This window comes from Paroedura picta, chromosome 1 (assembly GCF_049243985.1).
Source record: "Paroedura picta isolate Pp20150507F chromosome 1, Ppicta_v3.0, whole genome shotgun sequence".
Classification (NCBI taxonomy): domain Eukaryota; kingdom Metazoa; phylum Chordata; class Lepidosauria; order Squamata; family Gekkonidae; genus Paroedura; species Paroedura picta.
This window is the reverse complement of record NC_135369.1, coordinates 75,005,041-75,077,129: the sequence shown is the minus strand read 5'-3', so window position 1 is coordinate 75,077,129 and position 72,089 is coordinate 75,005,041. Positions and strand designations below refer to the sequence as shown.

The 72,089-nt window shown below is 43.1% G+C and overlaps 1 protein-coding gene across 6 annotated transcripts; it reads left to right on the top strand.

Moving 5' to 3' along the window:
- The first annotated feature begins 34,890 nt into the window (after positions 1-34,890).
- On the top strand, positions 34,891-70,495 carry CDC42EP3 (CDC42 effector protein 3). 6 transcript variants are annotated; one of them, XM_077343659.1, is made up of 3 exons: positions 34,904-35,037; positions 60,358-60,414; positions 68,301-70,495. In XM_077343659.1, the coding sequence occupies exon 3, from the start codon at positions 68,544-68,546 to the stop codon at positions 69,312-69,314; it is 771 nt and encodes a 256-aa protein (XP_077199774.1). In that variant the 5' UTR covers positions 34,904-35,037; positions 60,358-60,414; positions 68,301-68,543; the 3' UTR covers positions 69,315-70,495. The 6 variants fall into 6 exon arrangements, with proteins under 6 accessions (XP_077199783.1, XP_077199774.1, XP_077199802.1 ...); XM_077343687.1 differs by lacking the exon at positions 34,904-35,037 and adding an exon at positions 35,193-35,211; XM_077343677.1 differs by lacking the exon at positions 34,904-35,037 and adding an exon at positions 35,794-35,943.
- Positions 70,496-72,089: the final 1,594 nt, after the last annotated feature.

Genomic DNA, 72,089 nt, shown 5'->3' with positions numbered 1-72,089 from the left:
ATTCAGTTCAAAGACAGACTCCAGAGGGCTTGCTGTGGAATCCAAGATATCCAACTTGTTTACAGGCTGAAGTGGTTTGTTGCCGCTATTTCTTCTATGGAATCCACTTACCTGATGTCTCTTTTACTGTATCATTCTTAGGATTTATAATTGTACCACTTGTTTTCATTACTTGTTTGGATGGTATATGAACCTGTTTGGTGTTCCTGGGATGTTTTCAGAATCCATGTATGAACTGCATAGTGCTTTCTGGAGCTCTAACTACTTTGAATATATTATTATATTCATTCATACAACAGTCCTACTAAAGTAGGGCACTGGCCAAGAGAAAGTGGTTTGCCTTAGGGGAAGACAAAAGGACATAAGAGAAGCCATGTTAGATCAGGACAGTGGCCCATCCAATATAACACTCTGTGTCACACAGTGGCCAAAACCCAGGTGTCATCAGGAGATCCACTAGTGGGGCCAGAACTTCAGAAGTCCTTGGAGTCTTGGCAGGCCTTTATTTTTTTTTGGGGGGGGGGGGTGGAACTCACCCATGAGCCAAAAATTCCGGGCATGGGCTATGCAAGTCTCGTCGGGCCCCAAAAAGGCCCAACAAGGCTTGCAGGCCTTTTTGGCCCAGGAGGGAGCGGGTGGGAATTTTGTTCCCCCCTCCTCGCAGCCCTACCAACCTCCTTTCCCAGCAGCAGTCAGGGGCATACTGGTGGCAATTGCACCAAAGTGCCCCTCGCCAGGTTGGTGGGGGCAGGTGCGACCAGTCTACGGGCCAATCAGGATGCGCTGCGCATGTCCTGATTGGCCCACATACCGGAAGTGAAGGCCAGACAGGGTCCACCTAGTCTGCCTCTTCTTAATTATTTTAACAGTGAAAGCTGTTAAAGATTGTATTTTATTCTTTTACTGTAAATCACCATGAGACAGACTGATTTCAGGAGTGGTGGGGATAAATCAAAATATAAAATAAATAAATATAAAAATAAACTTAGCCAGTTTGCTGTTTACTCCAACTCCAAATCGTTAATGAACAAGTTAAAAAGCACTGGAGCTAGTTCAGAGCCCTGCACTATCTCACTGCTTACCACTGCCCACAGTGAAAACTGCTTATTTATACTATCTGCTTTCCTGTTAATTAACCAGTTTTGAATCCATAAGAAGACTTGTCTTCGTATCCCATGACTGCTGAGTTTACTTAAGAACCTTCATGAGGAACTTCTGGAAGCCTAGGGAAACAGCATCTAAACCAAATTCACACATGCTGGCCTCTGCTCTGCCTTTGGTGTGTACATTGTGTGTTTGTGTGTGTGTGTGGGGGGATATGTGTGTGAAATCAGTTATCAGTCTATGTTATTGGGTTTTAATTAGTTGATGGCCAGACAGGAAGACAAATACAGTCATCACCTTGTTTAACAATGTCTGAGTTCTGTAGTGGTATACCTGGGCTATATCATTTCTACTGGAGATCGAGAATCACAATACTGAATGCTTTTCCATTACAAAAATAATCCCTGCACATAAAAAACTAGCTCTCCACCAAATTGTCCGGTTTTCTACATGAAGTGGATATGTATTGAGAACCATTCACAGGCCAAATACCTTGTTGATAATTAGGGCTAAGGCTATTTTGTGAATTCATAGCCAAGGGAAGATTTGAATCAGGGACTTCCCAACTAGTCACTATATTGCACTATATGGATATATTATTTTAACAATCCTTATCCATTGTTGTTCCTCTATATATTTCTGAAACAGCCTAGGGGGTGGGACATGTCCAGCTGTTAGAATAGGGCCAAAGGGTGCAGCCAGCTTTGCCCTGATTGGCCCTGCCCCTGCAGCTCCTGCCCTCTGTCCCTGGATTCTAGTCTCTTTGCTCTCAGATGCCTCAGTGCCTGGAGCCAGCAGCAGGTAAGGGGAGAGGGCCCTGGGCTGATGAGGGCCTCCCGGCCTGCTGACTGCCTGCTAAGGAGCTCTGTCCCGCCCCTGATAACGAACTGCCCAGCCCCCACCCGCCCCACTTGATTTGGCTGCGAGCTGCGGCCCAAAGCCACCTTAAGCTGCCTGGCAAGGGGCCAGAGAAGGGGACCCTTTCAGGGCCCATTCTTAGGAACGGCCTTTGCAGCTATAAAATAAAAAGTGATTATATAGTCAGTTCTGATTTTTGTAATATTCTTTAATTGCATTTATGGTGAGCTGAATTACAGTTTTGAAAGTAAGATGGCTGAAGTAATAAAGCAATAAGATACACAATAAAGTTCATTCTTTTGTAAATTATCCCCACATTGTTCCCAATTAAAGACACCTAAATGCATAAATATACACCTGCAGCAATGAATCAATGTCAGTGACAGATTCAGGGAGAGGTTAATTGATTGACTTTTATCAGAAGCAAATGTTTCAGGAAATTCTGCTTAGATATAATCTTAAAGCAGCATGGAATGTTAACTGCAGGTGGGATCTAAAGTGTTAGAATATGCAAGATCGGTAGTGTGAATGATTTAACTCTGCCCATTTGAGGAGGAAGCAGTGCATCCATGAATTCCAAGACAATGGACTACATCTAAAGGAAGAAGATTCTGCTTCATAAATGAGACTGTTCCAGCAAATACATACATACATGCATGCATGCATGCATGCTGGCAGGCAGGCAGGCAGGCAGGCAGGCAGGCAGGCAGAGAAGAGGGCAGGAAGCAGTTCTTGTTGGCAGTAGAGGATAGAACCCGTAGTAATGGGTTTAAACTACATATAGAAAGATATTGGCTAGAGGGGGAGGGATTCACAGTCAAGGTAGCTCAGCAGTGGAATCAGCTGACCAAAGAGGTGGTGAGCTCCACCTCACTGCCAGTCTTCAAGCAGTGGCTAGACAAATATTCATGGCTGCTTTAGGCTGATCCTGCAATGAGCAGGGGGTTGGACTGGATGGCCTGTGTAACCCCTCTCAACTCTATGTTTGTATTCTATTCTAGACTAATAAATAATGCTATTCTTTAGAAATTGATAACCAATTATGTCATCCTTATTCAGCCCAAGAGATTTCCTTGAGTTACAGAAAGATTATAGTAACACGTGCTTTTCCACTAGGCATTGCTTAATGCCTGACCTGAATTAAAAAAAATCCATATTCAGCTACCACCATCTCTATTCAAGCCCTCTGAGGCAGCACATTGAAAAAGAGGTTTGCCCTTAGTCAGCCACAGCTAGTCAGAGTAGATAATGTTGGGCTAGATGACCCAGTGATCTGACTTGGTATAACTTAGTATGACTTGGTATAAGACCATACATCTCTTAAAAGGCTTAAATAGAAAGCAATAGAAGCAATAGAAGCAATAGAAGTGGATCAGCGTCATTAGTATACAGATTTCTGGAGCATACAGAATGCTTTGTCAGAATTTTAAAAATAACCTGTTGTCACACTAGTTCCATTTGTCTCTGTCCTTGTCACAGTATACAGTTTTTGCTGAAAGGAGCCATTTGTCTGAAAGTGTTCTCTAATCCAGAAGCTCAGCATATTAACACCATACAAAGATATACTGTATTCTGTTTGGCAAACTTACCAGACAAGTTGGAATGCAATCTGGAAACATTTACTAGATTTTTGAAATGGAAATGCCAACCACTGTACTTCATTCAATGAGAGAGGACTTTCAACTAAATATGTTTTGTAAAATGTGTATGTTGTAGCTGTACATGGAAACAGATTACGGTCCCTGCAGTTGTGTGGGAGAGGTCAATACTGGGGGGAAATAACACTGCTCTGAAGTGGTATGGGATCAAACACCATTTGTTACATTTTTTAAAATAAAAGAACTATAAAATAGATGGATCAAGATGGGTAGCTGTGTTAGTCTGTCTTTATCAGTAAAAATGAGTAGGAATCCAGTAGCATCTTAAAGACTTACAAAATTTGTGGCTTCCAGAAGTACAGGCAGTATTTTGAAGAGGCAGAGGAACTAGAGATCAAATTGCCAGCATACGCTGGATCATGGAGAAAGCTAGGGAGTTCCAGAAAAGCATTTACTTCTGAGTGTGTGGAGCACAACAAATTCTGGCAAGTTCTTAAAGAGATGGGAATACCAGAGCATCTTATTTGTCTCTTGAGAAACCTATATGCAGGTCAAGAAGCTACAGTGAGAACTGAACATGGAATCACTGATTGGTTCAAAATTGAGAAAGGACTTCGGCAAGGCTGTATACTGTCGCCTTGTCTATATAACTTGTATGCGGAGCACATCATGAGAAAGGCAGGGTTAGATGAGTCACAAATTGGGATCAAGATTGCAGGGAGAAATATCAATAACCTCAGATATGCAGATAATACCATTCTAATGGCAGAAAGTGAAGAGGAACTAAAGAGCCTGTTGATGCGGGTGAAGGAGGAGAGTGCAAAAGTTGGCTTGACATTCAACATCAAGAAAACAAAAATCATGGCATCCGGCCCTCTCAGTTTCTGGCAAATAGATGGGGAAGAAATGGAGGTAGTGACAGATTTTATTTTCCTGGGCTCCAAGATCACTGCAGATGGGGACTGCAGCAAAGAAATTAAAAGACGCTTGCTCCTGGGGAGGAAAGCTATGGCAAATCTAGACAGCATCTTAAAAAGCAGAGACATCACCCTGCCAACAAAAGTGCATTTAGTCAAGGCTATGGTATTCCCAGTTGCAACGTATGGCTGCGAAAGTTGGACCATAAGGAAGGCCGAGCATCAAAGAATTGAGGCTTTTGAACTCTGGTGCTGGAGAACACTCTTGCAAGTCCCAAACCAGTCAGTCCTAGAGGAGATCAGCCCTGGCTGCTCCTTAGAAGGCCAGATCCTGAAGATGAAACTCAAATGCTTTGGCCACCTCATGAGAAGGGAGGACTCCCTGGAGAAGAGCCTAATGCTGGGAGCGATTGAGGGCAAAAGAAGAAGGGGACGACAGAGAATGAGGTGGCTGGGTGGAGTCACTGAAGCAGTAGGTGCAAACTTAAATGGACTCCGGGGAATGGTAGAGGACAGGAAGGCCTGGAGGATCATTGTTCATGGGGTTGCAATGGGTTGGACACAACTTCGCAACTAACAACAACAATGAGCTTTCATAAATCACAGCTCACCACTTCAGAAATCTGAAGAAATTAGCAGTAATTCACAAAAATTTATACCTGTCACAAATTTAATTAGTGTTTAAAGACTGGACTTTTACTCTTTTCTAATAAATCAGATGATATAGCTTAATTTAAATGAAATTAAAGCAAACAGTAACCATAATTTTAAAGAAAATATAAGATGTTCTTCCATCATTGCCCAGATACTTAAGAATGGTCTTTTAAACTGTATTTAAATATTCGCATCATTCTTTTCTCCCTGAAGAGATCCATCTTAAGTGACTCACAGCAGCAATTAAATAAATAAACTGAGCCACAAACAGACAAAGAAACTATTTCTCAAGTTGGTCTAGGGTCCGTCTACTGGCTCACCAGCTAACAGCCACAGGCCCAGAGACCTCAGACTTGGTCCCAAGGACTCATGCCTGACCACGTCCAGGATTGATAGTGCTTGAAACAGGAAGGGAAAAAATAGTCACGCAGCAAGAAGTTCTCCCTGGCTGTGCTATTCTCCTGCTTGCTGGAGAATCTTTTGCTATGCACTAACTTTGTAGCACCGGGAACTATATATATGACAAATTTTAAAGAAGCTTAAGCTGCCTGAATATGTACAATTGGTGGATGGAAGATAACTTAGAATAATGTCTGCTTATATAAAGAAACTATTTATGCATTATCAAAAATGCACAGATTGGGGTCCATTTTTAAATGTTATATGACAGAATTTGTTCATTGCTGTTATATATTATTGTAACTTAAATAATAAAATAAGAAAAACCCAATTAGATCAAACCAAGAGTCCATCAGCATCCTGTTTCCCACAGTGCCCAGCTAATTTCTTCTGGGAAACCCAGAGTCAAGAAATTGCCATTTCCTTCTCCATCAACTGGTGTTCAGAGGCACCTTATCTTTGATAGTTAATGGACATTGATGCTTCTATCTTCCATGAATGTATCAAGTCTCTTTTTAAGCTGAGCAACTCTCACTTCATTTTGTGGCAGTGAATGCTACAAATGAATGATGCATTATGTGAAGAAGGATACCTTCAATCTTTCTTGTTTCATCAGTGGTTTTTGGCCAGAGGAGGCAGCCATTACCCCTTGAGGATGGACTTGACCCAATCACCTCCAGTTGTTTACTCCTCATCTCTAACTCAAGATCTCTAACTTCATGCCACCGGTTCTTATTCTGCCACTATATAAAGGGAGTTTCAAAAACAATAGGTTAGCCAGACACCATATGGCAGAGTGCTTGGCATTAATGTCTTGTGCTTTCTTTTGAGGGCAAGGTACATTGACACACCCATATTAACAACCAGTTCTTTATCAAGACTAAAAATGTATTTATACAGGAATTAGACTAGTCCATCAGCTATTTATTTAGCACATTGTATACATTGTACAAAAATAGTATGGTCTTTAAGAAGATGGGTAGGCCAGACCTGTACAGTCACAGGCTGGTGGTGACGTATGATGACCTCAAAGGGTTTTGAACACAAGAGATGTTCAGAGATGTTTTGCCATTGGCTGCCTCCATGTCATGCCCCTGGTATTCTCCAGAGATCTCCCATCCAAATACTGGCCAGGGTCAAACCTGCTGAGCTTCCGAGATCTGATGAGATTGAGCTAGACTAGGCAATCCAGGCCAAATAGATCTAAAACAGTACCGTATGTCACATGGAATAGGTTGTTGTCTACAAAAGACTAAACTAGAATAAGTCTATTAGGACGTGGCATCTCTGAGGTCCGTTGATTTCAATGGGAGACTTAAACATGTGTCTGAGGCTGCAACCCATGGCTCATTTCTTTGCCAGTGGAACTGATCACAGTGGAACTTAGTTCTGAGTAAATATACAGTGGATCAGGCCACACATCTCTTTTAAGGTAATAAATGGCATGAATGAAGCTCACTGTCCTTAGATGTCATGGTGCCATTTTTTCATTTGAATTTACTTTTAATCACAGAGACTATTAAAGTCCTGTGCTGGGTTTCCTGTAAGGTTTTTAAGAAATCAAAGCAGCTATTTCCCCCTTTGCCATTTCCAGTGAAGTGCTCTAAGGAATAAAGTTCTAAAACTAGGAATAAAACCATCCTGCCCAACAGTCCCCATTCGCAGTAATAAAGTATCTCTGACAATCCATCTGACATTTTATCTTTACTTAGAATTCAGTCCTGCCCACTAAGATATGAAACAAACATCTGTAAGCAACTTGCTAGCATTCTCTTGCTTCTGGATATCAATTTATTTCTGTGGCTCCTAAGTTTGCAATGTAATCACTATTCTTGTGGGCTGTGGGTGACAAAATGTAAACAGTAAACTTTAGCTTCAAAACTTCTTGAAGTCTTTTGGGTTACGGGAGAATCACCATCCCTTTCAGCCGTTCATGGAATAGACTTTTCAGAGGCTGAGAAATCTTCTGATTTTTTTAACTTGGTATTATAATGGATTCTCTAGATATTTGTTTCATGAAGCCATTTCCATCTCACCAGATCCCGAAAATATATATGACAGTAGACTAGGGTGTCTATAGTACAGACAAAATTCACTTTTGACAACATCAGTCTGAAGGGCACTAAGTAACTGTGAAAGAAATCTTGTGGATTTCAGTTCTGTTCAGGACTCAGGAGTTACAAAATAATGTTCGCTAACGTATTGTCCAAATAGAAATAAATAAGGTTTGCAAAAAGATGTTTATTAAAATCAGACCGTTCTGGGGATTGCCATTTGGTTAGGACTTGAGAGCCAGCTCTGCAGTAGTTACAATAATTATATGACACACCTTCATAAGGTTCCTTTGAGGCTGGATATTAATATTCTTCTTGGCAAAAGGATAATTGATGCCTCATAGCCACTCGCAGAGAGCTTGGGTGTGGGAACTCATTGATGGTCATTTTTTGACCAAGTTATTCAAGGTTTATTATTTATTAGATCTTTGGGGGGGAGGACTTACCTAGAATGCACACACAAACAGCATCCTATCAGTTCAGAAAATAATATAAGCTGCAACATGTGCCTTCAGAATTTCACAAAAGAAAGAGCTGCAAAGCAAGAACTTAGTTTTCGTTCCAAATTTGTTCTCCGTATTTTCTGTCTTATTTCTTTTAGTATTATTTTCTGATTTAGACAGTGAGCATTCCGGTGCAAAATGTTTTTCATTTTTCAGTGTCTGCACAAAATGTAACAGTATTAAGGGGCAATTACTGCTCAGACAACAGATTCTAATGTTAAAAGAGTTTCCCAGCCTCCATTCCTACCCTTCATTAAAAAAAAAACCCATTGTAGGCACCCATGTGGGATGCTGGTATTTAAGCAGATAGGGAGCAAACTGTGTTTGTATTAACATTTTAAAGGATAAAGATGGGCTTTTAAAGTGTACCATTCCTCCCCTCTAATAAGTGCATGGGAAGCCAACTTTCAATTAAGATTAACCATCTTGACCTTAATCTGAACTGGGACTTCATATGTACACAGCTTACATTTTGCAGATGGATAGGGTACTGTGATTTTATTCATTATTTACTTTACTTAAAATATTCATTTTTAAAATAATCTTTTTACTTTAGATAAAAGAATAAGAAAAATAGAAAATATCCAGATTACTTAGTAGCTCCCTTCCCCCTCCTCCCAAAGTCTTGCATTTCTGTTCAATTAGTGAGATAATCTGTTAAAAATGCCATTGTTCCTGATGCTGTTCCAATGGTATTTTGTTGACAATGCTTGTAAATGTCACCATTTTGGATAGTTCAGCCAGTTTATCAAACCCCGGTAGCTCTGGGGTTTCCAATGGACTTCCAGGTTTTGGCTATCACCAGCCTTGCTGCTGTAGTTGCATGGGAAAAAAAATACTTCGCTTGTGGCGGTAGCTTGTCAGGACATAGGCTTAACAACATATATTTTGGTTTTATAGGAAACTTAACATTAAACATTTCTTGTACTTTTATCCCAAATTTTCCCAGTTTCCCACCTATTCACCACATATGACTTTGTCATTGCATTTCCAACAAGTATTATCATACCCATTAGTCATATTTGCTATTGAATTTGGAGTAATATACCATCTATTAATGGTTCGCCATCCTCTTGGAGAGGAATGACAAGTGGAGTACCTCAGGGATATGTCCTGGGTTGTTCAACATATTGATAAATGATTTGGATGGAATATAGGGGGTGCTTTGCAGATGATACTAAACTGGGAGGAGTAGCAAACATAGCAGAAGACAGAATCAAGATACAGGATGATCTTGACAGGCTGGAAAACTGGGCTAAAATGAATTTCAATAGTGAAAAATGTGAAGTTATACATTTAGGTAGGAAAAATAAAATGCATAATTATAGGATGGGAAGACTTGTGACAGTAGTACGTGTGAAAAGGATCTAGTGGTCTTAGTAGAACATACACTGAACATGAGTCATCAGTGTGATCCAGTGGCTGAAAAGGCAAATGTAATTTTGGGCTGTATCAAAAGAAGTATACTGCCCAGATCGCACAAGTTGATGGTACTACTTTGCTCTGCTCTGGTTCAACCTCACTTAGAGTACTGTGCTCAGTTTTGGGCACCACAGCTGAAGAAGGATGTAGACAAACTGGAGTTAATCCAGCAGAGGGCAATGAAAATGGTGAGGGGTTTGGAGATCAAGAGGAAAGGTTTGTAGAGCTTGGTCCATTTAGCCTGAAGAGAAGATGACTAAGAGGTCATATGATAGCCATCTTCAAGTACTTGAAGGGCTGTCACAGAGGATGGAGTAGAGTAGTTTTCTGTTGCCACAGGGGGTCAGATGACAAGAACCAATGGGATGAAATTAAATCCAAAGAATTTTCAGCTAAACATCCGGAAGAAGTTCCTGACAGAGAAGTTCCTCGTTGGAACAGGCTTCTTTAGGAGGTGGTAGGTTCACCAGAGGCTAGATAGTCATCTCACAGAAATGCTGATTCTATGAATTTAGACAGATTGTAAGTGGCTTGGCAGAAGGGATTGTGTTCATGCTTGGCTTGTGCAGGCCTTTCTTGTATGCTCGGGAAATGCTGACCACCACTTTAGGGTCAGGAGGTAAATTTCCTCCTGGCCAGGGATTCTGTTTTTTTGGGGGGGTGGGGGTGGGAGCATCATCTGGGCATCATCTGGGCATGGAATTGGGGTCACTGTAGTGGACAGGTACATTCTGCAGAGGGTTGGCCTAGATGATCCTGGAGACCCTTCTAAGTCTATGATTCTGTGAAAAGCAGAAAGCCTCCAAAGCAGGAAGCCTCCACAGCCAATCAGGACACTAAAGAAGATAAGTTGAAAATCATCAGGAAGTTCCTATTCTGTCAATGCCGAATATACATCTCCTATGATAACCTCTTTACATTTTGCTCAATTATATACACTGTAGTTTTTGCCTATTCCAACATCAAGTTGTCATGGTGGAGCACAGGGAAAGAGGTAATGCCACAAATAAGAGTGGCCAGGACCATGAAGCCCAGGTATAGATGAGCAGTCAATGGAGTGTCTTGCAAAATGGAGTAATATGTATTCCCCATCTAGCATCCAAGTTCTTAACAGAGCTTCTGTGAAAGCTGCATACCATCCACAGTAGGAAGACCAGTCCTGCTGTTTAAAGCAATTGCCTTTCCAGACAGTATTACTTCTGTCTAATCTGGTTTCAACTTCAATTGATTCTCCCTTGGCAAGGAACCAGGGCAGAAATAGCAGTGGCTGATGGCTTATTCAAAATAATATATAGTTGAGTATCATTGACCTATTGGTGACAACTTACTACAAAGTTGTGGACAATTTTGTTAAAGGGGGCTCTTCATAGGTATTAAATCACATGGTAGTTAAAACAGAGGTGCCTCTTGCCCCATGTCCTCTCCAATTTCATTTCCTTGCTGCCTACGGCAACAAAACAGAAACCTCTAAGGAAGACATTCCATGTTCTATATCCTGTGACAGCAGGCTTTGACACCAAGAGAGATTTGCAGAAGAACTCCTTGGTAATTGAGAAGTATTTTGGAGGTTCCCCTTGTCTTCTGCCAGTGGCCGTGAGGACCTGACAAACCTAGGGTCATCTGAATAATTTCTGTGCAATTTAGGACCAAGGGGTCTGATCAAAATTAAAAAAAAACATTCAATGTGAACCCAAAACAAAAATGTATTTACAAAATCTGGATGGACCCCCCCCCAATACATTTTTACACCTTGTAGATCTGTCTGTCAATTCAAAGATTTTCCAGGCAAACCATAACACTTGGTTGGTCCAATGAAGCTTTTGTGGTACAGGCAATTAAGAGAGTTTCTATGCAGAAAAGCCTCTTCTGAACTGGATTGTGCTGCTTCTGAAGATGCTTGGCGTTGGGAAGGGAGGAGAACTCCTACATCCAGGCTTGTCACAGTGATCCTCTTGTGGGGAATGCTGTTAGATTTGGTGGTATCAGTTGCCAGTTTGGAGTGTGTGTATTGAAATATTGATTAATATAGCAGAGTTTTGCTTAGTCATAGAAGCATGATACTTAAGTGCAGTGAATAAATCCCAAGAAGTATATTTCTAAAAAGGTAAACATACATTCTTAAAAATTGAAATTGGGCCACAGCTGCCCCACAGCGCAGTGGAATCTTGCCACCCTGGCCCCATTACCTGGAGGCACTAATTTGGGGTGGACTGGGGCTAGTGGGGGAAATGCTCCCCCATATGGACCTGGGAAGAGGCAGGGAACTCCAGGCTGCCAAATGGTGCAACAGTGTCATTGTGGAAAAGGTATGTGAAGACAAAGTGACAGAGTAAGGGTCAGAGGGCAGCTCCCACGTTCAGATGGTCATAAACACTTATATGCCGCAACATCCCTGCTGTGCATTTAGTATCTAGCACAGAATTTTGAATGTCAGTGTCTGAATGGTCCTTTAAAATCAAATGAAGTTTGCTTTCACTGACTTCCTCATGTAATAAGGATTAGAAAAACCTAACGTCAGATATAGTCTGGTTTAAAATTGGAGGCTGCCTTTGGCCACAATTCTCTAAGGTGGTGTCCCTCTATCAGTTGGCATCTGTTTTCCTCTTACAATGGGAGGGACATCCAATTAAAAGAAATACCAAATGTGCTAATGAGGTCTGCTTTAGAAACCTTTCTTTTTGCTTGATACTTTTACTCATCTACCCACAGTTCTCTGCATCTACCCCTACCTAAGTCCCTCCTTCCACTTACTCTTGCCAAAAACTTCCACATTCTTTGAAAACCATAGCAGAATAAATTATGTAAAATGTCATTAGCCTGAGTGAAGAGTATTTCATTTCTTTGGATTTTTTTTGCTTTGTTTTTAATTAAAGATCACTGAATGCCAGACAGGCATCCTGAGCTACAAGGAAAGCATATGTTTGAATATAAATGTTGGACAGAGAGAGTTACATTCCGCTTTTATATTAAATTAAATTAAAATTAGACTTTCTCCAAGCAAGAATAACAATGAAATAATCAAAGCTGAATTCCTATAATGTGAGCTGGAAATAAAAATCTATTAATTCAGATGTAGTCATAATTAGGCAAACCCTAACAAAATTGATCCATATTTAAGTGCATAAAACATAATATAAACATATTACAAATATCTTGAATCAAGCCCTGTTAAAATTTATGCTCAGGACTGGGATCTTTTTTTTTTTAATCCCTGAAAAAGTAAATTTTATGTTTACAATTGTAAAATTGGCCAATGAAGAAACTTGTAAAACAATTAAACTTTATAGACTGGCACTGTTTGTAACAAAACAGAAAATATCCAGCTTGAAAGGAAATATTTTGAAGGTGGCAGGGGGATGGGCATTGTCACACATCATGTTTTTCCCCCACAAATTAGAGTGTTATATTTGCTCATTGCATGGTTTTTTGTTTCTCTCACACTTTACTTTCTTAGATGTACTCTTAGAACATTTTTGGTGTACACTCTAAAACAGTGGTGTCCAACCCGCGGTCCAAAGACTAGTACTGGTCCATAGATCAGTTGGTACCGGACCACGGCTCCTTCTCGTCCTCCTCCCCAGCTGCTGCCTCGAGGGCTGCACTGCCACTCTGCTGCCGGCTCACCTTTGGCGCTCTCCAGCAGCCGCCATGGCTGGGGCTCCCCCTCGGCATGCACTGTGTGTCACTGCGCAGCTGCTGCTGGCAGCACCCCCCAGCAGGCGGCAGGAAGTCAGGGGTGCCAGTGGGAAAGCAAGCGGAGCAGGAGCTCAGGCGGCGGCGACGTCCCTCGGCAAAAGAATACCCCCCCTCCCGGGCCTCAGTAAAATTGTCAAGCGTTGACCAGTCCCCAGTGATAAAAAGGTTGGGTACCACTGCTCTAAAACTTAATATGTGTGAACTGTGAACTCATTCCAAAGCACTTGGCTTCTCCACTGGCAGTCAAAAGATAATGCTGGTTGGACTTCACCCCCCTATGCCCTTCCCCCTCTGAGCTTCTCCAATCAAGTGCAGAACACTTTCTGTTTCAAGTTGGGGGAAAGCAATGTGGAAGACCTGTGTTCAAATCAATCTGAATTCAACAGGATCAACAGTGGAAAAAACAAAGTGCAAAATCAGCCCAGGACTGGCAAGAAATACAGACTTGAAAGCATACCTTTGTGGCACCTTTAAAGACTGACAAGCACACTGTGGGTTCAAGAACATTAGGAATCTTGGTGGGATCCCTCTTTCATTAACACATTATCACTGAACTTGGCTGAAGTTTTGCTGCTTCTGAAATAAATAATTATGAGTTTAATAAGAATTCTTTGAATATTTCAACTCCCGAAGTTAATATGGTGCACCAAAGATTAAAAAGTGCATGGTTTAAGTCTAAGGTGGAAACTAAGTAAGCGTTTCTAGTCTTCTGAAAACAACAATGTCCACAGCTGAGCATGGATCAATTCTTCTTCAATTGTGTTTATTAAGGATAACACCACAATTCCAGCTGTAGGCACTTCATCTAGCCTCATGTGATGGCTACTGTGAAAAGAAGGAGTCTTATTTATGAAATAATAAGGTAGCTGCATAAGATCAATAGCAACTTAAACCATTAGTCCATCAAGGTCAGTATGGTATATTCAGACTGGCAACAGTTCTCCAAGATATCAGGAGAAGATTTTTTCACATCACGTCCTTTCCACTGGATATGCCAGGAACTGAACCTTCTGCATACTAAACAGATGTTCTACCACTGAGCCACAGCCCCTCCTGAAGGCTGCATATGTCACTTCTCAGTCATTTTCAGCATTTGGTTGGCAACAGGGAGGACTCATTGGCATCCTTTAGGAAACCAGATTTTTCTTAAGGGCTGGCCACTATATATGACATATCATTATGCTTCTCAAACTAAAGCTCAGTTGAAATTATTGGTATGAGTTGAAAATTCATGTTACTTCATCAAGACTTTTCCTAAAAGAAAGTGAATGTTATTATTGGTCTGGAAGGCCATAAGAGCCAGGAGATCATAACAACAACATATAGAACTAAGGTTTCATCTGACATTCCCTCAATAATGGTTATTGGCCCTTCTTCTAGTATCGTTTATGTGTTTTTAATTTAACTCAGTTCGTTCATTCATGGCTTTTCTGCTTCCCCCAGCTCAGCGGTTTCATGAAGAGCATAACCATGAACCTCCACAAACTGCACCTAAATTCATGGAATTTCATGGCAGTTCAATTCACACACATGGCTTTGCTGATCCAGTCAAAATTTGTGTCCAACTTTAGTTTGTCATTCAGTTCATGCCCTTCCTAGAACAAAGTGTAAGTCCAGTGATGCCTTTAAGACCAACAAAGCTTTATTCCAGGTATAAGCTTTTGTGTGCACGCACATATGTGAAGTAGAATTATCCACCTGTAGACTAGCATTTGAAGGTTCTAAACCCTTTAGGCCAGTGATTCCCAACCAGGGGTCCATGGACCCCAGGGGGTCCCTGAGTGATCTGTAGGGGTCCCTGGCTTTTCCCCTCCTGCCTGTTCCCCTCCTGCCTCCAGCCTGTTGCGAAACTTGAAAAACATTGCTCTACAGCAGGCTTGCTCAACGGGGGTTTCATGAAATCTTGGGGTTTCCTGATTGTCCCAGAAAGGTTTCCCTGATTGTGAGAAGACCATATATGATCATGACAATCCACCCCTCCACCTCCCCAAATGGCCAAAGATGGGCCTGGAGGGGGTGGGAAGGGGAGGGACCTTGCCCAGAAACATTCTTGCCAGCTGAGGCACATTGCACAAGTAACAATTAAACTCCAGACTGAAAGATAAATTGTTTTATTCACTTAATCTTAACTGTGGGGTGGGTGGGTGAGGGTTCAAAGGTGTGATGAAACAACAGCTACCTTCTCCAGGCATTTTCTGAGCCTTAGAGGTGGGGCGAGGGCATGGGTGGTTGATGCAGCCTCCTTCTCCAGCCACTTTGCACTTTAGAGATGGGTGGCGAGGCAGCCACCTTCTCCAGGCCTGTTTTGGGCCTTAGAGATGGGGGTGAGGGAGGCTGGGTAATGCACTAATCTTCACCTGCCTTCTTTGTGCCTTAGAGGGAGGTGAGCCTAGACTGTGGGGCTGTTTCAGCCACAGGAGGGGATTTGCGTGTGCGTTTGACTGGAAGGCTGGCAAGAGCAAGTCTGTGCAGAAGCGATTGAGTGTGTGTGTTTGACTGGGGCGACCTACAAGAGCATGTGTATGTGTGTATGTATGTTTAACTGGGGCAGTTGACAAGGTGAGTGTGTGTTAGGCCACATAGGCCCTTGGATGATTCTGGGGTGGTAGGTGGGGATTTTGAAGGATAATTTCAAAATGTCATTGTAACCCACTGAGGTCCCCCTTATCCCCAAGTTCCAAGTTCCATCCCCAAATCTCAGGAATTTTGCAGCCTGGAGCTGGCAGTGCTACCGCCCCCCCCCCCCGGTTGTTAATTTTGTTGTTAATTTTCACTTGGTTTCTGGTGGGGGTGTGGAAGGAGAAGAGGGAAGAGTTGCCAGATCCAAGTTGTGAAACTCCTTGTAGTGCCAGGGGATCCCCAGGTCCCACCTTGAGGCCGGCATCCCTGACCCAGCATGGGGCATAATGCCACAAGAGTCCCCACTCCATTTTCTCCATGGAAATTGATCTCTGTCATCTGGAGATGAGCTGTAATTCCAGAGGATTTCCAGATCCTACCTGGAGGCTGGTGTCCCTAGCCAAGAGCTGGATCCAGTGCAAGGACTGTGCACAGCCTGTGCAAGGATTCCTTTCTTTTCAGATTTACCCTTGCCCTGGCAGCTATTTTTCACCCTGGGAAACTATATTCTCAGGTCTCACTAAGATTGCCAGTGTCCTGGTAATGCCTGGAGGTCTCTAGAAGACATCTGCAAATCATACAGATCATTTCCCTTGAAGAAAATTGCTGCTTTTCCTAAACCCTTGAGCCCAGCTGAAGCTTCTTCCTTTTCACCTCCCTGCAGAAGCCAGCCCTACTCCTGGCTGGGAATATTCAACAGATGGGCTGCTAGCTAACCATAAGAACATGATAGAGGCCATGAGCATAAAGGTCCACCTCAGGTAACTTTTCCTGAAGAAGAGCAAACAGCCAGTAAGCCCAAAGTGCAGGTATTGTTCTGTTGATGAAGCAAAGGAGATCAGTTCATACTTCATTGAGATTGCCAGATCCCACTTGGAGCTTGGCATCTCTAGCAATGTGTGAAAGTTGGATGTAGGTGGGGTGGGTCTGAAAGATACATCAATTCTGGTGACATAGGAAGAGTCCTAGCACCCTCGCTTCATGTGATGTGGGAGTGGTCTTTGGAAGTTACATCTAGTGAGAGTGGCTGGGTGATGACACTTCCAGTGACATATGACTTCTGGGGGTGTGGCCAGTTGACATCACTTCTGGGGGGGGCTCGAAATCTAGAGAATATTTCAGGGGGTCCTCCATGGTCAAAAGGTTGAAAAACACTGTTCTAGACTAGCAGCAAACACCAATTATGTAGCACTTTTGTTATTTATAGTTTCATTGTGACAGGAATACAAGAGACAAGCCTCTAATATTGAACAAGAAGCAAATATGGGGAAAAAATTGCATCTGCAGGGGAGCTGGTACTTTACTGTCAGTATTTTTAGGGGGAAGAGAATCTGGTAAACTAGGAATAGAACAGCCTTGTTTTTCAGTAGACCACTCCATTCAGACATAGTTCAGAAGGACTCTTGTGAATGGTTCTGTTTACAACTATGAAAGTAGGAGTGGATCAAGGATTAGGGGTAGCTGGAAAGTAGCCTAGAAAGAAGTAGAAGGTGGGAGTGACTGAGAAAGAAAGTTCTTCTGAACTATTCAGAACATGACCAGACAGGAGTGTGTTTGCCAGCTTCCACCCCACCCCCCATCCCTATTTCGAAGCACCTGATCTTCTTCTTGGAATGGGCTCAAAGCAAATTGGTAAAGTACAACATTCTCACTCTGTGCCAGCCAGACAAACTCATACAAGAGGATTTATTGCTTGAGGCTTGCACTAAAGGATGCCTTGTGGCTCAGAGATCAAGTCATCACACAGTTCTCATATTGCCAGTAATCAACTCAAACCTAGTACTTTGCCATTATAGCATTATTATTATACTAGCTTCAAAGCCCGTTCCTAAGAATGGGCCTTGAAAGGGTCCCCTCCCCTGGCCCCCAACAAGCCAGCTTAAGGTGACTTTGGGCCGCAGCTCACAGCCGGATCAGGTGGGGCAGGCGGAGGCTGGCCAACTCATTAGCAGGGCTGGAACAGAGCTCCTTAGCAGGCAGTCAGCAGGCCAGGAGGCCTTCATTAGCAGGCCCAGCCTAGCCGGCCAAGAGGCACTTGTGAACAGGCCCTCTACCAGGACCCTTTGCCCAGGGCCCTCTCCCCTTACCTGCTGTTGGCTCCAGGCGCATCTGAAAGCAAAGAGGCTAGAGTCCATGGACAGAAGGTGGGAGCTGCAGGGGGTGGGCCAATCTCTATTCCAACTTGGACAGCCGGACACATTCCACCCCCAGGCTGTTTCACAAATATATAGAGGAACAATGGATAAGGATTTGAATTTATTGCCTGCTACTCTTGGGAAAGCTGGCTTGGGAAAGCTGGGAAAGCCTCTTTGGGGCCAGAGATGACCAGTAAGTTGGAACCTGCAGAGTGCAAGGCCCTGCGGGGAGCATAGGGCAACAGGCGGTCTCGCAGATAAATGGGTCCTAGACCACATAAGTCCTTAAAGGTCAGTACCAGAACCTTGAACTTGATCCGGGTTGCAACTGGCAAACAATGCAGCTTCCAAACATCTGGTGAATGGATCTGGGAGAGAGATAGAGCTGGGTGTCATCAGCATACTGCTGGCAGCCCAGCCCCAAATTCCAGACCGGCTGAGCCTGAGGGCGCATGAAGATGCTGAAAAGGGTTGGGGTGAGCACCCTGAGGAACTCCACAAGGGAGCTGACAGGGACGTGATAACTCTTCCCTCACCACCCTCTGGGACCATGAAGTCAGTTCACGTGTCCAACAACAAATCAAGTAGTAAATCATTCATAATTAATATTACCCATATTGAATGGTGTAAATGCAGACATGAACTTTTGTTTGTAATGCAATGAACATGAAAATGTATTGCTATATGCTTCTGTTCCTATGCACAGTTAATGTTAGCTACAACTTCTTTTGGTGGGGTTCTTGTATTGATTTGTCGGTGTATCACTTCAGTAGCTACCCCACTTTGTGAGAATCAGTATGCTAACCCAGGCTCACATGGTTAGTGGTACATATGCTTAATATTCTATATGGTTACAGAAAAGGAAATATGTTACTCCTGCATTCACATAAAAGCAGAATTACTGAAGACTAGAACAAAGCAAGCAAGATATATCCCCTTCTCAGTTTACAGAATAACACATTTCTCAACCAGTCTTCAATACAAGAAGGGAAAGAAACCATTTATAAAGTTGCTTACAATGTTCTCTTCATCCCATAAACCACAGTGTATGAACATAATCTGACCAAGTAGGACAGGACCGGAAGCTGACTCCTTATGATTTTGTGCTTCTCCCCTACCTACCCCCACCCTGTAACTGATAATAGTATCCTGAGGCATTTTAGGATGTCTGGCCTACTGGAATCTGGAGCACATCCCTGACAGGGAAATTTATTGGAAACCCCACCACATGGAACGTCTGGAATTTCCTCTCACTCTTGTGAGTTTTGCTCTCCTAGTTATAAAAATATTGTGCCTAGAGTTAATATTGCCTCAATGTTGCAGGTAAATACTTTTTTACTGTATGAAAAACATAGCTTCTAGAAAAGATTCACAACAATTGGCAACCAATGCAGCTGCCCCAGCAGAAGCTGGATATAGGCCCTCCAGCAGGTTCCTGTGAGGCCTAGCAGATGCATTTCGTACCAGCTGCAATTTCTGGGTCAAGGCCAAGGGAAGGCCCATGTAGAATGAGTTACAGAAATTAATCCTGGAGGATTGTACTAATGAATTTGTACTAACAAATCCCTGAACTTTTGTATTAAGAACCTGAAAATGAATAGATAACACATGGTCATGGTAGCCATTCACACGTTTATCCTGCATGGGCAAGACACAGGGAGGAATAAAAGTATCTGCATTTTCTGGAATTAAAAAATGTTATATAGGAAAACTATGCTTTAGAAGTCCAGAACCTGTACCACAAGATTACACTATGGGTTTCTGTTATCTACATTTATGATGGTATTTTATACTTTAGTAGCCCAAACTTAGAAACTCCAAGAGAACGTAATTAACCAATGTAGATATATTGCAGGATTGTTTACTGAACATCTTAAAGAAATATAATATCTTTTGATTCTTTTAATGAATGCATCTAAAATATAACATCAAAATGTAAGTCTACACAGGCAGAAATTCTGAGTGGTATGGGGCAAGCATTGTGTTTCAGGGCATTTCTTGACAGGTTTCCACACTTGGTGTTATAATTTGGAAGTATCATTGTAAAAAGTCAGCTACCACGTTCCATGATCTTGCTCATTCAGGGAAACAGAAATATAGACTGAGTTTATTATGTGTCCATCCATGTCAATCATGTAGATCAGCAATTGTGTTTTCTTTAAAACTGAGAGGACTTTCAAAAACAGTTTGTGATGTGGCATGGAGATCTGTTAGTTAAAGGTGGGGCACGTATCCCCTCAAGAATGCTGAAGCCTTTGGCATAAGGTTGCCAGCTCTGGTTTTGGAAATTTCTGGAATTTGGAGGCAGAGATTTTTTGTTCCTAACCTCAGTTAATTTCACTCAGTGTTCTTTAGAGCATTTTTGGTAAGACTATGCACTGAGAAACAGGAAATTCCTGGGGTCATTCCGCACAACCGCCTATGTAGCCAAATGTAAGTGTTATTGTAACGCGCTACAATTAATAGCGGCAGGTCTTGATAACGCACAGTGCTGTCCCTACTGGAATAAAGGCTCTCACACTAGCGCTGTTTTCGTTACCCACAAGTTTCTGGTCTCACCAGAATTGCAACAAAGGAGGCGATATTTTTCCATGCTTCTTCCTGCCCCCGGCCATCAATCAAACAAAACAGCCAATGAAATGTTGTGTTGTGCTCCCAAAAAGCCCCTTTCCCTTTAAAAACTGTTTTTTAAAAACCCGAAAACACCAGTAGCAATGAATATTTGTTCATTCAATGTCTCAAAAGGACCATTTTTGCTGGCAAGGAGCTGGCACTTAATCGTTTACATGGTCTTCAAGTTAAAAAAAAATCCCCCCCCCCCATGGGTGCAATTTCTGGCCGAAATTGCGGGCAGTGTCGAACAGGGGGCTGTATTATGCTCGGAAACTTCCAAGACAATTGCAGAAGAGAGCTTTGTTTTACTGTTAAGCACTTCTGAATTGCTTGTGGAGGGACTTTAGCCGAAGAATCCTCACTTATTCGTTGCTTTTGCTGGTTTAAGGGGGGGGGGGGAAATGGCGATCGCGTCTCCAGAAGCTCAGGGGCAAGAGCTAGAGAGGAGTATTCTTTCTACCAGTATATTGAGAATGCACATGTCTTTTTCATATGTGTTGCAGGTTGTTCTCAGGAGTGAAGCGTTTTTTTAAAGGGGGAATCCATTTTTGATGATTCCCCGAAAAGTGCGCTTTTTCGAAGCGCTTTTTGTGGGAGTGTTGCAGATTGTGTACGACGTCATGCATAATGTTTAAAAAATAGTGTTACACAACAATTAGACTTCAGCTACATTAGCGCTGTGTAGAATGGACCCTGGTCAAGTCTTGCCTCAGCTACAAACTTCCTAGAAAGGTTTAGAAAAGGTATTGGCCTCTATTCAGTGATGTGTCAGTAGAACAAGAAGGAACTTAGCCAGTGCACGCTATTAAAACTGTGGGTTCAGTCATGACACAGACGCTTCAGCTCCAACATGAAGGGAACTTTTATTAACAGAGAAGAAAACTGAACAGCAACAGGGAAAACACACAGGCTTTATATACATATCCAACTGCTTCAGGCCATGCCCCATTAGACACACTATTGGTTGTCAATGAACATTAGGAATGGCTACTAAACAGCTTCTGCTGATTGGCTACTTGAAACATTCTAGCAAATCGCAATTAAGGACCAAGGAACTAGGTCCTGCAACAAGTTTAGATACATGAACTCTAGTGCATGAACATATATCCATAACTTCCTCCCTAGTATTTCTTATCAGGCCAAAGACAGTTCCTGGGATTGTGACAAAAGGGATGACATCAGAAACTACAACATTCAAAAACACTCAAAAGGCCAGTGAGAGTATATTTTAAACTTCATTTTCCATTTTGTTGTCCATTCATCCTATTTAGAGGGATGATCCTCCTGTAGTTCTTCACAACCTGTTTTCACCATCTGTACACCGCCCGTGGCGCCGCGGGCGCCATCTGTACACCGCCCGTGGCGCCGCGGGCACCACGGACTAAATAAAACAGTAAGGGGTTCTGGGGCGGGATGCGTCCGGGATGAGGAAGGGTCCGGATTGGACCCTTCCTCATGACAGACAATCAGAGGGAGCAATCGGCAGGCGCGAAGCGCCTGCCGATTGCTCCCTCTGATTCCCAGCCCCAGCAATTGTGAGCCGCGCACAGCGCGGCTCGCAGTTGCTCCCGGCCTGATGCGGCGAGAGGCGCGAAGCGCCTCTCGCCGCGTCAGGCCGCTTCCTGAGGGAGCCCCCGCAACAACAAGGAGATAGCCGCCTTCCAGTCCCAGCAACTGTGAGCCGCGCGCAGCGCGGCTCGCAGTTGCTCCACACCTGATGCGACGAGAGGCGCGAAGCGCCTCTCGCTGCGTCAGGCCGCTTCCTGAGAGAGCCCCTGCCACAACAAGGAGATAGCTGACGATGCGACGAGAGGCGCAAAGCCCCTCTCGCCGCGTCAGCCCGTCGCCTCAGGGAACCCCCGGCACAACAAGAAGATGGCCGCCGCTCAGAAGACGCCGCTCTGGAGTTGCCTGCCTCCGCTCTAAGGAGCCCTTGGCAGTCGCGCGGAGCGCGGCTGCTGGGGACTCCCTGCCCGGCACAACAAGAGAAGATGCCGCCCTGGAGCCGCCTGCCTCCACTCAAGGGAGCCCCCGGCAGCGGCGCGGAGCGCCGCTGCCGGAGACTCCCTGCCCCGCACAACAAAGAAAATGGCCGCCGCTGCCCCACCCAACAAGAAGATGGCCGCCGCCGATGCTGCCCGAGGAAACCAGCCGCCGCGTCAGCCAACAAGGGAGTCCCCGGCTCCCTGCCCGTCGACCTGCCCGGCTGCCTGGGACTCCCTACAGAGCCGCAGCCCAACATGCCATTAGGAACATTCCCGCCGCCGAGCCGTCGCTGCACACGCCGCCAGACCGCCTGGGGGCCGCCGCCCGAAGCAACGGCCTCCCTCCTCCACTACTTACTGCCCCGCCGCCGAAAAAAGGACGTCCCGCCGCTGCTGCTGCCGACCGCCCTCGACAATGCCTCCGCTTTCAGGTACTCTTTCTTTCAAAACGCTGCCCTCGCCTTCCCCCCCCCCTCTACCCCCGCTTTCTAGAGCCCATTGTATTTTGGGTACAATGGGCTTAATTACTAGTCCTGAATAATTGAATATTGTCTACTGCACTGTTCAGCCACAATTCTGACCTATGAATAAATCAAGTAGCGCTGGTCCCAATGTTGGTCCTTATGGGACCCTGCTGCTCACTTTCCTTCACTGTAAGAACTGTCCATTTATTCCTACTCTCTGCTTCCTGCCAATTAAACAACTTTCAGTCCCTAAAACCATGCCTCCTCCACATGCTTGTTAACCTGCTCAAAGAACTCCAAGAGGTTGGTGAGGCAAGACTCATGATAATTTTACCTAGACATTGTTCCTTGAGATGCTTAATAATACTGTTTAATAATAATAATAATAACCAAAGGAGTCTCAGAGCAGCTTACAATTGCCTTCCCTTTCCTCTCCCCGCAACAGACGCCCTCTTGTCTGTTGAATAAGGCTAAGCGAGCCCTGATATTACTGCTTGGTCAGAACAGCTTTATCAGTGCTGTGGCAAGCCCAAGGTCACCCAGCTGGTTGCATGTGGGAGAGTGGGGAATCAAACCCGGCTCACCAGATTAGTCTGCATTCCTAACCACTACACCAAGCTGGCTTTTATCAGTTTCTATTAATTTAGCTGGGACAGATGTTAGGCTAACAAGCCTGTACTTTCCTGGATCCTCTCTGGACCCTTTTAAAAAATTGATGTCACATTTGCTACTTTCCTGTCCTCTGGGACAAAGGTCAATTTTAATGACAAGTTACATATACTGGTTTGTTAGTCAACAGTTTCACATTTGAGTTCTTTGAGGAACCTCAGGTACATGCCATCTTGACCTGCAGACTTGTCAGTTTTCAGTTTGCCTAGCAGTCTTCATACTTTGTTTTGTTTGTACAGTTATGATGGGTTCTCAAGCAGCTACTTTGTGCAGATACTTTGCTCTGGGATATTTTGGTGAGTGATTGGGTGAAGAACAGGAAAGGAGGATGTCCTAGTGAATAAGCACTGATGAGCTGGAGCAAGGAGGGGCAGACAGCTGGGCTGGATGTGCTAGTCTGCCTTTCAAAGGCCAGTTCAACCCATGGTTTCCAACAGCAAGAGGAGTTAAATGGTGTCCTATAAAAAAACAGAAAGTAAGATTGCTTGGATTCTGGAAACAGCCAACGTATTCTGTGTTGTAAAGGGAGAGCTCCTTGTGAAGAGGGGGGCCGAGCATTGTGGTTCCCATTTGTAGATTACAATATTCCATTATCTTCAACAGATCTATATACTTATTACAGAAGCACAGATATGAATCATCTTCAAGTATTTGAGCACCTAAGCAAACAGCATTCCTGAGGTTTTTAAAAAAATAACATTCAGCTCTTTTCTGTTCCACTCTAAATGACAGGGATGTTCTGTTTGAACCTCAGAAAATGAAATGAGACCAGACTGACAATCTTTTGCACACGTCTCCACATGGTAATTCCCATTGAACTTAATGGGAGTTGCTACATAATGGGACTTGCTTAATAGGACTTGCTACAAGATTGGAGTGCCTACTAAGGAGGCTGAGGTAACTGGTGCAAATAGTGAGAATTGAGGGGATGAAGACAAGGGGTTAGAACCAAGTGAAATATGGGTCTTGTATAGTAGGCATTTGTCCATAATTTCAAGGTGATTTCTCTTAGATGTGTACACTGAAACATTACATTAGTAAATTTTAATAACATTCTGCATAGCATACTTAGTGTATCTGCAGGTATCATAATTGACATGAAATGGTGAACTCAAAATACTTCAAATTTAATCTACAAATCCCTAGCCATTACTTTTATGTCATTGCAGTTTCTGTGCACAACATCCTCAGAGCATGAAAATTCAACATAGAGCTGCTCAGTCTAAGTGAGCAGTATTAATTAGTATTCTTTTTTCTGGGAGCTTTTGCCTTGCAGATGTCACACAGTTAAGGCTAATAGCTTAACAGCAAACCACATTTAAGGGACTGGCTGGCATTTACAGTTCCAGATTCCAAACATGAGATGCTTTGTGGTCAATTAAGAAATGTGCATTATATCATTTGGCAGCATGACTAATACTACAGGATTAGCACAGATTCCTTTCACTCACACACTTTCCACTAGAACACATCTTTCTTCTTGTGTACTACTAAAGAGGGCATTGCCAAAACAAATTTGGATGGCAAGCAATCTTATGTAGATCTACTTATGAGTAAGTACCATTGAAATCAGTGGATTTTATTTTAGGAAAGGTGTTAGTGATATCCACTGATTTTCTACCCAGTTTTTTAAAAAAATAATGCTGGTACTAAACTATATGAACAAAGAGCTAAGACCTTTTCCAATGTGGTTCAGATGAAGGTCCAAAAGGGACTCTTATAGCCATTATACACCTTCTGCTCTAGACAGCTACCCTCTTAGAAGCAGCTTCTTTTGGGAAGGATCATTGCTTTTTCCTGGCTTATGTGAAGCAATGTTTTAAGTCACAGGTGCTCTCTCCTCTGAAGGAAAATGACTTACAGAAGTGAAAAGCACAAAATAGCACTATGGGTTCCTAATGGATCATATATGGTATCACTAATATGGAGTGACATAAGTACACAATTTCCTACCTGCAACTGTACTTTTCACTAAATTTATGTTTTAAAACAATGTTTCCATTGACTGAGGGTTACCAGAGCCAGTGCTACTGCAACAAGAAGGGGGAGAGAAGACTGAAAACCAGATAGGCTATCCCTTCCCCTCTGACCTTCCATTATCATACTTGAATTCATAGTTTTAACAATATCCTTGCTGCCTTTGCACTCCCCTAGTTCACAGACCCAGTAAGGAGATGCTTATCGACCAGCTACTGGTTTTTAAAACAGCAAAGGTGCTACCCCCCTCCCTTAATAAATCTACATGTACCTTATCAGTACAAGAAATTATATGACTAATACTGAATCAGGAGGGGTTGTACAGTGTAGAAACACAGTCAGTAGAAATTTGGTACAATGTTTGTGCAGACTACATTTGCTGCTGGCAAGACAAAGAGACCAATCTTTATGGCACTTCATCCTTCAAACACCTGAGCAGGGTGCTTTCCATACAGTGATCAAAGAGTGCTGTACTGTACTGCTATATCACTGAACCTATATGATGCAGAGCACTCATGGGGAAAGATAGACAGAGGTTTGCTGACTTATGATGGCCACATCTGTTTCAGCTGCCTTTCCAGATGAAAGCTATCAGTATTCAGAACATACACAGTTAGAACTGAAAAGGAACAGATGATTTGTTCTCCGGCATGGCACATCACAGTATTACCCAGCTTGTCAGGAACTTCCTTCTAAATATTGCATCTATTTCTTTTATCTCTTGGTGGGTAGCACTCCCTGACAATTAGCAACCCTCCTATTCAGCTGCTGAAGATAAGTTCTTTCAAACAGGCAGTACAGGTACAACAACGCCAGATTAATACTGTGCTTTGTGACACCCTACCATCAGTGCTCCACATCTTAGGTAGTTGACGGTTAGCACAGTCACCAGCAACAATTTGGATTCCTTTAAAAAATTTCATGGAGGATAGGTGTACAAATGTCTGTTGGCCATAATAGCTAAATAGGACCTTTCTGGATACCAGATACTGAGGATAACTTGTAGAAGGTTATTGACTTCATGCTGTGCTTCTAGGCTTCCCTGCAATATTTGGCTGTCTCCTATCAGAAACAGCATGCTGGGTTCGAGAGTTCTTGGCTTGATCCAGTACAGCTCTTATTTCATTACACTGTTAACTAATTAATTGGAAACTGAATATGAGAATAGTTGCTCCAGAGCTCTAATCCATGACCTTGAGTTAACCCTATGCTAAAGTGACCCGATTGTCCCACTTTTGGACAGACATCTGGGGGTACCTGGCCAATTGTACTTACGTTGAAATTAATATATATATATATATATATATATATATATATATATATATATATATATATATATATATATATATATATATATAGCAATACAATTTTTGCGCTCTATGCATTCTATGAAACTTTTTGTTGCTCCATATAGGCCAAATTTTTAATCAAGAACCCCCTGTTAATGGTGTCCCGCTTTATCCTATGCATAAAAATTGCAGCTAAGCCATATTGGAAAATGCCTTCTCCTTCCTTAAAAATACTTATGGGAGGGGCAGGAAGCCATTTTTAAAAAAATCAAAATTAATGGAGGGAATGATTTTAGTTGATCACAGAGCCTTTAGGAACTTGAACTACCTGAAGGGTACACTGTATTTCAAATTTGGCTGCACCACAGATCATTATGAGGGCATTACATTGGTGGCCATTTTATTTCAGTTCCTTTCCTCACAATGTTTAGGATAGAAATTGCTTTTTTACCACTTCTGTCCATCTTGACATTTCACCCAATGTGGCTCCAAGATATTCTTCCTGGTGAGTCACTAGTTCACATCCCATCAGTGTATATTATTTATTGCATCATTTATTGAAACACTAGTAGAAATGTCCATATTAAAAACAAGCTGGGGGCAGGGCTTGCATTCCCCTGGCAGCCAGTCGGCCAGTCGGGTGGCTGTGAAGTGTGGGTAGAAGGGATTCCCTTCTGTACCCCAGCAGCTTGGAAGAGCAGCAAAAGCACATGGAGATCATGGTGGGCAGCTTCCTCCACCCTGTCCTGGCAGCCAGGACAGCAAAAAGAGCTGCGCTGGTGCTGGGGAACACTCATGGCTGGGCTTCCCCAGCATCCACTGGCAGCCAGGAGATGACAAAGAGCAGGGTGGTTGCCCCAGAAGGTGAGAGGTGGGCCTTCCTCTGGCAGCCACTGAGTGCAGGTGATTCCTAGCCCTTACCCATTGGTCAGGAAGAGCAGCACAAAAGCAATGGACTGCACAGCTGGCCATTCTCAAGCTTCCCCATTAGCCAGGAGGGTAGCATGGAGGGGATGGACAGTTGGCCAGAGCTGGGCATTGACCTCCTCCCAGCTCCTCTTCCAGGTGGAGAGGGTGGGGAAGAGCCTCTAATTGGCCCTCATGTGGGAAAGGCTCTCCTTCTGGCCAATCAGAGGACTTACATCTGTGCTTCTGATTACATGCCAATCAGAAGGCCAGCACATCGTTGGAAATACAGTCATCATTTTATGTATTATGATGGCTATACCACCTCTTTACTACAACTGTACAGAATGATATATAATCAATAAATACAACAATAGAAAACCAATATCAAAATTCATGTAAGGAAAACGTCTTTACTTTTTGCAAGAATATGCTGAGTGAAGAGAAAAGAAGGTATTCCACAACCGGTTGACATCCTCTGAAAAAGGTGGTGGGCAGTCTTTGCGGTCCCACTGTATGAATGTTTAATTCACTTGAAAATGAGGTGCAATAGTAGTAATACTTATAATATATGGGCATCATACTGACACAGTACTGGAGTTAAACCTATAGTCATGGCTACATATAGGTAGCTGTGAGCTAGTGGAGTATATATATTACTATTTTAAAGCCACTACCTAATCCAACTCAAACTAAGAATCAACTCTTTTATTCTTATTAATTGAGATTCAAGTAGCCAGCTGTGTTGGTCAGAAGTAGCAGAACAAATTTAGAGTCCAGTGGCACCTTTAAGACCAACAAAGTTTTATTCAAGTTACTAGAATTAAAGCCCGTTGTAGCTGATACAATGGGGGCTAGCATGAGGGGAGGGAAAAACAGCAAAGAGAGAGAGGTAGAAAGAAAGAGAGTGATTAAGAGAGAAAGAGAGAGAGAAAGAGGATAGAAAAAGAAAGAAAGATAAAAAAGAGAGGAAAAAGAGTGATAGGAAGAAATCTAGGTAGAAGGAAAGAAAGAAAGAGATAGAAAGAAAAACAGAGACAAATATAGAGTAAGAGAGGGGGGAAAGACAGAGAGGAGTACAGAGAAAGAGAGAGAGGGAGACAAGTAAACAAAGAGAGGGGAAGAGAGAAAGATAAAGATGGAAAGACTCTCTGGTGGGCTGGAAAGTGCCTCCCGTGACCTCGGGGAATGGAGACAGCCCTCCAGCAGCAATGAAATTTGCCTTGATGAAGTAGCAGAACAGCTTAGTAAGTTTGACGATGGGCTTTGATGTTTATCCCTGTTAGAACTGTGGCCTGATGTGTGCTGAGAAATGCTTAAAGGTTTATATTAAAGTATGCTTATTAGATCAACAAGTCTTGTTCAAACCAATCATGGTTATAGTTTAGACACATTCTTATGGACACAGTGTTTTACCATTTTAAAAATGCATCTTATCCTGTTCTTATGAACAAACTTCTAAAATGGGTCCCTTTCTTGTCAGTGAGAAGTTCAGACTGAATAATAGTGGCTTTTGTGAAGCTGCAGGAATAAAAAGAACAGACGAGTAAACCGTTCATACACCATTCATACACCATTCAAACGGTTACAAGGGCCTGAAGGATCTTCTAGAACTAAGTGGGCCACTTTGGATTGGCACCTGGTTCTGCCCTGTCAAAATGCCAGCTATTCTGTGGGCTATGAAGTGGCATTCTGGGACACCCAGAGTTCACCAGAGTGCTCCTGGCCAGGGCTGTTGGGGGTGAGCAGTAGTGGGGCCGGGCCAGGGCTGTTGGGGATGGGCAGTAGTGGGGCACAGCTTTGCTGCTTCCTGATTGGCCTGAAGTCCGGACAAGTGCTCTGCCCAGGAGGGCTCAATGCTTTTATTTATATGGTTACAGCTGAGCTTTCATGTGCATGCACACTTACTTATTAATTTAGTTAGTTATTACATGTTCTTAGTTACTTACAATCAAAAGTTTGGCAATCAATCATTGTGTTGACCTCCTAGCACAAATGGGGAGAAAATGGATGACTTTATACATTTTGCAGTAGAACAAACATCTGCTCTAACTCCAATTCCCTGGGAATTGCAGATGATGGAGATGGCATTCCTGTGGACCATACTCCCTTTCAATTTGCCTCTTACTCAAAACTTTGCAATTTACCCATTAATATATCTTAATTTTAAAAAGAAATAAGCACTAGTGAAATGTGGTTTACACTGACTCTGTCATTGTGCAGTTCTTATACTTCAATAGGAGTATTTTAGGGACTGGTCCTAGCTCTCTAGTAACCATATGAGGAATGTAAACTCTGTTTGTGAAATCTGAGCTCAGGACTGAGAACCACATTAGGTACCTTTCCTTTATCTTCTATGAACACCATTTTAGAACAAACAATGCTCATGTAAAATGATTCCTCATCAACCCAAATCCACGCCCAGCTGACTACAGCATTTCCTAATTAGGTTATATTCAATCTTTATAATGGCCTGTTAGTAATAGATGTGGTACTAGAAAGTAATCTTTGCTGATATTATTCACTTCCCAGGAATGCAGGGCAGAAGCTGCTCTGCTGGCTCAGACTGAGAACAATGGAAGAGAAGCAGCCTGACAGAATAGCTATCTAGTGTTCTCTGAGCCACGGCAATTTCATTGTGTGCTTTGTGATGTCAGACAAACAGGTATTCATATTAATCCAAATTTAAAATATAATTTTATGATGCCACAGATATTTTAGAAGCTCTTTTAAAGTTCCATGATACTGGTCTCAGGCAATGGAGAACTGGAATTGCCAACTTTAACAGAGAGTTGGAAGTTATGAATGACTTACATTTTTTACAGTGAAAGCAAAAATGAGCTAATATAATTGTGGGCTAAGCCCCAAGAAGACTTTGATTCCAAATTAAAGACAGGAAAGGGATGACCATTCATTCCAGATACAGAGTCTTTCAATTCCCAATTAAATATGTTGATCCTTAGCATTCCTCTCAACACCTTTCAGAACTGGGCTGCTGGCCTTATAAAGAGAAAGGTGTTTTTTCTTCTTCTTTTTTTAGATATGGTGATCAATGAAGAAAACTTGTTTAATATTTTTGTCAAGTTTCTTTCTAAGACTTCCCCACATTGTGCATGTAATATCTTTCCTAGTCATAATTTCTGTCTCTGTCAAATAATCTGTTCCCTTTTGTACTGCTGGGGTAGGGGAATCTTTAAATATGCAACTTCCAGCCTGAGGGGCCACTTGCGTCAAACATTCCTTGGGGATGTACACAGATTAGCACATTTTATGAGGAATGTGGCTAGTCCTTTCTTCAAATATGAGTCTCTACTTGCTCACAATGTTCTTGCTTCCTAGTAAGAAAGAGACCAGAGGCTTTTGGAGAACATGCCTTTGTATCTGTTTCTGGGTCCAAGCAATATGGTATGGAGGTCAGAGTGCTGAACCAAGATCGGGGAGGGTCAGGTTTGAGTCCCCACTCTGTTGTGGAAGTCTGCTCAGCAGCCCTGGGACAGAAGGAAAGAATAAGCAAAGTGCTAAAGGTACATCTAAGACAAAAATGGAAAGTGCATGAGTATGATCTAGAATCAGAGTTGAAGGGGCCAAAAAGGCCCTCTAGTCCAACCCCCTGCTTTAATGCAGCATCAGCCTGCATTAAGTATCTGCTTGAAGATTGCCAGTGAGGAGGAGCTCACTATCTCCTTAGGCAGCCAATTCCACCGCTCCTGACCTCCTCTAAGTGATAACCTGTCAGATATTTAAAGAGAGCAATCATATCCCCTCTCAACTTCTTCTTCTCCAGGCTGAACATTCCCAGGTACCTCAGCCTTTCCTCATAGGGCTTGGTCCCCAGGCCTTGGATCATTCTTGTCACTCTCTTCTGGACCTTCTCAATTTTGTCCACGTCCTTTTTGAAGTGAGGCAGTCTGACCATTGTTTGTTTGTTTGTTTATTAGAATTCTATAACCACCCCTCTTGGCACAGCACAACAAAATATTCAATAGTGGCTAAAAGCAATTAGCATTAAAACTATAAAATATAACAGATCAATATAGCTGATAGATTGCCAGATTAAACAGCTCCTACAACCTACAAGCTCCCCCCCAAACACGCACACACGCACCATTTTATGCCCTCTAGTTATTAAATCTTGGAACTCTGTCCAGATTGCATTAGAGCTATCTTTATCTGGGATTTGACCCCCCCCCCATAGTCTCAGGAGGCATAGTCTTGAGGATACCAGACATCACAGGCATCCCTTCCACATCCTGAACCCAACTGACCCCCTATGGGTTCTCTCCAAAAAGTTCTATTGTATCATTAATTGTTATATTATTAGAGTCCAGTGGCAACTTTAAGACCAATAAAGATTTATTCAAGGCATGAGCTTTCGAGTGCAAGCACTCTTCCTCAGACTAGGTGCCACTGGACTCTGATTTTGTTTTGTTGTGCTGCTTCAGACCAACATGGCTACCCACTTAGAATCATAGAGTTGGAAGGGCCCTCATGGGTCATCTAGTCCAACCCCCTGCACTATGCAGGACACTCACATCCCAGTCGCTCATCTACTGTAACCTGCCACCCCTTTCCCTTCACAGAATCAGCCTCTCTGTCAGATGGCTATCTAGCCTCTGATTTAAAATTTCCAAAGATGGAGAACCCACCACCTCCCGAGGAAGCCTGTTCCACTGAGAAACTGCTTTAACTGTCAGGAACTTCTTCCGGATGTTTAGATTGAATTTCTTTTGAATTAATTTCATCCCATTCGTTCTGGTCTGTCCCTCTGGGGTAAGAGAACAATTCTTCTCTATCCTCCATATGGCACCCTTTTAAATACTTGAAGATGGTTATCAGATCCCCTCTCAGTCGTCTCCTCCCTAGGCTAAACAGACCAAACTCCCCCAACCTTTCTTCATATGTCTTGGTCTCCAAACCCCTCACAATCTTTGTTGCCCTCCTCTGGACACGTTCCAGTTTGTCTACATCCCTCTTCAACTGGGGTGCCCAAAACTGAACACAGTACTCCAAGTGAGGACGAACCAAAGCAGAGTACATCACCTCCCGTGATCTGGAAACGATACTCCATTTGATACAGCCCAAAATCCCATTTGCATTCTTAGCCACTGAGTCACACTCATGTTCAATGTATAGTCTACCGAGACTCCTAGATCCTCTTCGCACATGCTACTGCCAAGACAAGTCTCCCCCATCTTATATTGGTGTATTTGGTTTTTCCTACCTAAATGCAGAACTTTACATTTGTCCCTATTGAATTGAATTTATTCAGTTTAGCCCACTTCTTGAGCCTATCAAGATCATCCTGTATGTTACTGTCTTCGGTTGTGTTTGCTACCCCTCCCAGTTTAGTATCATCTGCAAATTTAACAAGTATCTCCTCTAATCCCTAATCCAAATAGTTTATAAATATGTTGAACAACACAGGCCCCAGGACAGATCCTTGGGGTACTCCACTTGTCACTCTTTTCCAAGAAGATGTTGAACCATTAACAAGTACCCTCTGGGTATGATTTGTCAACCAGTTATTGATCCAGCTGACAGAATTAGGATCCATGCTGCATTTGACCAACTTGTGAACAAGAATATCATGTGGGACCTTATCAAAAGCTTTACTGAAATCCAGATAAACTATGTCCACGGCATTCCCCTGATCCAGCAAGGTAGTCACTTTCTCAAAAAAAGAGATAAGGTTGTTCTTGTGAAACCCGTGCTGAGTCTTAGAAATCACAGCTCTCAGTTCCTGCTGCTTGAATATGTTATATTATTGTTACTCAGTACTGGTTCTTACTGTTGTTACTGTTATGATTATTATTAGTTACACTGTATAACCCTAAAGGTAAAGATATCCCGTGCAAGCACCGAGTCATGTCTGACCCTTGGGGTGATGCCCTCTAGCGTTTTCATGGCAGACTCAATACGGGGTGGTTTGCCAGTGCCTTCCCCAGTCATTACCTTTATCTCCCAGCAAGCTGGGTACTCAGAACCCATTGGCACCATACATCATTGTGATTAATCAATATCACTGAGTTACTATGGGCTCCGGTGAAATTACTATTGCTCCGCCCCTTGGAGAGGCATTTTTCTCCCACACATCTCATCTGCAAAACAAACATGGGATGCCAAAACAGCAGTGCTGGGATGCCACTGCAACAACAATGCTGGGGTCTTAGGTTTAGGCTGCCCTATATATTTAATATACAATTAATATACCCTATATATGTAATATACAATTTAACGCTTGATATGGGCTCAAAGTGAACACTTCTTTGTTTAAAAATAAGGTATTTTGCTTCAGCATTGGCTATGTCCCTGCTTGGGGCTTGTTAGCATCTCCTGGGTCTGAGCAGGCCTCAGGCACCAACCCCCTAAAGGTGTCCTAAGCAGTCTGAATAGCCCTGAGGAGACCAGACGAGCCGAGCCGAGCCAAACGAGGTCGGCCATCTCCACCGCGGGCGGTTATTAATTAAAGCTTTCAACTGTAAAACAAGGAATGCCTTTGCCTGCCAGCCGCCCAGTAACGTCCAATGCTGGCTGCAATAAGTGTTAACGATCCAGTTCCAAGTCCAATCACGGTGGAGTCTGTTCAGGCAGAAGTTCTGGGGACCTTCTTACCGGATCCTTCTGCGGAAGCGCTCTCTGCCGAGGCACTGCCCCCGCCACTGAGCAAGGCGGGCAGCCCCCCCCCCCCCCCGACCTCCCGGCCGGCGTGCGCGTCTACGGGGGTGAGCGGAGCAAGCTGAAAGCAGCGGCGGTGCTGTCTGGTCGGAGGGGGCTCGTAGAGCAGCCGGCTGGGGCAGTTTTGCCTTCCCTCGCTCCTTCCTTCTTGTTCGGCTGCCGTCGCCGGCCCGCGCGCTTCTCCTTCCCCTCCTCCTCGAGGACGCGGGGCTGCCTTTCCTCCGTCAGGGGGCGACGCAGGGAAGGGGGGGAGGGCGCTAGGGGGGTGACAGGCGGTCACAGGTGCTGCTGCTGCTGCTGCTGCTGCTGCGGGCGGCCGCCTCTGAGTCACGGGAGAGGCGCCGCTGCTCCCCTCCCTCCTCCCCGCCTCGGTCTCCTCCCTGCCCGAGCGCCGCTGCCGCAGCCGCCAAGGCCGGGCAGCTTTTCAGGAGGCGGCGCGTGCGAGTGCAGCAGCACGAGTCGAGCGAGCTGCGCGCCAGACCCGAGCCTTGGCGGAACCCGTAAGTTGCTGCTGCTGCTGCTGCAGTGCAAGGCAGCTCCTTTACACTGCAAACTATTTGCCGCTCCTCTCCCTCCTCCCCCCCCGCCCCCCCCCCCCCCCCAAATATGCTGCGCCGCTCGCCTTCAAGCAAGGCCGGCAGAGAGCCGGGGGATGGCTGCAAAGCCAAATGCAGGTTGGCTGGGCCACAGGGTGGCCGCTCGTGGCCAGGGCGCGATGAGAGGTGCTGCCCCCTGCCTGGCAGGATCTCGGCTTTGACGCCCGTGCCCTGCCTTTCTCCTTGGCGCATGCAAGGGAAACGAGGGCGGCACGGGGAGCCGCCCAGCGCTGTAGGATGGCTCCGGCGCTCTGCTTTTGTGTACACTGTCGATGAATGCCGGAGTCGGGTATAACGGGAGACGGTGCCGGTTTCGCGGGTGGAGGAGAAAGAATCAGAGCATTGAGATGACACGGGGGTATCTGGGAAGGCATCAGTTCAGCCTGGGTAAATGATACCCAAGTCACGCTAAAACGGGGCCAGAACTATGCCTAGATTTTCAGGCGAAGCGGGTACCTTTGGTACTGGGCGAGAAAGAAGGCGAAAGATCAGATTTTTTTTTCTTTTTTAGTAGGCAGGAAAATCTCAACTCACCTCCTCTCAGAAGGGTGGGCTTGACGGGGCTCACCAGGTCATGGATGTCTTTATCTGATTTATTTGTGTTCCAGGCAGTGCCTCAGCCACCAGTTTTGTGTTTGTTTCCACGGGGCAGTGGGGGTTCACAGGACAAAGCTACCCAGTGGCTCTGGCTTATGTTCTGTTCAGTATAACCTTGCTGGGCTGAATGCCATCATGTGGAACTCCAGTGAGCACAGGTCTTTCCATTGTGATTCAGTGTCCTTGGAGAACATGGAAGGAGGCAGGAGAAAGGTACATTTTGCCCAGATTTGGTAGCATGCCTGCTGAACTGAGGCTTCTAATTGGGAGTGGGGTATTGTGCTGTTTCAACAGTGCCATGCAGATGTAAATTATTACCATTTTGGGAGTGATTTATTGGATTTTGGAAAAAAATCTGTACTCTTGGCAGCATGGTTTTTTTCCTTCTTTAACTGCATTTCTGGACAGACTAGTTTAAATATCTTTTTGAATACTGAATAACTGTATAGCTAACAGCTGTGGTCTTAAAGGGGAGGACAAACCCTGAGTGGAAGTAGCAGGTCTGGTCCTTGCAAGAGAGGCTTGGGGTCTGCCCATTCAAAAGTCACAGATTTACATTTATCCCACCGCCAGCTTCATGTTGAGGTGGACATTAATTTGCCACGACATGTTGAATAGAAAGGGGGTGTTACCTCTGCATAATGATGCCCGTTGTTTCTGTCTTGGCTGTTCTTTCAAGCTGTAGCTTGTGGTTGTTTTCACACATGATACAGTCTAGGCTTCAGCTGGATTACAATGTGCGTGCAAAACTTAGATTGGTTCAAATGGCTATTTGATTTTGCTTCCACCTTCTAGCCTGCATTAATATTATTCATATATGTGGCATGAATACTAGCTGAGAGGCACATGCAAATATAAAAAACGGCCTTTCTCAATGAGAGTAGGAGCCAGCTTTTGATTTCCAGCAGTAGCCAGCCAGATGCCTCTGAGAAGCTCACCCTGGGGGAATAGTTGAGAGAATGTCTGCTACTGTCTGGTCCCAGCATCTGGTTATCAGAGGGATTCCTCTTCTGAACACCAAGATGCCATTTTGGCTAATAGTCTCTGGAAAATGGTTGGCTCCTTTTTCTGATCTATAGTTTTGCTGCAATTAGCTTGTCTGTCTATTTGGTGAATTCCCCATCCCCGTCTCAAGAAGTATGTGTGGGTAACAGTATATTAATTGCTATGTCCATGGGGTCGCGATGGGTCGGACACGACTTCGTACCTAACAACAACAACAATGTCCATCAAAAGCCAGTTTAAAGTATGGCTTCTAGAAAACACTTTTAATGTAAGCTAGATCTGAACCTTTGAAACCAACAAGGTTTGGGGGGGGGGGGGATAATAAGCTTTCAAGAATTAGAGCTCCCTTCATGTATTTTGGGAGTTTTGATTCTTGAAGAGTTTGAAACTCTTTCTGATCTCTAAGGCGCTGCTGAGACCCTAATCTAGCTGTTCTGCAAACCAGCATGGCTAACCTTCGAAACTATCTTTTAAGTTAAGCTTTTTACAAGTCTCCAGAGGAAGATAATTGTTGACTTCCAGTTAGAATATCCCAGTGAACACCTTGAAGACCTGATTTGGGGCTCATACACTTGGAAGAATTTTCTTAGTTGAGCATAAAGGGCATGGTGGAACATAGGAGTGGAGGAGGTTCCCATAGGTAGACCAGGCACAAAATTTTTATGGGTGTGCCAGTCAGCTGCTAGGTTGAAATGGTTGGCAGCAATTTCATTGGTCTGTTTTGCTTTGAAGCAGGGGAAGAAAAACCGATTGGTGAAATGGCTTGCAGCCATTTAAACTTAACAGGTCAGCTATGGACCCGTGCTGCTCAACTGTTAGGTTTAAATGGGCTGAACAGCCAAACCGAACTAGACGGGTACGGTAAATTTTCAGCAATGGCGCTTTCCCTAAACGACAGTTCAGGATTTCTGAACCGGGCCAAATTCATGCCAAATTTTGGCTTGAGAACTGGTTGATGCCCAGCCCCATTGAGAAGTACTTTTCATATGTTCCAGACAAATGAGCTTTTTAGTGTCCTGTATAAAAATGGTCCTTCTGTTTTAAAAGGTATGATTTACCCTGCAGTCTGGTTTAGCTACATCCTTTCCCTGATGAGCTGCTTTTAGATGCTGTGTGCTTTACTATGTTAATTATGGTTGGGATACAGCAATTAAGTTGTCAGAGGTGTCATCATGTCAAGAGAGTGTGTTAATTTCATTCATTTCATTCCCTCTGGCATTCTCTCCACATTCACTCTCTGTTCTTGATGGTTTAGCAGTAGGGCTCCTATTTCTAGAGAGACAACAAATATATTTGGTGTAGTCAGGGAGTAGAATCATAGAATCATTGAATCACAGAGTTGGAAGGGGCCATACAGGCCATCTAGTCCAACCCCCTGCTCAACGCAGGATCAGCCCTAAAGTAGCATTTAGTTTTGTGGCCTGTAGCTGAAAGGGGCCTTAGATGACATCAAGTGATATCTGATAGATGTTATGGGATTTTAAAGGAGTCTTAAGGGAAGGGAAGTTCGAATGGTTAGTTCTACGTTGCTCTTACCTAATTCAACATTCATTTCTATCCTTATCCATTGATGTTCCTCTATGTATTTCTGAAACAGCCTAGGGGGTGGGACGTGTCCGGCTGTCCAAGTTGGAATAGGGCCAATCGGGGTGCAGCCAGCTTTGTCCTGATTGGCCCTGCCCCTGCGGCTCCAGCCCTGAACTCTAGCCTCTTTGCTCTCAGATGCCTCAGTGCCTGGAGCCAGCAGCAGGTAAGGGGAGAGGGTCGTGGTGGAGGGCTTGCTAATGAGGGCCTCCTTGCCTGCTAGGCTGGGCCTGCTCACAAGGGCCTCCCGGCCTGCTGACTGCCTGCTAAGGAGCTCTGTCTCGGCTCCTGCCAACGAGCTGCCCAGTCCCTGCCCGCCCCACTTCATTTGGCCCAAGGCCACCTTAAGCTGCCTGGCTAGGGGAGGGGACTCTTTCAGGGCCCATTCTTAGGAATGGGCTTTGAAGCTAGTAAAGAAATATTTCAGGACATTCTTCATAGAGAGCAGCAGGAAACTTCAGACAGTACCTTTTGGACTAACTGTTCCATGCTGCTGTGATAAGGATCTGTTTATTTACTTATTTACTTAATTAATATCTCACTTTTCTCCAGGGGGGACCCAGAATGATTTGCAGTGGTCTTCTGCCCTCCATTTCATCCTCACAGCAAGCTTGTGAGGTAGATGAGAGTGAGTGTGAGTGAGTGAGTGAGAGAGAGATCCCCATCCAGGGCAGGGTGGGGATTTGAACTGGATATCTCAGATCCTTGTCCAACACTCTCTCAGGGATTACACGAGAGGCCCGTGGGGTTGCACAGCCTTTTCCAGAAGTTTGGATGGCTGCTGACATCACTAGACCTCACCAGAGCCCACTTCCCTTATTGTTCTACAAGCGTTATCTTTCTCCACAACTGATATGGTAATTGACTGATGGATTGATTGGCTGTCTCCTGCATCTTACTTCCCTGCCCACTTCTTTGAAGGAGCATGCCACCAATTCCAGGGTTCCTTGAAGCCAGGAAAATATTTCAGGGGTTCCTCCATGGTCAAAAGGCTGAATAAACCTGCTCTATATCGCATTGGCTCTGTATGTGAGGGACAGTTCAGTGTAGTAGTCAGAGTGCCAGACTAAGTTCTGGCAGCCCTAATCCCCATTCTGCCATGGAAGCCCTGGGCCAGTCACTCTCTTTCAGGCTGAACTACCTTACAAAGTGGTTGTTGTAAGACTAAAATGGAGAATGATGGAAGAAGAAATCAGCATATAAATATTGAAATACATATGTACAGAAATATGACCCTCCCTGCATATTTTCTATTACCTTAAACTGAAAACATTTGAATTACTTGTTCACTTGGCACCTTTATTTTCTCCTGACTTCTTGTTCACACCAACTTAAGTTGGTCCAGTAAGGTCTACTTAACTTTTATCATAAAAATATTTGCTTGGAATGGAGGTCATTATCCCCTCACAAGATGCCGTGTGTAATCTTGTGCTGCAGTTTGGAATGTCATACTCTGTTCTGTGGGAACTGATCACAAGCTATGATGAAATAATAATCACAAGCTCCTTCCTGCTTACCTTTTGACCAGCATGATGTGTAAAAGGAAGGGCAGGCGTAGCACTTAAAAAGCTAGGAATGTATGGTAAGTCTTCCAGTATAACTGACTGTGGTTGTAAATCAGTCTGCCTATATGGGCATTAGTCAGTTCAAGTGCATTGGCTTTCTGCTTCTCATAAGTATTGGCTTTCTGCTTCTCATACATGCACTCAAACAGCTGGAAAAGAGCTACAGTGGCACATGTGGACCTGTTCTATAAAGAATTGAAGAGCAGCTCTATATTACAATGTCAGTTTTATGCCGGTTTAATTGTTGTGGTTTCTTTCAAGGAAACCTGGCCATTTTTTTTGTTCTATTATTAATCTCCAGGTGCCTTTACAGGACTGCAGCTCCCAAAATAAATAGGAGCCTTTTGGCACCCTAAAGATTTAACAAAATTTTGTTACTGTAGAAACTGGAATAATCTGTTCTTCAGATGTAAATGGAAGTGATGTTTTCCCTGGAATAAAATGTTGTCAGCCTTTAAAGTGCCACAAGAGTCTTCCTTTCTTCTTTTTTTGCTGCAATAGACTTAAACTGTTTTTTAATCTGCCTTAAGTATCAGCGAGAAAGGCAGCCTATAGATGAAGCAAATAAAGAAATAAATGAAGAAAGCTACCCCTCTGGAATTCTCAAAGTTTCTAAAGTTCCTTGGGGGAAAGAGATAACTTTAAACTGCTGCGAATCTGTTGCTGCCTAAAAGGATACTGAAGTATGTCAGGGTATGTATTACATGCATCGTCCCAGTGAAAACCCAAAGCAGATTACATCATTCTTTTCTGCTCCATTTTATTTTTAACAACCCTGTAAGAGTTACACTAGGGCTGCAGTCTCATGCTTATTTATCCTGTGGTGGGAAGTGCAGTTGGATTGAGTGAAACTTTTAAGTCAGCATGGTTAAAACCAGAGCAGTAGGCTACAATATCTTCTTGTGCATCAGTTGCTCAAAGGATCCTGTGTTTATTGTTCTTCACTGCAGAAACAGAGAGTAGAAGATGCATTACTTGTGTGAATGAAAATGGTTTTCTTCTTCTAGTTAAGCTGCATAGTAAGGACTAAGAGAAGGTGGATGACTCTTCATCTGACAGTGTTACGATAGGAGATGAAAGACTGTATGAATTTATAATTATTTAAAAGCTTGGGTGTACTCAGATACAGCTGTAATGAAGGCAAGGTAATTAACTTAAACCTAAAAACATTAGGTAATCCTTAGTCATTGAAATGGTACATCCTTTTAAATGAATGTGCTTCAGATCACAAGCTTATATAACTTTATGGTTAACCTTTTCATTAATGCTTGTGCTGGGTGTATTTATTTTGCTTTTTAACTCCTCTTGGCCTAAATTGGGGCAGCACATTCCTCAGAGAGAACTGTTGAACTGCAGATTCAGTGCTGGTTAAGGGATTGGGAGCCAGCTATGCAACCCTGTATTCCCTTCAACCTCTCCCTTCTGTCTAAACAAAAGTTAATGAGCACCAATGTTAACAGTGGTTGAGGCTAACCATGTTCTGTCTTTACTGGTGTTTGTTAGCCAACTTCAAACACTGGTTTTAGTTAAGTACCTAATTAGTTTAACCATTAGGTTAACTGATTAAGTTAACATCAGTAGCCAGGTATCTTTTCAAGAGAGAAGGAATTTTGTCCAGAGAAAGAGTGCAAAGGAGCAACCCATAATTCCATAGCTCACTTCTGATCCCTTAACAATTTGCAAGAGTGAAGCAGCATTATGTCTCTCTACCTTTGGCAACTCAATCACTTAAAAAGATCTGGACTCTGAAATAGTCACCCCAATGTAACAATTGAAATGCAGGTGGTACAGTGAACCTGGAGATTCAGTAGTGTCTTTTTCTTTTAGACTTCTTTCACCACAATTTTGAGCACATTTGGAACAAGCACATTCCATTGATTTCAGAGCTTCTTTCTTCCCATAAAGTGTCTTTAGGATTGTGTGTTCATCTTTCTTCCTCTGGTCTGTAATCTGGCCTCATTCTGGCCCATTATGCACGGGGGGAATAGTGCACATTCGGGGTGGAATAGCGGCGACTAAAATCACTGATAACGCATGGTGCTGGCTGCAACCGGCCGCAGCTTCGGTGCATGCCGCCGAAAAAGCCGCGTTAGCGAAATGCAGAAGAAAGCGCAGCTTCCGGGTAACCGGGGTGCAACCAGAAGCGGCGCCGCAGTTGCCGGGTGCATAATCGGTTACTCTGGGTTTTGCCGCCGTTGCGTCCCGTCCTGTGCATAAGCAGTTTGCTTCGCTTCTTCCCCCTCCACATTTTCCCTGTGACCCGAAATCGCTGTTTCCGCGGCCGTGCATAATGGACCTCTGTGAGATTCTCTGATTTCATGTAGAATTCACTTCTGTGCTGCCATGCTTAAATGTATAAGCATTGAAAAACTCAAACAGGTAATCCCCATATCTTATCACATATCTATACCTGAAAGAAGGGGAAATCCGCCTTATCTCTTGGTAGGGTGAGTCTGATTGCCAAACTACTCTGCTATGAGAAATCTTACCCTAGGATTGTTTGAACATCTGTATGAGGGTCAAATCAGATGATACTGCGAGATCTTTTTGTAAGGTTTGGAGGGGGATTAGTGTCTGGTAAGTGGTAAGAGAGAGGAATGGGCTGTGTCCCAGTTAGAACTGGGATTTTCTGCAGTAGCAGTTTACTCATTAAATAACTATTCACAGATCTCCTGAATCATGTCCATTCTAACCCTAGGATATGTAAGCTACGTAATTTAAAGATTGATTCCCAAAACATAAGAAGAACCATGTTGCATCAGCCAGTGATCCATCTGGTCTGGCAACCTGTTTCACACAGTGACTAGCCTGTTGCCTTTTCAGACAACAAACATAGTATAGAGGCTGAGGCCTTCCCCTACTGTTGCTTCCTGGCACTGGTATTGGGGAAGGGGGGGTTGTGCAGAGAGAATTTGTCTTCAGAGGACTTGTTGGACATCATTTACATTCAGTCTAAGTGTTATTTCAGATATTATTTTGTAATTTGGGAACACATATTCATACCCTGAAAGTATGAAACTTATCAATTGTCTGATAATCAGTTGACAGTTGCCTCTTACCTAATCAGGCAGTTACCCCACAAGAAAATTAAATGAGTATGGTGTCTTTTCAAGCCAAGACTTGTCTCTATGCTCAAATTTATGACCATTTATGTGACATAGCTTCTATCTAAGGATTTTATTTCTTTTGAGGGTTGTGGGAATTCTTGAAAATTTCCTACAAAAGCAGAAAAATAACCTTAAAATCTTACTTAAGGAAGAACATATTGATAGTATAATTGAACTACTTATTATGATTATCCAACACTTGGTGTGCAAATGGGGAAGACCTGCATTTTTACTGGTTCTCTGTTGTCATTCATGCAAAAGCCTTAATGGCTTAGGAACCTCAAAGATTGTCTTTTCTACTTTGTTCCAATTTATAACCTTTAGGATAGGATAAGATAAATCAAGGCAAGAGCAACTTCTTGACTGTACCTTCTATGTGTCACATTCACTCAATAAGGTCACCAGGGCCGATTTACATGAAAAGAGGCCCTAAGCTATTCCACCTTTCACCTCCCATTTTTACGTTTGTAAATTACATGAGAGATAATGAAATACATCATTACTGTGATATATATCAGTATGTTAAATGAAACATGTTGTGATTGGTACTAACTTTTATAAAAAATATGGAATATAGGCCCCTCTTGATCTTGAGGCCCTAGGCTGAAGCCTAGTTAGCCTACAGGAAAATCCGAAGGTCACAAAGAGAGGTACTCCAGGTAGCTACCAGGGCCAGTTAGAAAGACAGGAGGGCCATTTGACCTCAAGCTCAAAAAGATCCTCCAATTTATACATTTGTTATTTGGGAGGAGGGGTACTTGTTAAGTTTTGCAGCTTGCTTTTATGTGTGTCAGGTGTCATCAGTTTTTAAGAAGAAGAAGAATTGGTACTTATATGCTGCTTTTTTCTTCCCGAAGGAGTCTCAAAGCAGCTTACAGTCACCTTCCCTTTCCTCTCCCCACAACAGACACCCTGTGAGATGGGCGAGGCTGAGAGAGCCCTGATATTACTGCTTGGTCAGAACAGCTTTATCAGTGCTGTGGCGAGCCCGAGGTCACCCAGCTGGTTGCATGTGGGGGAGTGCAGAATCAAACCCAGCTTGCCAGATTAGAAGTCCACACTCCTAACCACTACACAAAACTGGCTTCCCAAACTGGCTCTCCAAAGACTGGTATGGAAAACATACTCTTTAAACGAGCCCTGGTTTTCTTTGCACATGACATATTACTGGAGATGACTATCTGATCAGTAGGCAACTATAGCCCTCTGGGTCTTGGTTGGGTTTTTGTTGTTGTAGTTAAGTATGCAAGAATGGAGCACAGGGAGCTTCAGATACAATCCAGTGCTAGGATCTGGATTTTGAACCACAATCTGACATGTATCTGCTGCATGTACCCAGATAAAGCTGGATGTTTGGTTCTCGTAGAGAATTTTCAAATGCTATTCTTCATCATCAATCAACATGCATTTTGTAAATTATATTATGTTACATAGAAAAGGCATATTGTCTCTCTGAATGGATGTTTCACATATTGTTTGTATGGGAGAAACTGGATATAATCTACAGCAGGGATAATTTAGACTACAATTGTTTTAAATTGCTTACCACAATTAGTTCTTAAGTATCATTTTGCATTTGATATGACCTCCTAGGTTTGCCATGAAATTAAATTAACTGCTGGTTATATGGTTTTACTTAGATGCCTAAACTCACTTTTATTCAATTTATTCTCTAGGGTCAGCAAACTAGAGCTGGAGCATTGTGGAAGAGTAGCTAGAGACATAGACTATTATTTTGTCTATACTTTTTTGGATGCACATTCCATGTGCACCTCAAAGAATCTGTTTTCAGTTAGGGATACCAGAATTTGAGAAACCAAAGAATGCTGCCAGCATTAATAATGATAAATTCACAGTAAAGCATTTTCTTTTCTGTCAGTTTACTAAGCCCTGCCTTTGGGAAAAGGTATAGGACTTTTCATTACCATCGTCTCCACTAATAATCTATTTAATTATTTTGATAAATTCATTTAGAATAATAGAATAATACAGTTGTAAGGGACCTCCTTGGTCATCTAGTCTAACCCCCTGCACTATGCAGGACACTCACAATCCTATTGCTCATCCACTGTGACCTGCCACCCCCTTGAGCCTTCACAGAATCAGCCTCTCCATCAGATGGCCATCTAGGCTCTGTTTAAAAATCTCCAAAGATGGAAAATCAACCACCTCCTATGGAAGCCTGTTCCACTGAGAAACCGCTCTGTCAGGAACTTCTTCCGGATGTTTAGATTGAATTTCTTTTTCATCCCACTGCTTCGGGTCCATCCCTCTGGGGCAAGAGAGAACAACTCTGCTCCATTCTCTATATGGCACCCTTTTAAATACTTGAAGATGGTTATCAGATCCCCTCTCAGTTGTCTCCTCTCCAGACTAAACAGACCAAGCTCCCCCAACCCTTCCTCACATGTCTTGGTCTCTAAACCCCTCACCATCTTTGTTGCCCTCCTCTGGACACACTCCAGTTCATCTACATCCCTCTTCAACTGTGGTGCACAAAACTGAACATAGTACTCCAAGTGAGTCCGAACCAGAGCAGAGTAAAGTTCTAGCATCATCTCCCGTGATCTGGACATACCCTGTTTGATACTGCCCAAAATCCCATTTACCTTTTTAGCCACCAAATCACGTTGCTGACTCACGATCAGTGTATGGTCTACTAAGACTCCTAGATCCTTTTCGCACATACTACTGCCAAGACAAGTCTCCCCCATCCTATATTGGTGTAAATGGTTTTTCCTAATTAAATGCAGAAATTTACATTTGTCCCTATTGAATTTCATTTTATTTAGTCTAGCCCACTTCTCGAGCCTATCAAGATCATCCTGTATTCTGTTTCTGTCTTCGGTTGTGTTTGCTACCCCTCCCAGTTTAGTATCGTCTGCAAATTTAATAAGTACCCCCTCTAATTCCTCATCCAAACCATTTATAAATATGTTGAACAACACAGGCCCCAGGACAGATCCCTGGAGCACTCCACTTGTCCCTCTTCTCCATGAGAATGCTGAACCATTAACAGGTACCTTTTGGGTATGGTCTGTCAACCAGTTATCGATCCACCTGACAGAATTAGGATCCATACCGCATTTTACCAACTTGTCAACAAGAATATCATGTGGAACTTTATCAAACGCTTTACTGAAATCCAGATAAACTATGTCCACAGCATTCCCTTGATCTAGCAAGGTAGTCACTTTCTCGAAAAAAGAGATAAGGTTGGTCTGACATGACTTGTTCTTGCAAAACTTGTGCTGAGTCTTAGAATTCAGAGCTCTCTGTTCCAGCTGCTCAAGGACCGACTGTTTGATGATTTGTTCCAAAATTTTGCCATCTATACATGTCAAGTTAATAGGTTGGTAGTTACCCAGATCCTTCTTTTTCCCTTTCTTGCACTGTGGCTGAAGAAGTATATAGAGAAGTGATCCTGTGAAGGACAATGGCTCTCACAGAATAGTACACTCATTAACATAATACTTCTGCAACAGAGCACTCAGAATAACATGCTATGCTCAGTTGGGTCTAAGAACGAGCTTCAGAAACCATGAATTTTGGGTGAACCTTGTGACCTCCTTTTGCACATTATGCATTGATTGTTTTAGATTTAACTACAATTAGACTGTTTTAGAATTAGCTACAATTTGTAATCTGGTGCTTTAACAAATTTCAGTTTCTTTTTTTATCTATAAACCAGTTTATTGAAATGCAACCCCCCCCCAAAAAAAAAAAATTTCCTTGCAATTTTCTAAAGCATCCAAGTGAGACATTATGACACATTGTTCTGAACCGGGACGTCTTTACTCCTGACATGAGTAAATGATATATTATTCACAACATGTGAATGCAAAATGTAGAACATTTTTGATCATGATGCTGGTCTTCAGATTATTTCCCAAGTGCTCAAGATTTGACAAGTGAAAGCTCTGCTCAGAGGCTATGATACAAAAGAAAGCTGGTCCTCATAGAAAATTACTACAAACTACCTATTACAGTTTTTATATTGCTGTTCTTCCAAGGAGCCCAGGGTGGTGTCTGTATGGCTGTTGCTTCCAGTTTATCCCCACAACAAGCTTGTAAGGTTGGTTATGCTTCGGAAGAGGAATTGGTTTATCTAGTGAGCTTCATAACTGAATAATAATTTGAGCCTGGGTCTTCCCGGTTCAAATACTACACTGGCTGTGCAAGATACATAGAGATTATGGTGGGCACTTGCTACAGTTGCCAGCTCTGGGTTGGGAAGGGGGGCACGGTTTGGGGAAGGGAGGGACTTCAGTTGGGGTATAATGCCATAGATTCCACCCTCCAACGCAGCCATATTCTCCAGGGGAACTGCTCTGTTGTCTGAGATCAGCTGCAGTCTCAAGAGACCTTCAGTCACACACCTGCAGGTTGTTAATCTTACTGGAGCACTGTCCAATGTAGCTTGTGCCTAATGGTCCTAACACTGAGAGTGCAGATGCATCAAACCGAGAATAATAATCCCAGTGTAATTATTCCATTGGTGCAAGTCTTTTGGTCTCAGTGAGACTTACCACAAGGGAGTTATCGAATCCCATCATGAGCAAATGGTTTGGTTCTAGTAGAAGAAAGCTTTTGAAACGACCACAATGAGCTGCCTTGTAAAAAGTCAGGGAAAGCCTTTTTTGAGCCTCTCTGCTAGTTAAAGTGCCATTTTTAGGTATGTGCTCTTGATTTCCATTTGGAAAGGAACAAGCAGCAACTTTATGCTCTGAATGTGTTTGGCTGAACTGAGGATTATTTAGATGCCAAGACCACCTCTCAGATCTTGTGTGTGCAAGTGGATACCCACAGCTGCTTTGGCACAAGATAATGTGGCTTTTACCTATGGCTGTCTTCACACAGTCTGTAATTCTCATCCTTGGTTTTTTACTCTGTAAATTATCCTGCCTTGCATGTTCATTCTGAAAATGGACAATTTTACAATATTTTGGATGCTAAGAAATGACAGACAGGTTTGCAAAACACGAAAGGGAAAAGGATTAATAATATAGGTCCTTATTGCAATGGGGATACATGTTTTTTGATGTTATGTCATATAAAACAAAATTATCTTGCTTTATTGGTGAAAGCACCACAGTTCCCTAGCCTGTCTTGGGAGTTCTTCAGTTGCAGATATTAATATGTTTATGCTGACACTGTAATATAATAGCTGGGATATTTATTGTGTAACAAAACTAAGAGTAACCTCGAGAGCATCAAATATAAAAGCTGAAGCAATGGCAGCTATTTTTATGGCTCTCTTTGCTGGGCAAAAATGCATCGTTTTAAGCATTTCCAGCTGTACATTATATTTGCATAATTCATTGAATCAGAGATAATCCTATTTCATCCCTGTTGGGGAGGGGAGAAATACAATTTAGAGAGCAGTGTCAGCTAAAATTGGGCCTTAGGACTCAATTTTTGCTGCAGGAATATAGAAGAATTATAGAAATATTGTACAACCTGGCAGGGATAGAGACCACTGTGGCAACAATCACAGATTCATCAGAAGTAGATTGTTTCTATACCATGATCCATATACCACACTTCTCATGAGTATGGGTGTGTAGGACATGTTGGCTAAAGTGCCTTTTCAATCACAGGGTAAAGACGTATACTGCAATATGGTATGTCATGCCTTAAACAATTTTTGTTGGTTTCCTTGCTTGTTAGCACTGTTGAACAATGTGGTAATCTTAGCTGTACTGCACTGTTAACTGGAGGTCCTTGCTGTTTGATAGTTTTATATTCTGCTATCTGTGGAGTACCACAGGCTGTGTCATGTAATGTGGCGGACAGTGTCATCACGTTGTAGTTGAACTGTGGCAACACCAGAGGGTTTTCAAGGCAAGAAACATTCAGAGGCGGTTTGCCATTGCTGGCCTCAGCTTAGAACCACAGGACTTCCTTGGTTGTCTCCCACCCAAGTACTAACTAGAGTCAACCCAACATGGTTCACAAGATCAGTCTAACATGGGTTGTCTTACAGGTATGTTGCACATACACTTTTCTATGTAGTATTATTTCTAACCAAGACATTATTGAATGGAGAGCCAGCTTGCTGTAGTGATTAAGAGTGGCGGCCTCTAGTCTGGAGAACTGGGTTTGAATCTCCACTCCTCCTCCACATGCAGTTGTCTGGGTAACCTTGGGTCAGTTACCCCACCTACCTCACAGGGTGTCAGTTGTAGGGAGAGGAAGGGCAGGCAGTTGTAAGCTGCTTTGAGATTCCTCCTGGTAGTGAAAAGTGGGGTACAAAAAATGCATGATGTTACTGTCATGCCCTGACCTGGATAGTCCAGGGTAGCCCAATCTCATCAGATCTCAGGAGCCAAGAAGGTCAGTTTTGGCTAATATTTGGATGGGAGACCTCCAAGGAATACCACAGTCATGATAGAGTGGTAAGCAATGACAAACCACCTCTGGACCCTTCTTGCCTGGAACCCTTGTGGGGTTGCCATGAATTGGCAGCAACAGCACTTTCTGTCAAGGTCCTTACGATAACTTGGATTCAGATCTTGTAGATAGGTATATGTATGTACTAGGCCAGAAACTGACAAGAAGTTGTAGTGATACTCTTACACCACTCTATTTTTTTTTTAGAAGGACTTATGAAGGATATACTTATTTATTGGTAACATTTTTATACTGCCCCTTCTTCCAAACAATTCTGGGCAAGCTATATGGTTTCCTTCTTTCCTTTGTCTTCACAATAGCCCAGAGCTTGTTTGACTAGCCTGTGGTTACTGTGTGTAGCAGACTGTATATTTGAACCTGCATTTCTCTGGGGGTCTAGTCTGACACACTGGCTACTATACACTAGCTCAGTGGAGTTTGTCAATTTATATTTCTGCAAAGCTTGAGTAAAATAGTGGATGAAGATCAGTCTCAGATATTTTAAAGCTAATATGTGGTTTCTTGAGCAAGGCAAATATGGGAATGTTGCCATCAGGATTGATGGGCAGGTCCACAGGGGTCACTGGAAGAGCTTTAATTTCAACTGATTTAGCCTTGGCTAATTTAACATTCATTAAAAATGCTTAAATCATATGCTTTCACTCAGCCTTTTTGCAGCATGTCTTGCATCTCACCCACAGACAAAAAATGAAATGAAATGAAAATGGGAGGAACCTTTTCTTAATTTACCATGGTAAATAGACTCAGTTAACCAGCGTAAATCTAGTCAATTGAGATTAGCTATGGGACTTACATGCCAAATCAATTTGGTGTTTTGTCAGTTGAGAGTGGTTGAATCTCAAAGCCCACAATGACTTTTTTGCCTTGCTTAGTTTGGCTTGGGACTAAAGAAAACTTTTTCACATTTGGGAATATACCAAAATTAAACAGTGGTATCTGCCTGCCATGGAATCCCTAACACGGCACTCTCCAGACTTGATTGGAAACACTGTATTGCATGCTCAGAATTCACAATGTGCTCAGTGCTTAATATTATACATGCTTTTTTCCTGCTGCTCAGGTAACCTGGAAGGAAATTTCAATTCATCTGTTTTACCACCTAATTAAAATCAGTGGAGAAATTCACACTTGTAAAGGACTTCTTTTGCTTAGTCAGCTATAGACTTGCATAGACATGCAGCCAAATCCCTTGCATGTTCATTTGGAAATTAGTCCCAATGAGTTTTTGGAATTTATTTCCAAGTAAGTGAGACCTGGATTGAAAACATTTTAAAGACACCACGGTCTTGATTCAAATTGGAGAATCCTGATGATTCTACCAATTTTTAAAAAAAATGCTCTGGTGATCCAATCATGGATCTCGCAAGGTTTCTCTTTGTTTGGTCCTGAGGCCTCCCCAAGATATCTGCAGAATGGGAGTTAAATATTTCAGGCTCAGTCCATCCATGAAAGCAGATGTATGTATGGAGGCTAAGAGTGCAACTTTAGAGAGGCATCTTCACTTGGCAAGGTTTCACAGTTTGGGTTATCGTGGATGTCTTTTAATTGTTCTAGTTTCCTTAATATCATCTATTTGCCAATAGACCAGTTTCCTTTTTACAGTAATATACTGGAATAAGATGGAAGGCAACCTACTGTAGAGGCATGCTTTCTACCTCCTGCATCCCAGCAGATGGCTTGGACTCTGTACAGGTGGGGAGAGCTGTGCTGGATACATGACAGCTTTTCTACCTCTCCCCATCCTCCCCTCATGCTGCAGTCTACTCTGGCCCTTGAAATTGTGTCCCAGTGGGCCAGTAGACCCTATGATCATCCAGTGACCATGCCGGGGATTGAAATGGGCTGCAATGAATACAGGGGACAAGCAAAAATAGTTCCCAGTTCATTCCAGAAGCAGAAGTACCTATTGCAAGCAAGCCTGTACTTTTAACCTTGGAGACTTTTAAAACAGAGAGTCTCTTCTCACATACATGGAGACCACTCTACAACTAAATTTAAATATTGTAGGGTTTCCAAAGACAACCGGAAACTAACCATGTGAATTTGGACTAGCATGACTGAGGGTACAAGCTTATGCACACTTCCCTTGGAGTAAGTTCCATTGAGCATAGTGGGACTTACTTCAGAGTAAATGAGCATAGGATTGTGTTGCAAAGGCTCCATTGTGCCTTTTGGATCTAGAAAGCAGCAAGGGAAAGAAATGTTATGAACAGATGCTGTGGAAAGTTACCACCTCCTCCTCTTCCCCATGTTGTTCCCCCAGTTGAAAACGTCCCCGGGGCGGGGGGAGGGCAGTACATTTTTTAAAATCTGGAATACTTCTATGCCACCAGTGTCATGTTTGGTCCTAGGGTGGCAATTCTGGTTTGCAGAATGCCTAGAGATTTGCAGATGGTCCTTGAGGAGGGCAGAATTTGGGGGTAGGGACGGCGAGGGATGCAATACCATAGAATCTACCCTTCAAAGCTGCCATTTTCTCCAGGGGAACAGTCTGGAGATCAGTGGAAACTCCAGGCCCCACTGCAGGTTGACAGCCTTGTTTGGTCCTGTCTGACTGCAGAATATGTAACAGAGAAATTGCAGCCAGTATTTAAATAGTTTTATTAGAAAAGTCATAATTGTTTACTCTGCATAAAATCCATTTTTGACTTTGATCTTGTTTATACCCATCCATGCAGCTCCATTTGAAAGGCAGGATATAAATATTTGAAATATTTGAGTAGTAAAGATGAGCAGCAAATACAGCCCCCTGCACTGTATCCCCCAAGCTGTTAGGCAGGCCGTTGAAGAGCTACTGCTGTTCAAGAAGGCAACTTGAAACTGGAGTTTCCTAAGATGACTTGGAAACCTACTATTTATGGCAGGGTATTAATGCTTTAAATAGCTTAAGTAAATAATAAACAAGACACTTTTTTAAACCAAGTCCTAAGTTTAGAATAGGGAGGTTGAACACTTAATTCACTCCAATAGGTTCAGTTTGACAGGTCTGATTTTACTATTTTTGCTGTGAAGAATTTGACTGGTGGGTTTCTAAAATTCTGTTGTCAGGATTGTGATCACTCTGGTTTCTTTTAATTAAAAAGAAATAAATTTTTTAATTTATACTTTTGTTTAAGTACTATAGCACTATGACCATTGCTTATCTAATGAGGTGCACAGCTAAGCTGTATAGCAGAAAGTGCTAAAGCCAGATTACACCTAAACATCAAGAAGGCAACAATAATGAGGAAAAATTGAAGGCAGCAGGAAAAAAAGAAGACCCAACATAAGATGGATTGACTCAATCAAGGAAGCTACAGCCCTTAGTTAGCAAGACCTGATCATGGCTGCCAAGGATAGGATGTTTTGGAGGTCATTAAGTCATAGGGTTGCCATAAGTCAGAAGACACTTGACACACTTAACACCCAACCACAGTATTCTACAAAAGATCTCATTGGACCCTGGGCTTTACTAATACTAGTAGTCAAGGCAGTTCATATTTTGCTAGATTTCCGGATCCATTGTTAACAATTCCATATGTGATAGTATTCTTTTAGATGAAAAAGGTAGTGAGTTGAGAGGTGCAAAATGCCTTGATCAGTTAAAACGAAGATAAAACTATTTTGTTTGGATGGCCTTAAAATCTGCAGAGTAAAAAAGATAAGGCCATACAATGAACAGGAGCGTGCATGGGTGTGTGTATGGATGTGTGTGACTCATCTCTTATAACAGCAGAAACACCCAGAATTCTGTGATTAGTTTTGAGTGCTTCTCATTAACAAGGATTCTAACATATGTAAGACAATTCAGAGGAGTGTTATAAGGATTGAGAGAAGGCAAGCTTCATAAGAAAAGGCACAAAAACCAGAAATGCTTGCTAAACCTAGGGGAAAATGAGTTGAAACAAGAGCATGATTACCATTTGAAAATATTTATGACATGAGCCAAGCAATTTAGTACTCTTAAAACCCACTGATTTCATGAAGATTTGCATCATAGTAGCTGTGTTATTATAGGGTAGCTAAGCTATTGCAACCCTCAGCACATTCTTCAGTTTCTCCCATTGTAATCTATTGGTCTTAACAACTCTTAATTTTGCTTTGATCATACCCCAAAAATCTTGTCAGAAGAAAAGATATAAAATGGTTGTTCACTGGACCCACTAAGAATAAGATAAGCATCAGGGTTTTGAATTATAGTTTTAGGTAAATGTTTAGGAGGGAATTGTGATAACAGTTTATGTTGGTTCACAAGATCTTTGTCTTGAATGAAATAATTCAATCATACAGTATATACTTTAGAAGACAGATATATGATTTCTTTCTTATATTTCAGTAAACTGCCTGTCCCTGTTTTGGAGAGTTTTGCTTAAATCTTTTTGGATGTGATTTGTATAGATTTCTTTTTAGCCATGCTGCACTACAAATAAAATAAAGAATAAATAAAAGCCTGATATATCAGGATACTCCTTGTTTATGCAGGCAAAGTTCCAAAGGCTGGCTTGCCATACATGTTCATCACAGGTCCACACTGTGGGTCAGGGAATCATAAGGTTAGGGACACATTGTGCATTTATTAATTTTTTTAGTCACTTCATTTATTGTTCGCTTTCCTTACTGAAACTCCAGATGATGTATTTATAAAACAATACAGGCAAGTTGTATGCATACTATAAACCAGGGGTAGTCAAACTGCGGCCCTCCAGATGTCCATGGACTACAATTCCCAGAAGCCCCTGCCAGTATTCGCTGGCAGGGGCTTCTGGGAATTGTAGTCCATGGACATCTGGAGGGCCGCAGTTTGACTACCCCTGCTATAAACAATACAGCGAAATTGTATCACAGGTAGAACAACAATGAAATAAAGACTTGTGGGGAGTAGGGATGTGCACTTTGGTGCATGCAACCGCTAGCTGGTGCTCCGCCTCCGCCCCTCCTCTCCGCGCTGTGGCGCTGGCCTCCTACTCATGGCCTCGGGCTTCGGTGATCACCAAGGTGGCTGCACCACACCAAAGCACACATCCTTAGTGGGGAGCGTTCAGTGGTGATGTTGCATATTCAGTGGAAGTTGTTGGATTAAAGAACCATTTACTATTTACTATGTTTGCATTCTCTCTCTCTCTCTTCCCCCCCCCCCCAAAGGCTCAGGGCGGTTTACATGAAACAAGAAACAATATAGGTAACTCCATTAGAATCATAGAGTTGGAAGGGGCCATACAGGCCATCTAGTCCAACCCCCTGCTCTACGCAAGTTCAGCCCAAAGCATCCTAAAGCATTAGTACTAATAACAAGATGATAACAACAACATTAGCATAATAATATTAAAGAACGGTGGAAACTGTGGGTTGGGCAAATTTGTAGTGTTCATCATAGCAGAGAGGCTTGGGGGCAAATGGGAAGCGGTGGTTTAGGTTGACCTCAATCAAATGCCTGGTGGAGGAGCTCCCTTTTGCAGGCCCTGCAGAACTGTTAGTCGGCAATCTCTAAACTTATTGTTGCTGGGGTTTAGACTTCCATGGGTACTAGTACTGTCAGGAATAGGAGATCTATTCCAATGATCTGTCCCTGAAGATGGATCTGATACATTTTCAGATGGTTTTGAGAGATTCTAAGAGGGATGCAGTAAAATTGAGTTGTTTAGGAAAGCAAATAAAGACAACAGGATGGTATTCTAATTGTGAAAAATGTGTGTATCCCCACCCTGCATCATTCTTTCTTCCTTCCCCTCATATTGTTTTGCTTGTTGAATGTATTATACTAGCCTTTCTCAACTTTCTTATTATTGAAAACCCCTTTAAACTTTCTTCAGGCTTCAAGAAACCTCAGAAGTGGCATGATCACGCAGAATATAGTTCGGAAGCATAGCTGCCGAAAGCATGCTCACCTGCCCCCCCCCCCCAGTTCCCATCCCCTCCAGGCCCATCATTAGTCAATGGGCGGGGGGGATTGCAGATCAACAAGACCATCATCCAATAAATATTCAACAAATGTTAAAAATATATTTAATTAAGGCCAACCCATTTGGGAAACCCTTCCAATGCCATCAAGAAAACCTAGGCTATCACAAAACTCTGGTTGAAAAAGGCTGTATTATTTATTATTATTTATTATTATTATTATTTGGATTCATAACCCACTACTCCCCTAAGGCTTGTGGCGGGTAACAGCATATAAACCCCCCCTGATAAAAACCCCTAATACATAAAAACCATGCTAATACATGCATACTGCTAATACATTATACTGTTACTAGTAGCAAAGCCCATTTTAAAAAGGGGCGGAGGCAGGAGAGCATGAGAGGGTGGCTATGGCTCCCTTTGGCGCACAAAGTGGGCTAAAGGGAGTGGAAAGGTCCCCCCTCCACTGCTGGTGGCACTGCCACGGGAGGCTCCCTTCAGCACAGCAAGCACTGTTGCTGCGGCGAGAGTGCTTCCCGGGCTAAAGGGAGTGGAAAGCCCCCCCCCCTGGCGGCAACAGGTTTTTTGTGCCCCGCAGGGAGGCTGCAGACTCTCCCCCCCGGCTCCCTCCCAGCAGGAGTGTACCCGCGGGCCGCAAAGCCCTGTCGCTGCCTCTCTCCTCATGGGCAACAATTGAGGCCACAGCCACAAGCTTCTAGCAGGCAAGGAGGGAGGGTGGAAGTTGGAGGGGGAAGGGCTATCAGGGTGGACCTGGTCGGACAGGGCCCCGGACAGTCTCCTCCCAGGAGGCTGCTTCCCAAATATAACAGAGCAAAATGGTGTTAAGGATTATCTCATAATGCATTCCTTGTTGGGAAATGCATATTTCCCCTTAATGCTGTGTTCCACTGTTGTGAGAGTCATGGAATGAAGTGGGTGAGCCACAGTGCAATCATGAATGCAGTTACATCCTTCAGACTACATTGACTTTCTTTAGGATTATTCTAAAGTCCCTGAGACTAAGTAAATGTGAATAGAGGGGGCATTACAATAACAACAAAGGCAAATGGAGATTTGTATTCCTCGAAAGTGTCAAAAGTAGCAAAAATGGTCTTGTCTGAAGGGCTCTTTATATCAGCGGTCCGCAAGCTTCCGCTTGCTGCGGACCGCTGCGGCATAGTGGGCGGAGAGGGCGGCCCGGGGGCCCGCGCACGCATGGCAGCCCCAGTGCAAACGCCCTCCAGGCCGCGAGCAAATCGGCCGCTAAAGCTAAAGCGGCCGATTAGCTTGCGGCTCGGCAAGCTTCTCTTCCCTCCCCTCCCGAAGTGAGAAGCTTGCCGGGCTGCGAGCTAATTGGCCGCTTTGGCTTTGGCGGCCAATTTGCTCGCAGCCTGGCGAGCTTCTCGCTTCGGGGGGGGGAGGGAAGAAGGAGCCGCAGTCTGGCGCCGGGCTGCGGCCCGCAGGTTGGGGACCACTGCTTTATATGTCCTGGTTTTTTAACCTCTTGACTTACAGAGAGCATTCAGGGATGATGTTGTATACTCAGTGAGCGGATGTTGCTGGATTAAAGAATCACTTATGGTACACTGTTTGCATTAGACACTCTCTAAACGTATTGTTCCTGGAATTTAGATTTACAGGAGTACCAGTACTCTCAGGAATAGGAGATTGATTCCGATTATCTCTTTCTGCAGACTGATGGATCTGATACATTTTCAGATGGTATTGAGGGATTTTCCTGCCAATATGGTTGGCACTCCGGTCAATGCCCTGGTTGACCTCTGGAATGGGGAAATGATCTGGACAATTAATATGATTACAGCTAGGAGCCCTTTATCAAGTCAAAGAGCTCAGGCAGCCCTTTGGTTTATGGCGGGGCTGCAGTTAATTAAAAGACAGTGGTAGAGAATAACTTGGGATGAAATTGAGAAGGCATGGGCTAAAGTTTATTTGAAAGCCTAGTCTGTGGCAATGATGGTGGCAAGGAAGCAACACTTTCTCAATTCCACTGCTTCCACACAGTGCAGACCTGTAGCAAGAGTAGGTAGACCACCCTCCAGCCTGTTGCAGTCGTTTTGCAAAGCATCTCGTGCATCCATTCCAACTTGGACTCTGCATAAACAACAACAGGATTGGATGGTCCCAGGGTGCTGATTTGTCTAGTTGTGTGGGTTACCTTTCTACTTGTGAGATTGCACAAGTGGACAGGATGTGGACATGATTCTGGGAAGTTTGAATCCTACTACTTGTTTGAACAACTCTTGTCCCTCCTGGCTACTTCCCTCCTGGGGAAGGTGGCTAGTGGACTGGTTCGGGGAGACAGTAAATGCCTTCCTGAGAAATGGGGTGGTGAAGCAGGCAGTGGTGTGTCAAGTCCTAAAGCACAGGACACAGGAGAGTTGAATAACTTCGATCCAGTCTTAAATGTTGCATTCTTGAACAAGGGGGTTGAACAAGTGCTGGCTAGCTAACTTCAGAATATTCTGAATGATGCAGAATGTTTTGATCCATTGCAATCTGGTTTCAGCCCTGAAATAGCCTTGGTCACCTTTGTGGATGATATGCCCCTGGGAATGGACAAGAGAGCATTATTATTATTGTTGTTGTTGTTGTTATTGTTATTGTTATTATTTTATCATTATTATTTTCCGATTTATTTCCCGCCACTCCCTAAGTGGCTTGTGGTGGGTCACAATGTCTTAATATGTAGAGATTGATCCTCAGTCTGATTCAGTACTCTGTATTCCTTTGTCTTTGTGTATTACATAGTATAGTATAGTATAGTATAGTATAGTATAGTATAGTATAGTATAGTATAGTATAGTATAGTATAGTATAGTATAGTATAGTATAGTATAGTATAGTATTGAAGCTCTTTGATGGGATAGGCCAGCCACGACTTTGAATGATCATTTAGCAAACCAGTAACCATGTTGGTCTGAAGTAGCACAATAGAATCAGAGTCCAGTAGCACCTTTAAGGCCAACAAAGGTTTATTCAAGGCGTGAGCTTTCGAGTGCAAGCACTCTTCCTCAGACTATGAACTGACAGTGAGAATATATAAGCAAAAGTCAATCCTATTACATTAGTAAACTGAATAAATCTTTATTGGTCTTAAAGGTGCTACTGGACTCTGATTTCATTCAGCAAACCCTATAATGCAGTAAAGGTAGCAGGAGCCTTAAAATATCATTTCAGTCTATCCTTCCTCTTCCATTGCTCTGCCCAAGCCCTCCCACCCCAACCAAATGCCACTAACAACATTTTTGAAAAGCAATAGAAAAACATGATGAGGAGAGGGGAACATCAAGGGAAGGAGGCTGTGAGCCTAAGTCAGAGAAATAAGTTGCACTTCATTTAACTATTACTGCTCCCAAGTCGGTGTGCACTGGATTGCTGTCTTGGTCTGTTATTTAAACAGATTCAAAAATTTATTCCAAATCTGATCATGCTTTCCCAAGATTTTGCATCCATAGTATTATTCCCCCCCCCCTTTTTTGGAACATATACTTTGTTCAACCTTTTGCATTTCCTTCTTCTAGGGTTATTCTGCATATTTAGCTATAAATATTGCTTTAGAAATCTGCTTATATTATTTTGGTTGGCCCCAAATTGAAGAATGGTGGTCTAAAATTAAATATTCAAAAGGAAGGATACATGCAGCTTGACAGAACCACAGAAGCCATTCTCCACCATTCCAGAATATTGAAAGCATAGGCTGTGTGCCTAAACAGATCCACTAGATTGGGTTGTGATCCATTGTGTCTTCAGCATGGATTGTTTTCAGAAGACCACACTTAAAAGTCATAAGAACAACCCTGCTGTATCTAATCTAGCATCCATGCCTTCGAGAAGCATGCATGCAGGACATGAGGGCTCTCTTGCTGCTCACCCCCATTCAGAGGTACCCTGCCTGTGAACATGGAGACTCCATATAGCCATTGTGAGCAATAGCCATTGACAGATCTCGTCTCCATGAATTTGTTTAGTCCATTGGCAAAGCTGTCTGAGCCAGTGGCTATTGCTACATCTTGGGGCACTGTGTCCAGCAACTTCCGTTTGTTTGCCCTGAGTCTGCTCTCCAGCAACTTCACATGCACCCCTGAACTCTAACCTTATGGAAGAGGGAGAAAAGGCTCCCTTTACACTAGCGTTGTCAGGGAAGAAGCAGAAAACCCTTAATTATTTTTAAGACATAGAGACCAGATTGGTACAGATCTATTCCAAAGGTGGCTGCACCTTGCAGGCATTATGCTACTGGCTATTTCATTATCAGCATCTAAACTTGATCTGGGCAGAATGAGTGCCTGGCACGCTCACCCTAAATGTCAGGGCCTGCCTGCATTCAGTTAATGATGGAGCCTCTGCCCCATAATGTCCAGATATAGGTGACTGTGTATGACCTCCAAACTCTTCCCACAAGCCTCAGAAAAGAGCCCAGTAACAGCTTAAAGACTAACAGAATTTGTGGCAGAGCATGTGCTTTTATGAGTCACTGCTCACTTCTTAGTCTTTAAGGTGCTACTGAACTCTTGCTCTTTTCTACTGCTACAGACTGATGGACATGGCAACCCATCTTGATCAGAAAAGAAAGGAAATGTTTTCTTGGCACTGTTTAACCAGCCTAGTTATCCAGTCTCTGGTTATCCAGCCTCTATAGAGAAAGAGGCAAAAGAAACATCTCCCTCTCCCACCCTGGGTTGTGATTGAAGCGTCTGATGTAATACAAAAACATCACATGAATGCAATACTGAGGGGGGAGGCCAGACTGAAGCTTCCATCTTATGCAGTTGTGATAAGATAACTTCAACTGCCAGTTGTTTTCTGCAGCAATTCAATCCACAGTGTGACAAAGATACTCAGGGGAACTATAAAGGGGGTGGGGATGCTTTTAATCAAACTAGACCACGGCTTCAGGGATGGTTTCAGGAGTCTTGATGGAATGGTTTTAAGTAAGCCAATCAGTAGCCAAGCAACTCTACCTGATGCATGGGGGGGGGGGGCAGGAAAGGTTTTGCAACTATAAAAGCACAGGGAGAGGTAATGCCACTGTGTTATCTTTTCTGCCCTTCTAGCGTGTTAGACCTTGCCGCAGTTTCAGATGCTTCCACAAGTTTACAAAGATATGGATGGTAAGTTTTTGCAGAAATATGTTTCTTCTGGTGCAAAGTTCAGGGTGATGACTTTGGCTTATAAAGCACTATATGATTTTGGATGAGGCCCTAGTTAGGTTTGCCAACTGCATGGAGAACAAATGCCCTCCTTAAATAAAGGTTTTAATTAATTATTATTATGGGATATTATTATGGGATATTATTGACATGCATGCGATGCAAAGCTTCAGTTGCCCATTTCTACACATTAAGCTGCTCTTAAAGGGACAGGTCACTGTTGTCCAGGCCTGTTGGCTACCTAAATGGTAGCTGGAAAGAAGCCTTTAGAATATGCGATCCTTTTTATGGAATATGTTTTCTGTACTGATTTAGATGCCAGCATCACATTCTTTAAGGCACTGTGTTAAAACTTTTTTGTTCTCCAAGGCTTTTTCATTTTCCTTCTTTGCTGCTTCTGACTTTAAGTGACTGCTACTTGATTTATTGCTCCTCCTCTTCTTTATTTTATAAACTTTCTGCATTTACAGTGCAACCCTAAACAGAACTACATCTTTCCAAGACCACTGATTTATTTTATAGTAATATTGTACTTTATTTTTTATAATATTTGGCTATTTTGAAGATACATAATAGAATGTAACAAGACAAAATGGAATGTAATTAAAATCAGCACTGCAAATTTTGTAAATGAATCCTATTTCATGTTGTCTGTGATGTCCTTAAGTAGTGTGCTCTGCGAGTTCTAATAAGTTGGTGACCCCTGGCCTGTGTGAAATACACTTGGCCTTGACCAGGGCCGGGGCTTTTACGGTCCTGGCAACTGCCCAGTGGAATGAGCTTCCAGAAGAACTAAAGACCCTAACCAAAGTCACACAGTTCTGCAAGGCTTGCAAGACAGAGCTCTTCCGCCAGGCGTTTGATTGAGCTCAGGGCAAGGGAAGATCTTATGCCTCTCCTCTAAGCACCCTGAGAAATATGGCTGCAGTGGGTGGGGATGGAGGGGGGATCGGTTTTTAGTTGTTTTTTTACTGTTGTATTTTTAATGTATTCATGTTGTTAACTGCCGCAAGATGGCTGGTCCAAGAGCAGCAGTCTACAAATTAATTAATTAATTAATTATAATAAAAATAGTTGGCCTCTATCACCATGCAGTTACCCCTTTATTAAAAAAAGAAGGCTAGGTGGTAAATGCTCTGGTGTAGCAGAAGTGGGAAGCTTCTCTAGGATAGAAGCTCTGATTGCCGCTACTTTGTGAACTTAACACGAGAGGTCTGCAGTTGAATAGTCTTAATGGTTAAATGCTAGTTAGTTTCAGTTGTATAAAGCCCCTCTATACAAGCTAAATTGCCTTTAGCATGTGAAGGGTGGGCGCTACAGGAGCTATTGCATGCTCAATCAATGACTATCCCAGAAAGACGAAAACACTGCAGGAGATCTAAGAAGCCTATTTGGATGAACAGAGAACTTCAAGAGGAACTAAGAAAGAAAAGGAAAATGTTCAGGAAATGGAGGGAAGGACAGAGCTCTAAAGAAGAGTACCTACAGGTTACTAGGCACTGTAGATCAATCATCAGAAAGGCCAAAGCTGAGAGTGAGCTAAGATTGGCCAGGGAAGCCCATTGTAACAAGAAAAGATTTTTCAGCTATGTGAGGAGCAAACGTAAAGTAAAGGAGGCAATAGGCCCACTGTTGGGTGCGGATGGACAAACTCTAACGAAAGATGCAGAGAAAGCAGAAAGGCTTAGTGCCTATTTTACATCTGTTTTTTCCCACAGGTCAAAGTGTTTAGACACATCTAGAGATGGCTGTAGCCAAAGGATAGTGTCTGGGTGGCAGGTTAACATGGATAGAGAGGTTGTCAAGAGGCATTTAACTGCACTGGATGAGTTCAAATCCCCTGGTCCAGATGAAATGCACCCGAGAGTACTCAAAGAACTTTCCAGAGAACTTGCACAGCCCCTGTCCATCATCTTCGGAACCTCTTTAAGGACTGGAGATGTTCCGGAGGACTGGAAAAGACCAAACGTTATTCCGATCTTCAAAAAAGGGAGGAAGGATGACCCAGGAAACTACAGACCAGTGAGTCTGACCTCTGTTGTGGGGAAGATAATGGAGCAGATATTAAAGGGAGCGATCTGCAAACATCTGGAGGACAATTTGGTGATCCAAGGAAGTCAGCATGGATTTGTCTCCAACAGGTCCTGCCAGACCAACCTAGTTTCCTTTTTTGACCAAGTAACAGGTTTGCTGGATCAGGGAAATTCGGTTGATGTCATTTGCTTGGATTTTAGTAAAGCTTTTGACAAGGTTCCCCATGATGTTCTGATGGATAAGTTGAAGGACTGCAATCTGGATTTTCAGATAGTTAGGTGGATAGGGAATTGGTTAGAGAACCGCACTAAAAGAGTTGTTGTCAATGGTGTTTCATCAGACTGGAGAGAGGTGAGTAGCGGGGTACCTCAGGGCTCGGTGCTCGGCCTGGTACTTTTTAACATATTTATTAATGATCTAGATGAGGAGGTGGAGGGACTACTCATCAAGTTTGCAGATGACACCAAATTGGGAGGACTGGCAAATACTCCGGAAGATAGAGACAGAGTTCAACGAGATCTGAACACAATGGAAAAATGGGCAAATGAGAACAAGATGCAATTTAATAAAGATAAGTGTAAAGTTCTGCATCTGGGTCAGAAAAATGAAAAGCATGCCTACTGGATGGGGGATACGCTTCTAGGTAACACTGTGTGTGAACGAGACCTTGGAGTACTTGTGGATTGTAAACTAAACATGAGCAGGCAGTGTGATGCAGCGGTAAAAAAGGCAAATGCCATTTTGGGCTGTATTAACAGAGGCATCAAAATCACAAGATGTCATAGTCCCATTGTATACGGCACTGGTCAGACCACACTTGGAGTACTGTGTGCAGTTCTGGAGGCCTCACTTCAAAAAGGACGTAGATAAAATTGAAAGGGTACAAAGGAGAGCGACGAGGATGATCTGGGGCCAAGGGACCAAGCCCTATGAAGATAGGTTGAGGGACTTGGGAATGTTCAGCCTGGAGAAAAGGAGGTTGAGAGGGGACATGATAGCCCTCTTTAAGTATTTGAAAGGTTGTCACTTGGAGGAGGGCAGGATGCTGTTTCTGTTGGCTGCAGAGGAGAGGACACGCAGTAATGGGTTTGAACTTCAAGTACAACGATATAGGCTAGATATCAGGAAAAAATTTCTCACAGTCAGAGTAGTTCAGCAGTGGAATAGGCTGCCTAAGGAGGTGGTGAGCTCCCCCTCACTGGCAGTCTTCAAGCAAAGGTTGGATACACACTTTTCTCAGATGCTTTAGGATGCTTTGGGCTGATCCTGCGTTGAGCAGGGGGTTGGACTAGATGGCCTGTATGGCCCCTTCCAACTCTACGATTCTATGATTCTATGATTCTATGCCTGGTGTGATGCGCCAGATCATTCACCAATATCTTCCACACAGATTTTGTGGTTTCCCGGTCGCTGCTGCAGATGTCTTTTCTTTATGTTTTAAATTTTATTTTATGAAACTTACTAGCTTCAAAGCCTGTTCCTAAGAATGGGCCCCCTCCCCTGGTCCCGGGCCAGGCATCTTAATGTGGCTTTGGGCTGCAGCTCGCAACCGGATCAAGTGGGGTGGGCGGGGGGCTGGGCAGCTCGTTAGTAGGCCTGCAACAGAACTCCTTAGCAGGCAGTCATCAGGCCGAGAGACTCACGTTAGCAGGCCCAGCCTAGCAGGCCAAGAGGCCCTTTGCCCAGGGCCCTCTCCTCTTACCTGCTTCTGGCTCCAGGCATTGAGGCGTCTGAGAGCAGAGGCTAGAGTCCAGGGACGGAGGATGGGAGCTGCAGGGGCAGAGCCAATCAGAGTGGCCCTATTCCAACTTGGCCAAACCCTGATTGGCCCTATTCCAAGTTGGACAGCCGGACATGTTCCACCCCCATGCTGTTTCACAAATATATAGAGGAACCATGGATAAGGATATCCTGCCTTTTTGCCCTCACAATGTCCACCAAGGCACTAACAAATCAAAACATTCATAATAAAATATTTTAAAACCATTACAATCTACATACACATCCTCAAAAAATCTCCACAAGGGAGATTAATAAATTACACATTAATAAAGTTGAGAATTCAGAAAACGTGCTATGCCTGTTATTACAATGATATATCAATATAGCAACATTCTACTGCTGATTTTAAAAAATAATAAAATCCACCACCCCATATGTAAGTGTGGAGGAATGGTAACCACAGGGTCAGGTGATATGGCTGCCCTGCAGGCTGGAAAATCCCGATTTTCTTACCCACACAGCAGCCATCCAGGCTTTACTGCAATATGTCCCAAAACCTCAGGGCAAATCAGATTTGAGTAACAGTAGAAAAAATCTGGGGAAATCTCTGTGGGTTCCTTAGTACACCATTATGCTGTGGGTAAGCAGGAAGGAAACTTGCTTCCCAAAAGCATTGAACTCAAGGCAGATAACCCATGTGAAAGACATCACCATCAAGCCCTCCCTTTTAAAGACAAATTCATGGGATGTCTCACAATGTCTGTTAACCCCAGTTGCCAAATCAGAGGCAGTATACTGCTAAATACCTTTTTTGCTGAGCTGAACAGCAGGGGACACTTTTTGCATTGATGTCCTAGGCTTCCTGGGGACATCTGGTTAGCCACGGTAGCACACAGGATGCTGGACTAGACGGAATTCAACAGAACTCTTCTTAAATGTTGCAGAATAATTCTGTGCATGTTTACTAGCAAGTAAGTACCATTCAGCTCAGTGGAATTTATTTCTAAATAAGCATGTTTATTTATTTAAAACATTTATTAGCCAGCTTTCTTCCATACAGAGCTCAAGTTGGCTTGCAATTTAATAAGCATACACAATTGCTGCATTTCTGAGGAAAATCCCTATCTGTTGACTTGCCAAGCTGTTCAAGGATTTTGAGGGGACTGAGGGAGAATGATTTTTACATGCGGCATCAAGTAATAAAAACAGTTTGTGGATTCTCAGAAATAACCTGCAACTTCAGACTCTCTTCCCAGCTTGTATTACATTTTCCCAGTTATTTCAGTCCTGTCTGTAACCCCTTCTGATTCTATGTGTGTTTACCATATGGTGGTGGGTACTGCTTGTTCATGTGGGACTATACAGATAGTGTGTGTTTCTGGGTTTTGTGAGATAGAGGGTGTTAATAGGGTGTTAATAGGAGAAAGGCACTTGCAGGTGCTCAGAGGCACTTTAAGCAGTGAGTAAGGCAGCAAACCTATTGGAGAAAAAAATCATCTCCCTTTAGAGGTTGAAAAGTGTGTCATTTGCCCCCATGCCATGTAAAACTCCAGGTTCTCATGGGCCCTGTTCTCAAGACCACTTGGGAGCCTTGGCAGTGAGAGACTATGGCCTTAGTAGATCGGAGCTTCTCATCCTCAGACGGCCTGTGTGACAAGTGGGCATGAGCCGTGGATTCTCTTTAAGACCTTTGTGTGCTGTGTACTATGCCCAGTTCATAACTGTGCCATGCCTGGAAAAGAAGCTTCAAATTTCCCTTCTGCAGCTCCAGCCATCTATTTCCATATACTACGCTTCCCTAAAAGGGACAGGACATTTTTTCTGTAGGCTTGTTTGCAACCCCACTTAGGGAAAGACACAAATATATGTGTGGGTTTCTCTCAAACCTAATAGCACTTTGCTGGTAATGAAAATGGTGTGAAGGGGAAGGATGAGAAGCCCTTTGTTCATGTGCAGCACAGTCACAATCCAAATTGGAGGAGAAAGTTCATAGGTACCTATCTCACAGCATAGAGACCTTAAGCCCAACCAGTATACTCCTTAATCATGTATGCGTAGTTATTCGATAGTGTTTAAAGGGGATTAATGGAGGATAAATAAAGCCATCAGTATCCATCAGCAATGAGGGCTGAATGGAGCCTCTGCTTGCAGCAGTCTTGTGCTTCTTAACTGGGTATAGAAATGAACAACAAGGCTGCTCCTGTCATGCCCTACTTGTAGACACTTCAGCACATCTGACAGTTTGAAATCACCACTAAAACGTATACAGTTTTGCTAAAGGGATAAACAAACAAGACATCTTAAAGACAAATATCAAGATAATTCATGGTAGACATAAATTTTGGGTCCTAATTTCTTAATGTCCACTATGAATAGATTACACATTTACATTCTATAAGCCATCAATGAACTTGGAACAGTGTAATGCTGTAAAGGCTGGCCCTGGATGCATGACATAAGCAGCAAATGCTGCCTCAAAGAAAGGAATTGATATTTGAGGGTTCAGACCCAACTGCTTTCTTGTGGTTGGTTTGTACCTCCATCTTACCTAGTAGTCTGTTTGCACCTGTAGCCAGCCAGATCTGTTTCTTTCTCTTTTTTAAGGGTGGTGGGAATCTCCTTTCCCTTTCATTATGCAGACCAAGGTGGCTTACAGTCACATTTAAAGCAGTCAAAATAAAAGCAAGAAGAACAAAAAAAAGCTATATAAAAAGAATACAGCAGCGAAAAACATTAATCAAGCCAAACTGCCAGCCAAACTCCAGAAACCGCAGGGAATTACAAACAATGGCATACGCTGATGTTGAAAAACATGAAGTAGGTGCCTGACAGATGTGTCTGGGGTAGTGATTCCACAGTCTGGGCTCCAGACCGGAGAAGGCCCTGTTCCTAGTAGCCATGCACATTTTTGAGGGTGGGGACACCCTGAACTATTGGCAAATTACTTTTAAAAATGCAATTAAGCCATAAGAACAACAAACTCCTATGTTTGTCCTAGCAGCCAGAATTTGGAGTCAGGGGAGAGAGTATGTGAAGGAATGTCTGTTAAGAGCTGCTGAACAATCACTTCTGGCTGTACATGGGAATGAGAAGGCTATATGTGCTGTCGTATTGCCAACTTTGGTGTTGTCTTCCCATGTGTAAAAGAAACATTTCCTAACATTCTTTTACATGCTTAATTCCTTTACCCTATAATTTATATGTATGATTCAACTGTAATCAGCAGCTTGGTTCTTTCTGATTGCGTCACAGACGAAATGGTGTTGCTCTTTGGGGGTGTCATATCACGTGTAGATAACATCCATTACCATCCTCAGCAAAGCTGCACACTCTACTTATGATTGCACTGTTTGGTGGCAAGGAATTCATAAACACATACAATACTTAAGACAAACAGACCTGGTGTCTCCTACCCGACTCCTCCTCCTTAATGTGCCAAGTGCTTGCACTGGGAGGGGTTGTTTTGTGGCATCCCTCCTTTTTGTGGCGGCTGCTATTTAGTCAGTTGCTTCTGGGTGTTCAAGTTGTGAATCATGGTTTTTCAGCAGCAGGGAAGACTGAAGAGCTGGTAAGGGCACACTTTGAACTTACTGCCCAGATACACCCAAAAAATTGTAGGCATGTATCAAAACAATATCAGCTTAGATCTTTCCTAGTATGCACACAAAAATATTCCAGCTTTGCATTTCAAAGATATATTTATATATCTCTGTTCTTAATGTTGGCGGGACATTGGGGTTCATGCTTAGAAGTGCTTTTGGAATGTCCAGAGAGGCGTGGCCTTTGCCTTGCACTGAGCTAGAAAACGACTGGCAAACTGAGAAGAATGAAGATAGTGAGCTTATTAAATGAATTGTGTTTGGCAACCGTGTCTAAGGAGCTCTGACTTCAAAAATGTACACTGTCAGGAAAAGGGTTAGTTGGCTCTTGTTAGACGAGTCCTTTTATCTTGCCTAATGAAGGGAAGCCACATCATACGGCTAATCTCTAGGCTGGAACTGTCAGGAACATTACTGATTGTTTTTGTAAATATGAGACTGCTTGAACCATGAAGAAGCAGTTAATAATAATCTGTTTTGTTTCTCGGGCAGATTTCTGAAGTCCTGGAAGTAAGGGAGTTGTAACCTGGCAGAGTGTCAACCACTTGACCTTGAGGAGGAAACCTGCACTGAAGTTCTCCAAGTTCCAGACTTCTTGTACCTGAAAGAAATCACTGGTCAATAATGTGAAGAAGAAAACACAAAGATTTTTCTGGAGAAGGCCTCAGACTTGTGGACTGTTTATTTTTAAAATTATTGCTTGGTAGGCTAGGTTTTGTCAAGGACCACCAAAAGATGCCTGCCAAGACCCCCATCTACTTGAAAGCTGGCAACAATAAAAAAGGAAAGAAATTCAAGTTGAGAGACATTTTATCTCCTGACATGATTAGCCCACCTCTAGGTGATTTTCGCCACACAATTCATATCGGGAAAGAAGGACAGCACGATGTTTTTGGAGACATCTCGTTTCTGCAGGGAAATTATGAGCTCTTACCTGGGAATGAGGGAGAAACAACAGGCAGTCAATGTGGCGGGCACAGTGAGTTCCTGAGGGCAAACAGCACCTCTGACTCTGTGTTTACCGAAACGCCTTCCCCAGTGCTCAAAAATGCCATATCACTTCCTGCCATTGGTGGTTCTCAAGCCCTCATGCTGCCCCTGTTGTCACCGGTGACATTTTATTCAAAGCAGGACTCGTTGGGGCCGTTGAGGAATCCCAGGCATAGTTGTGAGCCTGTAATGGAAGAAAAGTTGCAGGAGAAGAGCAAACAGCTAGAGAATGGGAAAATATACAAAGATGACATCACATGGCAGCAGAACGTCCCAACATCACATTATGCTAATGGAAGAGACAGTCATTCCTCCAGCCTCTCAGAACAATACGCTGAATGGCAAACAGAGGACTTATTTGACAACGGCCATCTCTCATGTGATTTCACCAAGACTCGAGTTAAATCCGAAGAATCCCTCTCAGACCTCGCTGAGCCTCTCCTGTCTCTGCAGCTTGACCTGGGGCCCTCACTTTTGGATGAAGTGCTCAATGTAATGGACAAAAACAAATCATAGAACACGTTGTGCTTTTTGCCTCATGTTAATACAACTGAAATTTAAAGGCACCATCCAGCCAAAGCTAAGCACTTGAGACAGCAGTCCTCCTATGCAAACTCCCTTGGAAACAGGACTCCTTGAACTCGGTGGGAATTGCTTCTGAGTAAACATGTATAGCGTAGCATAGGGCTTTCATTCCTGCTGATTTCAGTTGGAGTCTTAAACACATGCTTAACTTTGGCTCAGCCATACACGATATCTATACAAAATCAATTCTCTTTGCAGTTGACAAGTTTTCTAGAGCAAAATATTTTTTTACATAATTTCCAGGATTTTCTTAACATGGCAAATGTCTTGCATCAAGAGGACATGATTTAAAGACACAGTCTTCTTCCAAATGTAAAACGTTTTCTAAGAACTAAAACTTGTTGTCAACGTAATACTTGGGCGAATTCTTAAGTTAATTCAGTTCATTTTCAGGATCTCTTTACTCCACGATCTTGTATGTGCTCAGCAGAAGATTAATGAAGTGAAGGTTAAATGTTAATTAGTTCAGCATTACTTAATGTGTAACTCCTCTCCTTCCCAGAATGATAGATTTTTTTATATATTAGCAATGTTTTTCATTCTTGCTGCACTGTTATCCCTCAGTGTTAATGCATAGATATGTGCTCCGATGGGAATGGCTTTTTTCTGTTCAGCTATTAGGGAAAGTATATGTGGCCAATACAATGGTGCCATTGACGTTACTTGAGCCTCCAGTTCTATCCAAAATGTATTAGAAAATGCAGTCTAAAAAGATGAAGTGGCAAACTGCAGTTGCAATTAAATTATTTTAGGAGCTGGAATCTATTTTTATGCACATTAGACTTTTGATGTTAGGTTCTACATACACACAGGATTGCACCAGAAAGCTGTTGCTTGGCATTTTTTTGGAAAGCATTTGTATAAATTGTATATTTGTGTTCATGTGCAGGGGAAAAAATGTATTTGATCTTTTAGCTTTGTTCTTTCAATTCATGATACTGACACACAAATGTTACATTTTGCAATGAATTCTTTTATGTTTAGGGGAAAGCACTGACTACTCACAAGGCTCAAAGGAGATTGTGCTGGAGCAGATGGTATTCCGGGGAATGTAGCGATGTCCCTGCATTGCGTAGATACTTCGTGCAATATAATAAAAAACTAAATGTGGGAAAGCCTCTCTTCATGATTGTGTGGATTTGTATTGAGATTCACTTTCTGCACTTTGGAGTTGTTTTTTATACCCCACCTTCACTACCCGGAGGAGTATCAGTGTGGCTTACAATCACCTTCTCTTCCTCTCTCCCTATGACAGACACTGTGTGGTAGGTGGAGCTGAGAAAGCTCTGACAGAACTGCTCTGTGAGAACAGTTCTAACAGGACTGTGATGAGCCCAAGGTCACCCAGCTGGCTGCATGTGGAGGATTGGGGAATGAAACCTGGCACTCCAGATTAGAGGCCACTGCTCTGAATCACTACACCAAATTCCATTGAATTTTACTAGCTCATTGTTCCAGAAGTACCAAGAGGAAAGTAATGTTTAAATTAAGAGAATTTCTCAGGGTCACATAATTTAGGCATGAAAGAGGAAAGAAAGACTTTGCAAAATTCATTCTTCCTTGTGTGTTCTAACGCAGTGGTCCCCAACCTTTTTATCACCGGGGACCACTCAAAGCCAGGGACCACTCACCGGGGACCACTCAACGCCTTTTACTGAGGCCTGGTGGGGGGGGGGGTAGTTTACTCCTCTACTCTCAACCACTGCCCTAGCGCTCTCTGATTGCTATGGTAATGTTTAAACATCCCTTCAAAATAAGATACAGACATGCCACAACAATGAAGTGTGTTGTAAAGGGCTGGGGGGGATGAAGTAAAGGGCCGGGGAGGGGGGAGAAGGCATCCTTCGGGGCCCACCTCCAATTAGTCGAAGGACCACATGCGGTCCGTGGCCCACAGGTTGGGGATCGCTATTCTAACGGACCCATACATGCTGTGATTGTCTTGTGTCACCAGTACTGAGCAGACAGTGGAAACATAGAAATGGGCATATAGAGTTTCTTCCCCTATAGCAGTGGTTCTCAACCTGGCAGTCAGGACCACTTTGGGGGTCGAACAATCCTTTCACGGGTTGCGGCAGGGCAAGCAGCTTGACTGGGGAGGGCGCCATATACGCAACAGCCTTGTGGTGTAGATAGAGATAGAGTGTTCATCTGTCTGGAGCAGTAGAAAGAGCGAGATCGGCATGGTGGGACAAAAGGCAGAACTGAACTGAGAAACCCCGGAGAAAAAAAACTATATACAATCATGAACAATGGGTCTTCATGCCACTGGTCCATTTCGGGTTAATTTCTGTGAAAGAACACTTGCATAACTTTATGATTGGGGGTCACCACAACATGAGGAACTGTATTAAAGGGTCGTGGCATTAGGAGGGTTGAGAACCACTGCCCTATAGGAATGGAAAGATACCCTTTGGAGCTGGATCCAGATATGCATTGGAACTCCTGTTTCCATAAAAACCTCTTGATCCTAGTTGATCCCTTATTTCAAAAAATATTTACAGCATGGTCAGTAATGTGTACCTAAATCTGTCTTTCTCAGGTGTTAATTTTCTTTTAATAAAGTTAGCATTGACCGTTCCCTGTAATGGCTGTTTTACCAGCGCTGACGTATAGCATTTTATATCACAATAACTCCTCTTGTTAATCTTCAGGAATTATTTGCCTTTCTGTGGCACCATATTACATGATAGCTTAGAGAATAAC

Excerpts from the sequence above, each read along its gene's own strand:
- CDC42EP3 (XM_077343668.1), top strand. The coding sequence starts at position 68,544 with ATGCCTGCCAAGACCCCCATCTACTTGAAAGCTGGCAACAATAAAAAA.